Raw genomic sequence first — 60,948 nt, forward strand, 5'->3', positions numbered from 1 at the left:
TCCGATGTACACGACCACGGAGGTCATTTCCGAGTCTCCTCCCATGCCCACGACCACAGAGGTCATTCCCAAGTCTCATCTCATGCCCACGACCACAGAGGTCATTCCCAAGTCTCCTCCCATGCCCATGACACAGAGGTCATTCCCGAGTTTCCTCCCATGTTCACGACCACGGAGGTCGTTCCCGAGTCTCTGCCCATGCCCACGACCACAGAGGTCATTCCCGAGTCTCTTCCCATGTTCACGACCATGGAGGTCATTTCCGAGTCTCTGCCCATGTTCACGACAACAGAGGTCGTTCCCGAGTCTCTGCCCATGCCCATGACTACAGAGGTCGTTCCCGAGTCTCATACCATGTTTACGACCATGGAGGTCGTTTCTGAGTCTCTGCCCATGCCCACGACCATGGAGGTCGTTTCCGAGTCTCCTCCCATGCCCACGACCACAGAGGTCATTCCCAAGTCTCATCTCATGCCCACGACCACAGAGGTCATTCCCAAGTCTCCTCCCATGCCCATGACACAGAGGTCATTCCCGAGTTTCCTCCCATGTTCATGACCACGGAGGTCGTTCCCGAGTCTCTGCCCATGCCCACGACCACAGAGGTCATTCCCGAGTCACTTCCCATGTTCACGACCATGGAGGTCATTTCCGAGTCTCTGCCCATGCCCACGACCACGGAGGTCGTTCCTGAGTCTCTGCCCATATTCACGACCACAGAGGTCGTTCCTGAGTCTCTGCCCATATTCACGACCACAGAGGTCATTCCTGAGTCTCTGCCCATATTCACGACCACAGAGGTCGTTCCTGAGTCTCTGCCCATATTCACGACCACAGAGGTCATTCCTGAGTCTCTGCCCATATTCACGACCACAGAGGTCGTTCCTGAGTCTCTGCCCATGCCCTCGACTACAGAGGTTGTTCCCGAATCTCTGCCCATGCCCACGATTACAGAGGTCGTTCCAGAGTCTCTTCCCATGTACATGACCATGGAGGTTGTTTTCAAGTCTCTGTCCATGTCCACGACTACGGAGGTCGTTCCCGAGTCTCTGCCCATGCCCACAACCACAGAGGTCATTCCCGAGTCTCTGCCCATGCCCACGATTACAGAGGTCGTTCCAGAGTCTCTTCCCATGTACATGACCATGGAGGTTGTTTTCAAGTCTCTGTCCATGTCCACGACTACGGAGGTCGTTCCCGAGTCTCTGCCCATGCCCACAACCACAGAGGTCATTCCCGAGTCTCTGCCCATGCCCACGATTACAGAGGTCGTTCCAGAGTCTCTTCCCATGTACATGACCACGGAGGTTGTTTTCAAGTCTCTGTCCATGTTCACGACCATGGAGGTCGTTTCCAAGTCTCTGCCCATGCCCACGACCATAGAGGTCGTTCCCGAGTCTTTTCCCATGTTCGTGACCATGGAGATCATTTCCCATTCATCCAGGACTCTTTGTCTCGAGCCTCCCACGGCTCCGCCTTCCATGGCTTGGCCCCTCGAGTCTCCCATGGCTCTGTCTTCCACGGCTCCACCCCCAGAGACTTTTCCCCAGCGGCTCCGCCCGCTCCTCCGGAGACTATTCCTCCTGCAGCTCCTCCCGCTCCCCCAGAGACTATTCCTCCTGTGGCTCCTCCCGCTCTCCCAGAGACTATTCCTCCTGTGGCTCCGCCTGCTCCCCCAGAGACTCCTCCTACTGACCCAGTCCTGTGGCCACCTCCCAGGCCTCCTGACCCTGTCTCGGCCCTGCGGCCGCCTCCCAGGGCTCCTGACCCAGTCCCCACCTTGAGGTCTTCTCCTTGGTCTCCTGGCTGTCCGCCTGATCTGCTCTGGTCTCCCTGGTTGCCTGGCCATCCGCCTGATCTGCTCTGGTCTCCCTGGTTGCCTGGCCGTCCCCCTGATCTGCTCTGGTCTCCCTGGTCTCCTGGCCATCCGCCTGATCTACTCTGGTCTCCTTGGTCTCCTGGCCGTCCGCCTGATCTCCTCTGGTCTCCTTGGTCTCCTGGTCGTCCGCCTGATCTGCTCTGGTCTCCCTGGTCTCCTGGCCATCTGCCTGATCTGCTCTGGTCTCCCTGGTCTCCTGGCCACCCGCCTGATCTGCTCTGGTCTACTTGGTCCTCCGAGCCTGCAGCATCGCCCTGGCTCTCCATCCCTCTGGCTCCGCCTTGGTTTCAAGCCTCCCTGACTTTGCCTTGTTCCTCTACTCCCCTTGCCCCTTGTGCCCCCCCAGAACTACCTGTTTTTTCCCCACACCCCATGGACAATTTGTTTTTGTTTAGTTTTTTGGAGCGTCTGGAATCCGCTCCTTAAAAGGGGGGCTCTGTCACATATTCCCTGTTGTTTGTTTTGACTTTTATGTTGAAATTCTGGTTTTGTTCCCTGTTCCTGTTTCGTGTTAATTTTGTAGTCCTTTGTAGTTTCTTTTCATGATGGTTTTCCCCTGATTGTTTCCCCAGGTGTTCCTCGTTCCCTTGTTTTCCCTTGTGTATTTAAGCCCTTGTTTTCCCCTGGTTTTTTGTCAGTCTTCATCTGAATTAGGAGTGGTGATGGTGAAGTGGGCTAAAGCACATAACTGGTTCGATCCCTGTCTCGTCACACTTTCACATTCAACCACTAATGTTGGTTGGGGCTGGTCAAAATATTGATCTGTTTCTCACCCACACCTATCATATCACTTCTGAAGATTTAAACACTGGAGTCTTATGGACAGGGTTGGGGAGTAACGGAATACATGTAACGAGATTACGTATTTAAAATACTAAATATAAGTAACTGTATTCCACTACAGTTACAATTTAAATCATTGGTAATTAGAATACAGTTACATTCAAAAAGTATTTTGATTACTGAAGAGATTACTTTGCATTTTATTGTCATTTGTTTCATTTACTATTTAGTGTTTTCAGATGGAAAACATTTATACATATAAATGATGCAATCCAAAGTGCATTTGAACAGCGGTGAAACATTTTCTTATGATGTGTTACATTCATACGAGCAGACAGAGAAGTAAGTTTGAAGTAAGTTTGGAGCAGAAGAAATAGAAATAAACCTTGTGTAAATTGTCAGCTTTACGCGAAGCTAAAATGCTATTTTTAGTCATTTTACTTGCACGTTACCAGGCACGATCATATTTTTTATCAAGAAAATTCACATTGGATCATAATTTCTTTTTTCTAGTAAGACCTTTGATATTAGGGCAAAAATCTTATTCTTGATAATAATTTTTGTGGTGTTTTCCTTTAAAAATATCTAAAAATCCTTAAAACAAGATCAGTTTGATTTATCTTGTTTTAGAAACAACACTGCATAAGATATTTAGGTTTTTCAGAGAATGTATTTTTAACATGTGTATTTTGTCTTTATAGTCAAAACAAGTGAAAACATCTACCAGTGCTGAAGAAGTAATCCAAAGTATTAAGAATACGTTACTGACCTTGAGTAATCTAACGAAATACTTTACAAATGACATTTTACAGCATGTATTCTGTAATCTGTAGTGGAACACATTTCAAAAGTAACCCTCCCATCCATGGTTATGGATTGCTTTCATGCTGCCTTTTATGTGCTTTTTTGAACTTTCTGTGTTCTTGCATTGTGAGGACCTACAGAGCTGAAATATTCTTCTAAAAATCTTCATTTGTGTTCTACAGAAGAAAGTCATACACATCTGGGATGGCGTGAGTGTGAGTAAATGATGAGAGAATTTTCATTTTTGGTGAACTGTCCCTTTAAGTCTTGTTTTCAGATAAATCTGACCAATTTAGTCAATTTTATGCTTAAAACAAGAAATAAAAATCATTTTGAAATAAGTTTATTTTTGTTACCCCATTGGCAAATAGTTTTTTTCTTGTTTTAATTATAAACCTCACAAAAAATGTAAATTTAGACCAAATATATTGCCGTTATCTTGTTTTAAGTATGTTTAGATATTTTTACTGGAAAACAAGACAAAAATACTAATTAAGGATCTGTGTTTTTTTTTTTTTTTACAGTGAAAGTAGCTGGACATGCTAACATCATTTAATAGATTCATTTTGACCTTTTTTGTCTCATTACACACCCTGTAATTTCTTACCCTCACTTTGCTGAACCTTGATCAGGTTTAATGTGTTCGTGTTCTCTGGAGAGGTGAGGATGTGGAAGACAGTACTGGTTCAGTCCAGTGATGAGCTGTGTAAGGATGCAGTGCAGTGGTTGAATTAGCTCAGCACACACGGAGGTTCATCTGCTCTACAAGCACTGCAGGTACTCACACCAGCTCTGCCTAATATCAAAGAATGAGTCACTGCTTTAAAAAGAAAAAACATTTGATCCATGCTTGCAACTTCAAAGCTGCTGATTGGTTCTTAGGGAGATTCAGGATTTGCCTGAGGTCAGTCAGTGAAACACTACCTGTAATGCCAAATAAAAATGATTATTGCCAGAACACTCATTTGCTGTATTATTTAATGTTCCATGATAACCGGTAAAGTAATGCTTAACATTGAAATTTGCATTTAAAAAAAAACCTTGTCTCAACAAATCAATCTTATACATACATTTTGGCTAAATAATTTTTATGTGGCTGGTTGTATGTATCTCAGCAGTTTCCTGATGAAATGAACAACAGAGGCGCCATAACAACAATGACTTTTACTCACTTTCACACAAATCACCAGTAAAACTTCAGATTATCAGTTCATAAACCCTGTTCTTCACACAATGCTATAATATGACATCGAAACACTTTTACTGTAGCACATGACTTGCAAGATAACACATTTTAACGTTTGCATTTCATAACCAACTACATTTCCAAGCTTGTTCGAGTGTGATCTAATTGCGCGGTAGCTCAACTGATAAAATGTTGCACTTGTGATGTAAAAATGAGTCTGAATAGCACGAGTGGACTCATGAGCCGAAAGTGTCATAGTAGCACCACAAAATGATGTGGTTGCTTCAGCATTGTGTTTTTTTTTTTCATGTCACATTTGCTTTTTATGACAATATCGGTTAGGTTTAGGCTTAAGGTTTAGGGTAGGGAGGTCGATATTGTTGATTTAAAACACCATAGAGCATTGACCTTAAAAATGTAATCTTAAAAAGTATAACATTTTAATCAAATTAATTACATGACCTGACGAATAATTAATCAAAATAATTGCATTTATTTGCATATATAAATATTTGCTGAGAAGCCTAACAAATTACAATAATTCAATATATAATGATTAACTAATTATGTTTGAATATATGATATATATTCTAAAACTAATTCAGATAATTAAAATTCATTACTGTGGCAGATGAGTAAAGCACTGATGGCTTTAGAAGGCAATATATTACTTATTTCCATATTATTGAACATAAGCCGATCATTGGCCTGTAGTCCACAGCAATCCATTTTGCAACTGAATTCATCAATCTGTCTGTGATAGGTTTATTATGAGGGATTTTCTAAGAAAGCATCAATGTTCACATGCATCAGATGGAGGCTTTTGGAGCATCTTACTTTAGTTAAACACACCGTTTTTAGATTTCTGTGTCAATTAACACGTATTTTGAAACTTAGAAAACACGTGTCTAGACCCCTGCATTCAGAGTTGCGCTTCGTCCAGCTGTGATTAAACGCAAGAATGCATCCTCATCTTGTGCTGTCTGCAAGTTTGGTTTATTATTTGGTATATATATATTGTCAGGTGTATTTTGTTGGTTCATGTTTTTCATGTCTTTTATTTTGAAATTCTATTTCCTGTTTCATGTCATGTGATTTAATGTTTCCCTCCATGTTCATATGTCTTGTTTTCATTGGTTGATTGTCTTGTTATCTTGTGTTCTTTGTGTGTATTGGTTATATTTGTCATGTGTTCTCCCATGTCATGTATTTAACCCTCATGTTTTCCATGGTCTAGTGTCAGGTATTGATGTTTGTTGTTGTAACTTGGTGGTTAGTTCAAGTTTATGTCAAGTTTATGTCAAGTTTATGTCAAGCCAAATTATTGTCAAGTCAAGGTCATGTTCATGTTTTATTTATGATTGTAGTCAGGGTTTATGGATTTACACATTGAATTAAATTTGCACTTGGGTTCTTTACACTTTCGTCATCGTCTTTGTCATTGTCAGCGCCAGCCCAACATTAAGAAGTGGAAAATTCGGGGATCTTTTGATACCAAGCCAAGGTCAGGTAGACCAAGAAAGATTTCAGCCACAACTGCCAGAAGAATTGTTCGGGATACAAAAGAAAACCCACAGGTAACCTCAGGAGAAATACAGGCTGCTCTGGAAAAAGACGGTGTGGTTGTTTCAAGGAGCACAATACGACGATACTTGAACAAAAATGAGCTGCATGGTCGAGTTGCCAGAAAGAAGCCTTTACTGTGCCAATGCCACAAATGACAAAACCTTGACATGCCTCACAGCTTCTTGAACACTGTAATTTGGAGTGACGAGACCAAAATAGAGCTTTATGGTCACAACCGTAAGCGCTATGTTTGGAGAGGGGTCAACAAGTATCGTGCTCCTTGAAACAACCACACCGTCTTTTTCCAGAGCAGCCTGTATTTCTCCTGAGGTTACCTGTGGGTTTTTCTTTGTATCCCGAACAATTCTTCTGGCAGTTGTAGCTGAAATCTTTCTTGGTCTACCTGACCTTGGCTTGGTATCAAGAGATCCCTGAATTTTCCATGTCTTAATAAGTGATTGAACAGTACTGACTGGCATTTTCAAGGCTTTAGATATCTTTTTATATCCTTTTCCATCTTTATAAAGTTCCACTACCTTGTTACGCAGGTCTTTTGACAGTTCTTTTCTGCTCCCCATGGCTCAGTATCTAGCCTGCTCAGTGCATCCACGTGAGAGCTAACAAACTACTTGACTATTTATACACAGACACTAATTGCAATTTAAAAAGCCACAGGTGTGGGAAATTAACCTTTAATTGCCATTTAAACCTGTGTGTGTCACCTTGTGTGTCTGTAACAAGGCCAAACATTCAAGGGTATGTAAACTTTTGATCAGGGCCATTTGGGTGATTTCTGTTACCATTATGATTTCACAATTTCTCCCAGGGTATGCAAACTTTTGAGCACAACTGTATATATATATATATATATATATATATATATATATATTCAGACAGTGTAGTCAATATCCAGTATATTCATATAGATATTTATACTAAGAATGTTCTTATCTTTAGTTGTAAAATCTCTCTGGGTTATTCACCCAAAAATGAAAATTTATAATGCGGAGCAGTGCATTCAGTGTATATTTTATGTGCAAAAGGATGTTTTAAAATCTATCTATCTCCTTTTTTTCTCGAACAGAACAGGTATTGAGTTTCTGAAGTGTCTGGCTCATAAATTGGGCGGTCGATTTCATCAGGCTCCTGACAGCACTGATACAGCTCTAGTCAGAAAACTGCTGTCAGATCCCTTCAGTGCAGTATGTACATGCTGACTTTTGCTGACTTTAACCCTTGTTATTTAAAGCTCAACTACCTTCTAAAAAACTGCACCTGAAAGAGAAAGATGCAACATTTCTTTAAAACAATTGCATTGCTGGAAGTTTCCTTTGAGCTTATAGTTTTCAAAATGTTTTTGTGAGCTCAATTTCTGCATGGGCATTGCTATGGGATGCATTGATGTTTGTGTGTCCATAATAAAAGGATCCAGGGCTTTCCAAATTTGAGGGGCATGATCTGAGGAGACTAGTAGAAGAGACTGAGAAGCTGAGATTCTTCCAGAAACAAGCCAAAGCATTGAGGTTTGTTGGTATGAAATGCTTGATACTATTGTGGGCTCTTTTCTTATTCTGATGACTTGTGTTTTGTTTCCATAGGGAAACAATTTTAATGTGGAAGAATCCAGAGGAAACATAGACACTGATCTCCAATGCTGTTCACATAATTACACCCTTAACAGTCAAATCAAGACCTTTTTTCAACCAAACAAAAATGAAGTGTTATCTTTTATTAATAGCCTTTGTTTTGTAGAAATGTAAAACATCATATCTGGATAGGGTTACACTTTATTTTAACTTTCATTGTCATTAACAAGTGTTATAGATCAGGTTTTTTTATGTTGATTTCAAACATGTCCAAAACTGTCCTAAATTAAAATGTTTTTGTGAAATCTGTCATCTACCTAAAATAACTAAATCATCATATTTTTGTAATAGCTGTTGGGTAAACAAGCGAACACAATAAAAGCACACTGGCATACATTCAAGGGTCAAATATGTGATCAAGGTAGATTTTAACAAAAAGGTTGAACTGTGTTCAGGGGATATTTCATAAAAGTCAGGTTGGTGCAAGTTGTTGCATGTTTTATGTTTTGTTTTCGTATAATTGATTAATAGCAATTTCATTTGGCCAAAACAATGGTTTGATGTTTTTTTGTTATGTTACCTTTTATTTTTTATTTTTTATTTTTTTTTGGGGGGGGGGGGGGGGGGGGCGGATGATTTGTGAAATGTATAAATGTTTATTAATTGTTTTACTACATTTTGCTGAAAAGCCTTTGAGCATCCTATAGATTAAAAAATAGTTGTTTTTCCCAGCTGTTTTAATGGAATATTGTCACCACATTTACACATTGAATTACTATATAAGATTACCATATTACATTTTAATTTTGTTCATCTTAAAAAATATGAAATATCCCCTTGTTCTGAGATCAGTTATAAAATAATAAGTTATTATTCTCAAATCAGTGTTAAATAAACAGCAGGTTCCCACTGTGACAATTATAATTGTGACAACATGCCTCGCTTATGTTCAGTGAACTGTTTTCTTCTTTTTTTTCTTTTTTTCTTTTTTTTCACAAAACGGTGGATGTTTTTTTTTTTTTCTTTTCAGACTTTAAGATATATGTGTATACACAAATTGATCAAGAATAACCTTGCAGACTAAAAAAATTCACTGTAGCAAGAGTGACAGCTATAGTAGCCGGGTCTCCCCCAAATACGTTTTCATTCAACTAACCATCTGTACGTTTTTACACTATCGTTACTAATGCAAGATGCTGCTGTCTCATAGACTACACAGCATACATTATGCTTCTCTGTGGGAGGCTTCTGTATGTCTTGTAGTAGATGATTAAATGTGTGTTTGTAAGGAAAAGTTACTGCATTTACTAAAATGTTTTAAGTTAAATGTACCCACTCCATTTATTCAATATTATGCCATGAAGTTAAGTAAATTTTATACCTTTAAGATTTTTTTAAAAAAATTTTCAATGTAGGTGAGCCTAATGTAAAAAAAAACCCATATGGCAAAAAGGCGGGCTAAATTATATTTGAAAGATATTTTAAATATATGTTTTAAAAACAATACAGTTTAATATATATATATATATATATATATATATATATTAGTAAAACGAACCTAATGTGGCAAGAAAATTAGCAACACCAAGGTCATGGGTTCAATTCTCATGTTACACTTATACTTAGTATAGCCTGAAGAGTCATTTCAGTATTTGCCAAATGAATAATTCAATGTGTAAATGTAGTGACAATATTCTATCCAAAACAGCTATTTGTTTTTATTTAATCTAACTGAAGTATATTTTTGAATGATATTTAATTATTTAAAAGAGGAAAAATTAATCATATCAAAATAATTAAACTGAAATATATACATTTCTATAAATACTACATTATTATTATGTATGTATGGAAAGATTGATAGATTAAAGATGAATTTAAAGTACAGCTCAACCAAACGGCATGAAACGCGAGCGCTCATTGGCTGCAGTGATGTGCTTCGCGTCTACTCGGTGTTTTACGGCAGAGCGCTTAGGTGAAGCGCAGGTGATTGACAGGTGCAGATATCAGACACGCGAGCGGGATGACGCGCTGTAAACACAACTGATGGAAAGGACTCACAATTGACTAGCAGGTAAAAATCCTTTTGATCTCTGTATTTAAAGTTTATCGATTAACTTGTAGGCAACATGAAGATGCATCGAAAGAACAGGGAATTCAATTGTAATGGTATATTTTGTGTCACATTCTGACTAAGTGCATGCAAAATCTATGTAGCCTATTTGCTGTTTATATATATATATATATATATATATATATATATATATATATATATATATATATATATTCAGTTGAAGTCATTAAAACTAATTTTTTAACCACTCAAGTTGGTTGAGTTTTACAAGTCATTTAGGACATCTACTTTGTGCATGACACAAGTAATTTTTACAGCAATTGTTTACAGACAGATTGTTTCACTTTTAATTGACTATCACAATTCCAGTGGGTGAGATGTTTACATACTCTAAGTTAACTGTGCCTTTAAGCAGCTTGAAAATTCCAGAAAATTATGTCAAGCCTTTAGACAATTAGCCAATTAGCTTCTGATAGGAGGTGTACTGAGTTGGAGGTGTACCTGTGGATGTATTTTAAGACCTAAATTCAAACTCAGTGCCTATTTGCTTGACATCATGGGAAAATCAAAAGAAATCAGCCAAGACCTCAGATAAAAATTTCGACCTCCACAAGTCTGGTTCATCCTTGGGAGCAATTTCCAAATACCTGAAGGTGCCACGTTCATCAGTAAAAACAATAGTACACAAGTATAAACACCATGGGTCAACGCAGCCATCATACCACTCAGGAAGGAGACGCATTCTGTCTCCTAGAGATGAACGTAGTTTGGTGCGAAAAATGCAAATTAATCCCAGAACAACAGCAAAGGACCTTGTGAAGATGCTGGAGGAAACAGGTAGACAAGTATCTATATCCACAGTAAAACGAGTCCTATATCGACATAACCTGAAAGGCTGCTCAGCAAGGAAGAAGCCACTGCTCCAAAACCACCATAAAAAAGCCAGACTACAGTTTGCAAGTGCACATGGTGACAAAGATCTTATTTTCTGGAGAAATTTCCTCTGGTCTGATGAAACAAAAATTGAACTGTTTGGCCATAATGACCATCGTTATGTTTGGAGGAAAAAGGGAGAGGCTTGCACAATCCCAACCGTGAAGCATAGGACTGGCAGTATCATGTTGTGGGGGTGCTTTGCTGCAGGGGGGACTGGTGCACTTCACAAAACAGATGGCATCATGAGGAAGGAAAATTATGTGGATTTATTGAAGACATCAGCCAGGAAGTTAAAGCTTGGTCACAAATGGGTTGTGGCAAAATGGCTTAAGGACAACAAAGTCAAGGTATTGGAGTGGCCATCACAAAGCCCTGACCACAATCCGATAGAAAATTTGTGGGCAGAACTGAAAAAGTGTGTGCAAGCAAGGAGGCCTACAAACCTGACTCAGTTACACCAGTTCTGTCTGGAGGATTGGGCCAAAATTCCAGCAACTTATTGTGAGAAGCTTGTGGAAGGCTACCCAAAACATTTGACCCAAGTTAAACAATTTAAAAGCAATCATACCAAATACTAACAAAGTGTATGTAAACTTCTGACCCACTGGGAATGTGATGAAAGAAATAAAAGCTGAAATAAATCATTCTCTCTACTATTATTTCACATTCTTAAAATAAAGTAGTGATCCCAACTGACCTAAGACAGGGAATGTGAAAAAAATTGTGAGTTTAAATGTATTTGGCTAAGGTGTATGTAAACTTCTGACTTCAACTGTATGTACTATATATATATATATATATATATATACATACATACATACTGGTTCGAACTGACAAAGTCTACGGTAACTCAGATAACTGATCTGTACAATTGTTAGAATTCAATGAATTCATAGAATTCATTTTGTAATATTTTCTTTGACAGTTTGAAGTTTGAGCAAAATATCTTATGTTTTTCAGTTTGGAAAATATATTTATTATTTCTTAGATATATTGTGCTACATATTTCTGCCATTAGGGTAGTGCATCCTGTTGTGTGCAGAGCACTTAGATGTATAATTTGATTATTAATAGTAATGTTTGAGAAATTTGTGGCAGGAAAGTTGAGAAATACATTTTACAGATACATTTCTGCATCCACATAAGAACATAGCATCCTTATAGACGGATTACCAGATATTCAAATAATAGAGAGAGAGAGAGAGAGAGAGAGAGAGAGAGAGACTAAAATGGAATACAGTGATCATGAAACTGAAAAGTTACAATCTCAAATATTTTTGCTTCATAAGGTTAGAGATGTAAAACTCTCAATAAACTCTAGGTTATTTAGAGAACGAAAGTGAGGAATTATGCCCGCTCAGTGGACAGGACTTCCAGTATGAACAGTAGACCAGATAAACCATCTTGAGCCCAACATGATATACAGAAAATAATGCATAACTCTAATCAGATGTTTCATGCTGATGCTTCCCTAGCCAAAACAATATCTATTGAACATGTACAAGATTCCTGTTGGTATTATAATTTGGAATACAATCTTAAAGGATCCAAACATGATCAAAGAAGATCTGATCAAATAAGATCCCACAGGATAAACTGAAATTCCAATAGGATTCATTGATTCTTATCTGATTCGTCGAGTCCTAATAGATATTGTGTTTCTATCAATGTCTTGCTTGCTACTGGAGAGATTATGGACGTCACACTCCATGAAGGAGTTTTAAAATCGCAATAGTCCTTTTGGGAATTATATGAGCATATTTCTGTTCTTACTCTTATGAATGCCATGGCCAAAACACAACACTGATTCTTGAGTACTTGGACAAAACAGGCATGATTTTATGTATGAAGGAATTATTTTGGATTAATCTGCTAAAGATGTTCAGTTTAGTTGTGCTACAGTACAGTTTTGTCATAAGTGTTGTCATGTAAAATATTTATTACAAATATTGACAAATTTTGCATTTAACTTATTTAAAAATGAATATAGGGATGCAGGATGGTTCAGACTGTGAGCTCCAGTTTTCATTGTATTTTCCAAATCACACAGTAGCAATTTTTGTTTGCTGATGCTGCTTCAGTAGCAATGGGACCACCTTAATACGAGGGACATTATCTAAAAATCCCAAAACAAATTCCTTACAATTTGGGTGAGTTGATAGGCTACATCATGCTTGTAACAAAAAATACAAGCACAATTACTTAAATTTATAAAAACTGGAGCCTGGGTGACCTTATTGAAGTCAGAGCAAGTGAAGTATAGCAAGAGGACCTTTATATTACCTGATTTTATACAAGTTTTCATAAATATCTGATGGTGTTGACAGAGGAGAGACTGTAGAGCTGTGAAAACTTACAAAAGAGGTGAATTAAAAAAAATCATTTTTTTTCAGGACATAGTACTAAAGTTTCTTTAAAAGATACATTTGGACATATCTGATTATCTTAAGGTTAATATATATTTAATCTATTAAATCTATTGAAGTATTAAATTTATGGTTTAAAATGGTAAATTTGTGTTTAGAACATAATACTAATCATCTCTGATTGATTCACTTTAATTGTTTAATTTATTGGTAACACTTTAAATGTAATATTCCCTTTGTTAAAGGTTTACAAAGGGGTTCATGAATGACTTACAAGTCATTAACAAATGCATTATAAATCATTAATATGCAGTTTTAACAACATACACAAAAGGGGGGACTTTCATGCAATACCTGGCGATTTCTTTACCTCACATGTTATAAATGCTTAATAACACTTAATTAACATTAGTAACATATTAATCTTTATACCTTAAAGTGGACACATGTGAAGCATTTATTAAGGATTTCTCAACATTAGAAACCTGTACAGTACATACAGTTTATGTGGTTTGATGGCCATCAGGCTTTACTATATGATAAATGCTGTGAATGAAGACATGAGAAGTGTTTTTGCAGAGGACTTACTTAACTAATAACTAATTAATACAGTAACTTATATAAACACAAAATGACAGAAGCAAAATGACATAATCCCTCTTTTTAATCTCACTATAATAGTCTACTTTTGCTACATTGTAACAAAAGTAATGAATTAGGGCATTTAATGTTTTGATTAAAATAAGTATGAATAAGTGTATTTATGAAGCATTTATAACATGCAAGTTAAAATGCTCACTTTTTGTCAAGAATTGGATGAAAGTTGCACTTTTATACATGTTTCTATGCCTGCTTATGAATGATTTATAATGCAATTGTAAATGACTTATTAGTCATTAACAAATCCCTTTATTAACCCTTAACAAAGAGAACATTAATGTAAAGTGTTACCGAAAATGATGATATTGTAAAAATCCCATGTCTCAAGAATCAGTGAGCAGTTTTCGGTGCCGGTTTCGCAGCGCCTGACCAGTGTGTAAGGAAAAGTTTGGCATCAGCCTCTTTACATGGAGAGGTGAATTATGCATTCATTCACTCACTCATAGACAGATCTGTTTCACAGCGGCCACTCATTCATTAGACTCTCACTGTCTCTGATCTTCCTCAGACTGTATGCAGTGGACGCATCTGAACCCAGTGTGCATTATGAAGGAGAACAGGTCCATGTGTCAGGTGGAGCAGTTGCCCTGTGCGTGCTTGCTGGACTCGGCCACTGGCTGCCACCGGCAAACCCACACCACGGTTGCCCCGATGAGATACAGAGCCAACGGTGCGGTCGGCGCCTTGTGCAACAGTCTCAACTGCACTGTTGCAGCCAGACTGGAGGGCTCTGAGCAGGCTCGGAGTGGGTCGGGGAGGGTACTGGTCACTGGAGGGGCTGGATACTTCGGATTCAGGCTGGGTCAAGCTCTGGCCAGGCAAGGCGTCTTGGTTATACTGCTGGATCTCCACAAGCCACCTTGGGATATCCCAGATGGAGCGGTCTTCCATCAGGTAAAGTGAAATTGGAGAGTGCAGAGGCTGAAGTGGGTTGAGGGGCGTCGGGTTGTTGAGGGGCTGCTGGGCAGTCGGGTGTAACAAAAGCTGGTGGAAGGCAGGTGCAGAGTACACAAGGTGAAGCAGGACAACAGCCTCAAGTTTCAGGGCAAGTTTTTATGACTCAGTGCTGACGTGCTTGGATGTCACTGAGAAACTTTTAGGTCACAGGAAGAGCTGTGAAAGTTTGCATCTGAAACTGCCATGTGAAACTGAACTTGAGAAAGCATTGTTTTGGTGATCTGTTGATTTTATGTAAAGCCATTTTTATTCCATATGGGTGCATAGACACCAGATAGTTATGAACAAATCATTAGGATTAGCTACACTTTTTTTATCTTTTGAGGCTATGGCTGCATGAAAGTTATCACTGATTCTTGCACACTGGGAGAAAACCAAACTCATGGAAAATTGGCGACCGGAGGTCGAATGTTTTGTCTGCTAAAACTGGTGTATGCTTTCCAAATTTCCAGACTGCCCCTCGCAGTGGCTGAAGCTGGAACTACAGTTGCGATGTACTGCACAAGTGAAAAAATACTGCACTCCTTTGAATGGGTGTAATGTGAAAGGCAAAGCACGTCCAATTTTTGGAAGCATTTGAGTAGTAATTACATTCATTTACTTCTAACCCAAACCCTAAACCTTACCCTACTGAGACCAAAACAGAATAGAATTTGGCACATTAGGTTTGAAAATGGGTGACAAACATTTAGAACAAACACACTGGACAATATGGGCTACAGAAGAGCAAAAATGTTCTAAAGGCCTTACTAAGGTACTTACCAAGGAATTATTTGGGAAAATATGTTATAAATGTTCAGAGGTATTTCAATTGTTTTGGTGAAACTACTGCTTCTTTCATTTTCTCACAATGTGTGTTTTCCCTTGACTTTCACTTAATTTTTGTCAACACCATCAGCTACCAAAAACATGCATACTGTCTTGACGAATATTTATTATACCCTAAATATGAACAAATCAAATGTTACTGTTTGATTAAAAATGAATGGAAAATACAAGATGGTTTCAGAGTGACTTTTAGCTTCAATCTGACAGGGTTGACAGCTTACAGTGTTAACCAAAAAAAAACATTCTTTCCATATGGACATTAAATGCATAAGTCGTATCGCTAGCTACTAATGGTGCATACTGGAACAAAAGTTCTTTACAGTGGGTGTGATGGAGTTGACATACTATGATTGTTCCAAAGAAGAAAAAAAAAAAGAAAGAAAGAAAGTGGAAATCTTGCTATTTTCAAAATAAATAGCAAGTTAAATTATGGGAAATGTTTTGTCCCATATGTCAAAAATCTGTGATATACAGCTGGAGGATGGAAAACAGAATACAATCATGAATAGAAAGCTGAAGTGAAGAAAGTTGCAGTAGCTGGACCGATTATCAAATATCAGGAACACCAGTCCGGAATAATGTGAAGATTCATTCCAAGTTTGGTCATTCTAGACCAAAAAAACAAAAACTAAATTATTTGTATGGATTTTAATAATGTTGATTAAGAAGAAACATATATATATATATATATAACATTTGCATGGATTTTGTTCTTTAATATTAATTTTATTATATTTATATTTTATACACATCAATGTGATTGAACAGACATTGTTATGATTCCGTATACGTGTGTGTATTTCAGAGTGACATCCGGGATTATGATGCCTTGTATAAGATCTGTACAGGTGTGGACGTCATATTTCACACTGCTTCATATGGGATGTCCGGTCCTGAACAGGTAACAGAGATAGTTATGCTTCCTTGCAGCCTCATAAAATGCATAATATGAGAACTCTAGAATCTTTTAAAACATGTCATGAAAATGATAAATGAACATATTTAAATAAACATGTATAGCATATTGGCTTATAGCATAAAATTAATGAAATTCTACTGAACATAGTACTATTTACTTATTTCAGTAATATTATTATAATATCATTGCCATATAATTCACTAATTCTGTTGAATTCTATTTAAATTGTCTTAAGTGTTTATAAAACAGGCCATATCACTCAGTTAATATTTACTTGGTATAGTATGCATGTCCAGATCTCATTTTGTCTTGTGGGTGATTATTCAATAAGGGGAACATCAAAAAATCAGTATAGCTTTAAAGGATATACTGTATTATAGCTTTAAAGGGCTTTTTCTTATCATTTTTCATAACAATTGAAAGGTTTCATTTGTCAGAATTTCTCAATTTTAGGCTTGTTGCGAATTCCATGCTATAATAAATTAATAAATAAATAAATGTAAATGTCATACAATAATGTACTGTACTGTATGTACTGTATTAGGGCAGGCCAGTCATTACTAGTGTCTTTACTGCCGTATCATTACTAAACCGATTAGTATTTGAGAATTTTAACTTGTTTTAATTTAGAAACAATACATTTCTTGTTATTTTTAGACATTTTAAGTTAAGAAAGTGATAAATGTCATTACCACACAACATCAAAAATCCACAACACATTTTACCAAATTACACAATCCACCATGATCAAATCTTTCTTCGAAGACATGTGATAAATGTTCCAATTTTTATTTTTTATTTTATTGTATTTATTTTTTTAAGATTCAGTAGTTAAAAGTGCTCCTAACTGATGTATCATCCATATTTACAACACATTCTGCGTGTATAGATTATAGTGTGTATAGAAACAAACTCACTAACAGACATTTTGAGGGGCCGGGGATCTAAACCTTTTTGAGGGGTAGTCGCTTCAAATTTATCAGTCGATTTGGAGGTGAAGGTTTGTGGGGTGTTGGGGTGGATTGCTTGAGGGGGTGTACAATCTCCGTCAGACTGGGTGGGTACGCATGCGCAACATCAAATTTTTTTCTGCTAGAATTATTTTTTTAGCCCTTTGTTGCATTTTAACGCTTAACTAAACATGTTAATTACGCTTTTATCAATGGAGTAGGTAGGCCTGTTAATGTATCAAAATATTTTGCTGAATAATTTGTCATAAAATTCTATTAAATTATTTTGTACTCCAAAATATGCTAAAGATGAAAATATTATTGGTGGGATCCTTTGCACTATACAGGAAAATTATGTGTTGAGCAGATGAATGCACAACGAAGATTCAAATATTTTTATATCAATTTTTATATCTTTTTATCAATTTATGGAGTACAGGGTGGTCTGGTTCATAATAAAAAAGAAAAAAGAATACTAAATACTAAAAAATAATACTGATGTTTCATTAATTATTGAGCCAATATGAATAAAGGATATTATCATGTCTGACTTTATGCAAACTAACACAAACAGATGGTAAGTAGACTGCTGATTATGCTTAATAGATTTGCATATCATCACAGGAACATGTACTGAACCATTAATCAAAATATAAATAAAATACAGTTGTGCTCAAAAGTTTGCATACCCTGGCAGAAATTGTGAAATTTTGGCATTGATTTTGAAAATATGACTGATCATGCAAAAAAACTGTCTTTTATTTAAGGATAGTGATCATATGAAGCCATTTATTTTCACATAGTTGTTTGGCTCCTTTTTAAATCATAATGATAACATAAATCACCCAAATGGCCCTGATCAAAAGTTTACATATCCTTGAATGTTTGGCCTTGTTACAGACACACAAGGTGACACACACAGGTTTAAATGGCAATTAAAGTTTAATTTCCCACACCTGTGGCTTTTTAAATTGCAATTAGTGTCTGTGTATAAATAGTCAATGAGTTTGTTAGCTCTCACGTGGATGCACTGAGCAGGCTAGATACTGAGCCATGGGGAGCAGAAAAGAACTGTCAAAAGACCTGCGTAACAAGGTAATGGAACTTTATAAAGATGGAAAAGGATATAAAAAGATACTTATTTTAATGAATAGAACCGTATTATACAGTGATAACTAATTGAAATATAACAAAATTTATATTCAAATGAAGTGAAATGACCTACAGATGTGTTAATATTGAAAGTTATTCAAAATAACTTTTGAGGGAATAATGTCCGAATTTCCACACATGTGGACATCATGTTTATGAGCGTGCTGATGCACGAAAAATGAATAAATTATTTAAATGGCATATCAATCAAAACTAGAGACGCAGGAGAGTCACGTGACGCCATGCAAGGAGCGGACGTGTAAACGGCGAGCTCTGCACACTTTGCTATTTTTTAAATTATTTTTATGTCATAAAACGGTGAGATTCAATACAAACGGTGAGATTCAATACACCCTGCTACATATCTGTTCTTTGAAGTCAACATGGCAAAGAATTCAAAATCCTTGGGCTCTGGAGATATTAAAAGACACTTACGTGCTCAAGCTGATACCTTGCAAAGGCCCGCAGACCAGGGACTCAGTTTGGATGGTGCGGCGGGAGAAATACAACATCAACTGTCCAACATGTCTGTGATGTTGACGAAAGTTGTTGCTGACTTAGAGGATTTTGCTGTAATATGTCGATCGATTACTGCGATGGAAACGAAATTCTCTGAGTTGGTTACAAGAATCGGGGACATTGAGAGACGGATCGATTATCTGGAGTCATCAGAGAGGGAATTAGCTGCTAATCCGCTAGTGACCAAGATAGACTTGGAACGCCTTTGGGAAAAACTGGAGGATTTGGAGAATCAATAATCGGCGAAACAACGTCTGAATTGTTGGAATTCCTGAGCATGAAGAAGGCAGAGGTAGGTGAAATTCCAAGACAAGCTCTTCCTGAGTCTGCTCAACATAACAGGCCATAAGCTGGAAATTGAGCGAGCTCACAGAGTCCCGGCTCACAGATCTGCTGAGGGAGACTGGCCCCGATCAATTCTGGCCTAATTTCTGAGATCATCTGATAAAGATCTTGTCTTGCGCGAGACGAGGAGCAAAGGGAAGCTTTCTTGGAAGATTCACAGCATTTTCTTGTTCCCAGACTTTGCGAATTTGACAAGAGAGAAACGTGATCGATTCAAGGAATGCAAGAAACTCTTACATCAACGGAAGATCGCTTTTGCACTGATGTTTCCGGCCAAACTGAGAATATATACTAAGGATGGCCACAAAATATTTACATGCCCACAGCAAGCATTGTCTTTCATAGAGACAATGGGGTGAATAAACCATTTGGTGATTTTCAAATGGCCCCCAAATGAGCTTGACTCGCTGAACATACTCTTGACCGTCCGAGGAAGGTTGGCATCTTTTTTGTTTCTTTTTGTGTTGGTTCTGCCTAGCGGCTGGAGTTTGTTTTGTGGAATAACATTCCTTTGGGACAGTTGTGGATGAATCTGCTCGTTCTTTGTGCTTATGCCTCCTATTGGATGGAGTTTGTTTCTTGGAGTATTTTTTGCAGGACATTGGAAGGATTGGGACATCTGCTGCACTTATGAAACAACTGAACATTCGTTTGACTGTCCAAGGAAACTGAACGGCTTTATTATTTTTTTATTTTTTTATTTATTTTATTTATTTTTTGGTGTGCTGGTTCCGCTAGCAGCTGGAATTTGTTTTGTGGAGGAACACACCTTCGAGACAGTTTTGTGAATGAATCTGCACGTTCTTTGTGTTTATTCTGCCTATTGGCTGGAGTTTGTTTTATAGATTATTTTCTGTTATGTAATTCTGTCTCACAAAATTTGTACAGAAGCACCGGACTTGAGCAGTCCGACGGCAAAGTTGTTGTGGGGGCTCTCGTAGGCGCACATGGTCTGTATGAGTTTAGAGGGATGGATGCCGGTGGGCGCTGTCATGCACGGGGAATTAATGCGCGCTTTTTTCTTTTTTCTGTTTGTTTGGTTCTGGGGGAAGTTCGGGGTCTGACTGTGGCACTAATGTTGGAATGTGGTCTTTATAATTTTATTTATAAATTAATATATTACATATAATTAAAATGTCAAATGTTAATATGAGTGTATTGTCTCTCTCTCCACGTGCAATGTGAAAGGGCTGGGACACCCCATAAAAAGAAGGAATGTTATCTTTTCTTAAATGTAAGAAATATGATATAGTGTTTCTTCAACAAACACATCTTTACCCGCAGGAAGCTGAAAAATTTGGGAAGATATGGGGTGGATATGTTTTCTTTAGTGCGGGCTTAAGTAAGAGCAGGGGAGTCATTACATTGATAAGTAAGCATCTACAATTCAAATGTCTCAAACAGAGTAAAGATAAATTAGGAAGAGTCATTATTGTTTTAGCAGAAATTCAGGGGCAAAGGTTGATTTTGGCTAATATTTACGCACCTAACACTGATGATCAGGGCTTTTTTATAGATCTTGAAGGGATGTTGCAAGCCGCTGGCACCCCTCATGATATAATATTGGGAGGAGACTTTAATCTATTGATGGACTCAGTCCTTGATCATAGTGAAGCAAAAGTGTGTAAGCCCCCTAGAGCATCATTGTCACTTCATACTAGGATGTGTAAAAATCTTGGTTTTACAGATATTTGGAGACTTTTGAACCCATCTGGTAGGGACTATAAATTTTTTTCATCAGATTTATTCTAGAATAGATTTATATATATATATATATATATATATATATCTAAGTCCCTCATTTCTTCTGTCGTTGATTACTCAATTGGAAACATCTTAGTTTCAGATTATGCCCTGGTGAGTTTAGAGGTATTGCCACATATGGAGAAAAATAAATCATATAGTTGGTGCTTTAATGTATCCCTTTTGCAAAATCCTGATTTCCAACAAATGTTAAAGGCTGAAATCAATGTTTATATGGAGACCAACTGGTCCTCAGTATCCTCTGTGGGCGTGGCTTGGGAGGCACTTAAGGCGGTTCTTAGGGGTCGGATCATACAGTATGCCTCATTCATCAAAAAATCCAAAGCACGAGAACTCGTGGAGTTGGAAGAGAATATTAAAAGTACCGAGACAGAACGGAAGCGCCGAATGTTGTCTGATGGCCTCAGAGAATTGACCCGATTGAAATACAGATATAATACTATTTTGTCACGGAAGGTGGAGTTTTGGTTATTTAGTGCAAGACAGTCATGTTTTCAGTCGGGGGACAACGCAGGGAAGCTTTTGGCTAGATATATAAAGCAGAGAGAGTCTTTTTCTACCATTCCCTCAGTGAAATCTGCTGGTGGTGAAATTCTTACCTCGGCCATTGATATTAATAATGCTTTTAAAGAATTCTATCTTGATCTTTATAGTTCCACGTCTTCGTCTACTGATGAAGATATTAGAAACTTTGTGGAACCATTAGATCTCCCTAAACCTAAATTCTCTTGATTCTGAGATAACCTTGGAGGAGCTTGATGAGGTAATTTAGGCCCTGCCTACAGGCAAGGCTCCGGTGCAGACGGCTTTGCCGCAGAATTTTTTATATCTTATGCTACAGAACTGGCTCCACTTTTGTTAGAAGTTTATACGGAATCATTAAAAAATGGAAAGCTTCCGCCAACCATGACACAAGCCTGGATCAGTCTAATTCTTAAAAAGGACAAAAATCCAAGCGAGAATAAGAGGCACCGTCCAATTTCCCTGATCCAGCTAGATGTTAAAATTTTGCCAAAAATTCTGGCTAACCGATTAAGTAAGATTATGACATCTCTTATACATATAGATCAGGTGGGGTTTATTCGGGGCCGCAACTCTTCTGATAACATTAGGCGTTTCATCAATATCATGTGGTCAGTAGCGAATGATCAGACTCTGGTCGCTGCCATCTCACTTGATGCTGAAAAGGCATTTGATATGGTAGAATGGGATTATCTTTTTAAGATTTTGGAAATGTATGGGTTCGGGAATGCTTTTATTGAATGGATTAAGTTACTTTATAGACAGTAGTTGTAGCGGCGGTACAAACAAATGGATTAATTTCAGATTATTTTACTCTGGATAGGGCACCTGGCAGGGTTGCCCTTTTCCCCATTATTGTTCTGCCTTGCCCTGGAACCATTAGCAGCCATGATAAGAAAGGAGGATGATTTTCCAGGGGTGATAGCAGGAGGTGTGGCACATAAGCTTTTGCTTTACGCTGATGATATTTTATTATTCGTCTCTGACCCTATTAGATCTATGCCTTGTCTCCACAGGATTATTAGTTCCTTCTCTAAGTTCTCAGGTTACAGAGTCAATTGGTCTAAATCCGAAGCTTTGGCTCTGACAGCGTACTGCCCAGTAACAGATTTTCAGCTGGGCACCTTCCAGTGGCCCAAACAGGGCATTAAGTATTTGGGCATTTTATTTCCAGTTAATTTGTGTGATTTAGTTAGAGTTAATTTCTATCCTTTAATAAAAAGGTTTTCAAGTGATGTGAGTAGGTGGGCTTCATTACATTTATGTATGATTGGGAAGGTTAATGTTATTAAAATGAATTGTATTCCAAAATTCAGCTATCTGCTACAATCTCTCCCTATAGATGTCCCCCTCTCTTATTTCAAGCAATTTGATAGCATAGCGAAGTCCTTCATTTGGAATGGTAAACGTCCCAGATTACATTTCAACAAGTTACATAGGCCGATTGACAAAGGTGGGCTAGGCCTACCCAAGATTTTGTTCTATTATTATGCATTCGATCTCAGACATTTGGCTCATTGGTCACTTCCACCTGAGAGAGCCCCTCCCTGGTTTTATATTGAACAGGAATCCTTGCCCCTATTTCACCATTGCAAAGCCTTTCTATCAAACTAACTGGAGAAGTTAAGTTACACCCCGTTATCTCGCATTTGCATGTGGTTTGGACAAAAGTGTCCAGAGAGTTTAATTCAGACATTTATTTAAATGTTGCCTCAAGCATATGGCTGAACCCAAAATTATGTATTAATAAGTCCCCTTTCTGTTGGTCAGAGTGGATTGTGAGGGGGGATACTACACTCGGTGACCTGTATGAGAGTGTTGAGATCTTTTGAGAATTTGGTTCATCATTTTGGGATTCCCAGATCTCAGTTTTATAGGTATTTACAGCTGCGTCACCTGCTCTGTATTGTTTTTGGGAGTAGCACACACCCCTCTAAAGCGGCAGATACTATTACTGCATTTGGAAAAGGTCATGAGGCATCAGTGTATTATTCCCTGCTAATTCAGAGTTTGGGGGACGGAGCTTTAACTTCTATAAAGAGATTATGGGAGAAAGATTTGAACTTGGTATTGGAGGAAGAAGTGTGGGATAGGATTCTAAAAAGTCTGCATCTAAAGATGCAAGGGTTTGCCTTATGCAATTTAAGATTTTACATAGATGTTATTGGACCCCGTCTATATTATATAGGCTTGGTCTTAAAGACACACCTACCTGCTGGCGATGCCAATCAGAAGTTGGAGACACAACCTATGTCTTTTGGCGGGGTGTTAAGATCCAAGATTTTTGGTTGAAGGTTCAGAGTTTTTTGTGTGATGTTTTGGGCATGAAAATTTGACTTTGCCCCAGACTTTGTATTTTGGGCGTTATGGCGGTCATACATTTGGGGGACAAATACATAAAAAATTGGGTTCTGACTAGTATTATGATTGGCAGACAAATTATTTTAAGGGGTTGGAAGTCAGACGGATCGCCATCATTTCCGGAGTGGTGTGCGGAGATGGGGAGGGTGGCAGCTTTTGAGGAGGTGGCAGGTAGAAGGCTGGGGTTTGGGGACTTGTTTATTAGAAAATGGGGTAGGTAATTGGCGGTTTTGGGGGACTATCGGGGAAAGCATGGGGAGAGAGAAGTTTAGTTTAATTATGTATATTTATTATATATTGAATGATTTATTTACTGATATTATTATTATTTATTTTTTATTTTTTTGGTTTGTTTGTTTGTGTGTGTATTATTTTATGTGACCATGGGGGTGTTCGTTGGGGGTTAGGTTGGGGTTGGTGTTTGGGGAGGGTTATTAGTGGGGGTTAAAAGTTAAGTGTTGATTCGGTGTGTATGTGCTGTTTTTCTCTGTTATGTTTTTTCTTTGAATCAATAAAAAAAAAAAAATGTACTTACAAAACTAGAGATGCTACTCTTTACAACCAAACACGTTTCAATCAAAAAACTTAGAGGTTTCTTCTCAGAGACACTTTTGTTGGCTCTGCACCCGTAGAAGGGCTTCACGGAAATCGATGCCATGCTGTTGTGGCACGTGATTCAGAGCGCCAGAAGTTTAACCCTTAAATGACAGTTTAGAGTCTTGTGAACAGTATTCAGTCAGTTTAATTTAACTTAAATTATGCGTTGCATATAGCAAAGCCAAAATACAATGTCCATGCATGTGGACACTGGGTCCCACAAGGTTAAACCAAGCAGGATCACAGAATTAAAAACGTAATGACGTGTAACACGTTAAGGACAAATAATGATTGCGAGTAAAGCTGCAGTATAGTGTCTTTCAAAGTGTATTCTCCAAATATTCCACAATATGCATAATATATCGTAATTGGGGAAGGAAAGAACAACAAATAACTTATTTTGCTTATATAGACACATGCAATTACGAATAACGAGGCAGAAATCCGAACGAAACTTTCTTAATTGAAAGTGTGCATTTGTTTCCTCAGTCATGCGCCCTGTGTCTGTTGCAAGAGTATAGTCATTATAATTGATTATTAAATTCTGTAATCTATGCATCGAAGTTTCAACATAATATTGATGCATTTTACACCCCTACATACTATTATTAAGTGTAAAATAAAAAAAAATTAAAATTAATCTCATTTGGATGCCATTCAAGGGGCAGCTCAGCAAAAGGATAGGGGCTCGAGACCTTAAAACCCTTCTGCACGTGCCTGATTGCTGTCATAACCTATTGAAGTGAAAACAATGTAATGCTGATCATGTATTTTGTTTTTCTACAGCTAAGGAGAAGGCAGATTGAATCAGTCAATGTTGGTGGCACAAACAATGTCATAAACGGTGAGCTGTTACCATTTGTATTTTAAGGCAAAGTATTCTTACTTATCTAATAATAATATAATAATAATAATCTACTAACTTATTGTTATTATCAGGCTGGTTATTCAAGAGTAGTGTGTGAAGTATCTCCTGCTAGCAGTTGCGGTCCATGAGAGAAATTTCTGGGGATGCAAATATGTAAATCAGTATTGAAAAATCAAAACAATTTAAGATTGCAGTGGGTTGGTGATCTCCTCTCCCTGATACATTAAAATAAGTCTTTGTGACTACCGATGTGTTACAATCTTTTTGATCACCAACCCAACACTTCTCAATTCAGTAAATGAACGGAAAAAATCACGCATTGCCATCTACAGTCTATGATCAAATATTTATAAATGAATGGAGGGCCCCATTCCATGTACAGTAACATCTACTCACCTAATACAGTATGTGTAGAGGAACTCCATCCACCACTTCTTCATTTAATTGAATTTATATATAATATTGTTGTTCAGTCTTTCACTTGTTAGATCATCCAATAAGATTTATTTCACAGATATTCGATTGATTGGTTTGAGTGGTTACTTCTAAAATAGATTGGTTATACATGCGGAAGGAGGCAAATGTAATTTTTGCTTCCATCTTTCATTTTTCGCCTCAATTTGGACAGAAGCAGATGATGTTGCATCATTTAAATATCAATTTTGGTTGGTCAGTTTACTAATGAGAGGAGGCTTCATGCCGTCAGCATTCTCTGGCATTCACATAGATTCATACACTTCCCTGGAATACTGCACATGAAATTATAGCATGTCATTAGCTTAGCAACATGTTAATGGCAAACTCTATTGGAATCAATTGAAAGGGAGTCGAATCTCCCGTGCGCTTCATATGAGGAGTGCTATTTGAATGATTGAGTTGCGGTAGAGTGTTCCAAATTAGTCATTTATGAGGTTCCATTTCAGTAATGATGCTGTCTTAAGCCCACAACATACTTTGGTTTTGACGCAAACGCTTAGCGTATGCGTACAGTGGAATGCTCTAGCCTTTCAAAGTATACTTCATTTGACTGTGCGCACATACACAGGCATTTTATGCATACACACTATGAGATTCTTTACTATTTCTCTACAGGAGTTTAGACCCATAAAGATGCCTTTATAGTCTTTAAGACTTGAGTTATACAAATGCAGGTATCTCCTGATCTCCACACACAAGTGTTCTTGATGTGCACATCAATTGTTGTTGTTTCCACCTTTATCTCACTTTGTCCCACCTTTGTCACACTGTTGTTCGCTTGCATATACATTGTCTTCTTGCACTTCTTTGTGAAAGCAATGGCCCAACTGTGATTGTTCACCTTGTGGACCCACTAGCTAGTGCAAATTATTCCAGGCACATGAGCTGACAATGCGTACTGAGTATGCACGGTTAAAAAAATTGGACTGCATGCATTTAGTGCTCGAGCACTCTGCTGATGATTACATTTTTGTCACTCGCCCTGTACGCATATGCCTAGCATCCATGCAAAACTAAAATATACTTTGGGCTTAAAAGGGTAGCTGTCCATGTAAGCAATATGCAGAAAGGCAGCTCGGTAGGTTTTGGATCAGAGTCCATGTGTCTGAGTTTAGATCAGTAAGCTTTTGTTTTGTGTGTTGTAGTCTGTACAGAGCGAGGTATCTCCAGACTGATCTATACCAGCACAGTGAATGTGGCATTTGCAGGCTGGCCCATTGAGGACGGAGATGAAGATTCAGTTCCCTGTGTGCCACTGGACATGGTGAGATGCACACTGAGTATGTTGTTGATTTTGCATTCAGCCTATCTCTGAAGTATTGTACATTCAGATTTTGGTACATCAAGAGATTTGTATTAAGATGCATTCACATAGGACACATTCTGCATTAAGCCTATTTATTCCTGCCCACTTTTTCATCTGCTGTTACGTGTTGAGCACGGTTAAAGGTGCTGTTAACAATTTTAGCCATTCTGGAACTTCCACGAGACTGAGCCATTGAATTAGACATGCCCCCTCTTTCCAAAACGAGCCCTCCAAAGATAGCGTTGAGACTGTCACATAACAGTAGAACAGCAGTGTGTCTTCTTATGGTTGTCAAACACACCAGTAGCAAAATAGTACCCTATTTTCCCAGTTGCCTTGCCTTTGGCCATAGAGGCCCCTCTGCTATCTGCCACAGAGGCCCCTCAGTTCCTCACTCTGGTAGTCCTGGAGGTAGCTGCGACAGAGGTCCCTCCGATCCCTGCTCCGTTGAACACCTGAGTCCCCAGTTGCCTTATCCCCGCCAGAGTCCCCAGTTGCCTTATCCTCGCCTGAGTCCCTAGTTGCCTTATCCTCGCCAGATTCCCCAGTTGCCTTATCCTCGCCAGACTCCCCAGTTGTCTTGCCCTCCCCGGAGTCCCCAGTTGTCTTGCCCTAACCAGACTCCCTAGTTGTTTTGCCCTCATCAGAGTCCCCAGTTGCTTCATCCTCGCCTGAGTCCCTAGTTGCCTTATCCTCGCTAGAGTCTCCAGTTGTCTTACCTTCCTTAGAATACCCAGTTGCCTTGCCCTCACCAGAGTTCCCAGTTATCTTGCCCTCGCCAGAGTCCCCTGGCCGTCCGCTGCCTCCAGGTCCCCCCATGGTCTCCCGCCTTGCCCTCACCAGAGTCCCAAGTTATCTTGCTCTTGCCGGAGTCCCCTGGCCGTCCGCCACCTCCAGATCCCCCGTGGACTCCCACTACTGGCCATAGAGCCTGCACCTTGCCTGCCCTCCCCCTCTTTAAATTTCTTTCCATGTTTAGGTGTTAGGAACCATTGTGGGGGGGCAAGTAAGGGGCACTGGGTTATGTTAGACTTTTATTCAAAATATAGTTTTGGGGTTACTTGTGTCGTCTCTGTTCCTGGTTCCCTCCCTGATTGTTTTCTAGCTGTTTTGTGAACCTTGAGCATATAATGCCCTCATATTCTCTGTGTCTTTGTTGGTTCTTTTCCTTATGGCTGTTGTGTTGGAGTGTTCTCATTTCTTGTCATTTAGCTTTTTCATTTCTTGTGTTTTGTTTATATTTCAAATAAAGCTGTTGATCTTAAAATCTTCATGTCTTACGACTCCATCTTTACATGCACACATCAGCTTTAATCATCAAAAATCTGATCTCTGTTACAATACTGAGTGTTTGTGATCATAGGCATCAGATGTGAATGACTTTCACTAAGGATTAGTGTGTCTTGTTGGAGAAAACTAAAGCTTTTCTCCTTTGTGCTCTGGTTCACTGTCCTGCAGAATCGCAGATTGCAGTTAAGGAAGGTTAATGGATTCAAGTTAGTTCACCCGACACCTCGCTCGCGTGAGGGCTACACAAGTCACCAGCTTTTGTCAGACTTCATACATGAATACATAGCATTTGATGAATCATACAACGGTACAGATTACACACTCTGATTTAACTGGCGCTAATATCCAACCGAGGTTGATTGATGTGCAATGACTTCCACCAGCGGCCAAATGTCTGAAAACTCTGTACAATTGTGTGTACATAGCAAATTTTACTTTTAAATGCAGTTGTCTTAGTAATAATATGGTTTTTATTTGGGCTGTCAATCATTACAAAAAATAAATCACAATTAATTGCATATTTTAATATTTGCTTTAAAAAAAAAATTAAGATTGAAAGACATGACATTAGTTTTGCAGGAAAGTAAAGCATTGATTAGGCAATACAAAAAGCAAAAAGAGGCTTTAGAAGTCAATATTGTTTGTTGTATTTCCATTGGCATAGAGTTCACAGCTATCCATTGTACAATCCACTTAGTCAATCTATCAGAGGTAGACTAAAGGGCCATTCACCCAAAATGTGCTCTTGTATTCCATCTGTGCTTTTTTTAACTGTTGGTGTATGTAAAACATGCTCTAGACTGTTGCATCAGTCGTATTTAGGATGACGTCAAGTTAAAAACAGTTTAAAAATGCATCTTGAGATCCAGTTCTTTGTTCCATTCTATTGCATTCTTTCTCACTGTTTTTAACACAAAAACATTAAAACTTGCTTTGCATTTAGGTGGTACTTCAACACTGAATTGCTCCGATAGTAGGACAATTCCTTATTTACAAACAAGGCATGATTAAAAGCGTCAATGCGTTTTTGAATGTGTTATTTTTTGGATTTTTTGGACATACTATATTGTCTGAGCACAAATTTTAAGAATTGATTTCTGATAACTGAATCTAACTTAGCAATTCCTAAAGTTTTCAAATGATTGTCAGGTCTTTTTGTTTATTGAAAGACAAAATTAAATATTTTGTTTCGTCCCAGCACATAGACCATTACTCCAGGACTAAAGCTATTGCCGACCGCATGGTGCTCGCTGCCAACGGAAGATCAGTGAAAGGTAAGGAAATGGAAACTTGCTGGTCACTGAAGTCGATCCTGTTATTGCGTACAAGCGTACAATTGCGTACAAGCGCAAATAGTATCATATAACCTGCATATATCATGTGTGATTAAATGCATGAATGTGTGTCCAGTGTTGATGCAGTACTTAGGTAATGGCTGCTATGGTAATATCCACAGCCTGCAACTCAACCTAAGCAGACCTGCTGACACCATTTTAAATTTAGACCCAGCCTTAACAATAAAGCCAAGCACTGTGTGTGTGTGTGTGTGTGTGTGTGTGTGTGTGTGTGTGTGTGTGTGAGTGTGTGTGTGAGTGTGTGTGTGAGTGTGTGTGTGAGAGAGAGAGAGTGGGTGTGCTCTGTGCTAATAATTGTTCACCTCCATGCAGAACACAGAGTGACAAACATGTGTCTGTGTTCTTCTGTCAGCGAATAATACTATTTCATGTAGTCTGAAAGCATTTCAAATTACATAATATAATTTTTTTTTATTTTCCTTGTTTGTTTAGTGAACAATTCCACATAATATTTTATTTCTTAAATGACTGATTTCTTAAATAGGCAGATATAAGAGCCAGGCCAATTTATCTGCCAATATTTGACGATTATAAGTTAGTTATACGATAGCTCTATGTGAGGAACAGAGCGAAACTGAAGGTTTGAATTGCTCAAAATCTTCCTCTCTGTAAAGGCAGTCACATCTCATTCAAAAATATACATCCAAACATCTGCATGTCACAATCAGTCACAAGGCACGCCAGATCCAATGATATTTGTCATCACTGATGTCAAAGCTGACGTAACGCTGCTTGAGTTGCTGCCTAACATTTAGCCTTAATAAAAGTTGAATACGAAATCAAAGTGACATTTGAAATATGGACAAAAGGTGAGATTTTAGGGGTGCAGACATAAAAATCGCCCAAGAGAATCTTTGTCATGAGAGTGTGTTCGGCATACAGTAAGAGTATAGAGCAATGAGAATAATATGGATAGCTCCATATTCATTCATTTTAAAAATCTTTGACTTGATTGCAGACTTTGGGATCTTGGCAAATCTGATCACAGTTTGAAACGTTGATATCTCTTAAGAAACTCTAGAGGAGACACATGTGAGACTAAACAGGATGTTCTCAGGAGAAAACTTTGAGAAACAGTAGACTCCACTTCTCCATTTTAACTCATTTTCTAGGAGAAACAGCTGAGATATTAAAGCGATCTCTTGTTTGATTTATTTTATGCAGTGGAATGGTACATGAAAAAGTAATGTAGTACCATGGTATTACTATATAACACCAACACTACACCATGGTGCCATCACAAAACTATTCTGTCTGCATGGAAAAGTGTTGATTATTGAAAAGCCCATATTGATTTCCACTAGGCAAGGGTCAAACTTTGGCCAAAGGTATTCCCTTGTTTAGACACTATTTGGACGTTCATGTTTTAGTTTTTTTAAATATGGAGTAAGAAATAAATGGAGACCACTGATAGTTCGCTTGTGTAATCTGGTTGAATATTGTATTGTTGCTATAGGGGGTGGTATTCTCCGCACATGTGTGCTGCGTCCGTCTGGGATCTACGGTCCTGAAGAGAGGAGGCATTTACACAGAGTGATGGTAAGTTTTTCTCTCACTCTATTTCACCTTGTGCTCTTTCACACACTCACACACACTGATCTCAGACAGTTGTACTCTTCAGCTACAGCTGTGCCAGTGTGTCCAGAGCTGTGCAATATGAGCTGTGCAATATATTAATGGAGTCTGTGAGAAGCTCCCGTTTCAGCCTGTGCTGCTGCTGTGGCTGCCTGTGCTTCCTAATGTACGTGTTGTGAAGAAACTCCACAAGAAAACTTGCCATCTCATTCCGTCTACTCTTGTCTGGTTCTTGTCATCTCATCTCATCTCATCTCATCTCATCTTGTTTTGTCTCATCTCATGTCTCATCTTGTCTTGTCTTGTTTATTCTTATCTCTTCTCACCATATCTCATCTCATCTTGACTCATCATTTCTTGTGTTGTCTCTTCTTATATCTTTTTGTCTCATCTTTTGTCTCTTGTCTCTTTTTTTCTTCTTGTCTCATCTCTTCTCATCTCGTCTTGTCACTCATCTCTTGTCTCATCTTATCTCACTGTATCTTGTCTCATCTTGTCTCTTGTCTCATCTCATCTTGTCATCTTGTATATTGTCTTCTGGTTTCTTCTCATTTCTGGACTCATCCCATCTTGTCTCTTGTCTTGTTTCTTATCATCTCATCTTACTTTATTTTCTCAGCTCATCTTGTCTCTTGTCTCATCTCATCTTGTCTCTTGTCTTGTTTCTTCTCATCTCAACTCATCTTATCTCATCTCATCTCGTCTTGTCTTACCTTGTCTTGTTTCATGTTGTCTCTTCTCATCTCATCTTGTCTCATGTTCTTATTTTTTCTCGTCTCTTGTCTTGTTTATTCGCTTCTCATCTCATCTCATCTCACCTCATCTTGTGTCATTTCTTCTCACCTCACCTTATTTAATCTAATCTCGTCTTTTCTCATTTTTTCTTGTCTTATCTCATGTCATCTCCTCATCTCATCTTGTCCCATCTCTTGTCTTGTCTCTCGTCTTCTTGTTTCTTCTAATATCTTTTTTCTTTTTAACTTGTCTTGTCTTGTTTCTCATCTCATCTCACCTTATCCCATCTTGTCTTGTCTCATATTTTCTTGTATTGTCTCATGTAGTCTCTTCTTATCTTCTCATCTCTTTTCTCATCTCATCTTGTCTCATGTCTTGTTTATTCTCATCTCACCTAATCTTATATCATCTCATCTTTTCTTGTTTCTTCTCATCTCATCTCTTGCCTCCTGTTTATTTGGCTTGTTTCTTTTCTTTTCTTTTCTTTTCTTCTCATCTCAACTCACCTTATCTCGTCTCATCTCGTCATGTCTAATCTTTTCTCATCTCATCTCTTCTTATCTCATCTCTTGTCTCTCATATTCTTGTTTCTTTCATCTCTTTACTCATCTCAATTTGTCTCTTGTCTTGTTTCTCATCATCTCACCTTGTCTTTCTGAACTTGTCTTGTTTCATTATGTGTTGTCATATTGTCTAATTTCTTCTCTTCTCTCATCACATCACGTCTCTTCTCTTTCCTTTTCTTTCTTGTCTCATGTCTCCTCTCGTCTCCTCTCCTCACAGGTGAATGTGGAGAGGAGGTTGTTCAGCTTTTGTTTTGGGGATCCTAATGCGAAGATGAATTGGGTGCATGTGGATAATCTGGTGATGGCTCATGTTTTAGCAGCTAAAGGACTGACTGCAGAGAGAAGCTTTGTGGCGGTATTTGTAAAACAACACAGTTACAAATTTTCATTTCATTGCAATCAGCAGCTTTAAACGCACATTATTTGTGATGTATTAACAAGTTATTTGTGGTTTTCAGAGTGGACAGGCCTACTTTATCAATGATGGGGAGTCTGTCAATGTTTTTGAGTGGTTGACACCTCTGGTGAGTAGCAAATTTCTTCAGTTTACCAGCTGTATACATTTGAAAGGTTCCTCCTTGTATTGCTATTATATTTGCTCTGTTACTGTACTATACATCTGTCTCTCTTCAGTTTGAAAGATTGGGCTACAATCGACCATTGATCCACCTTCCTGTATCTCTGGTGTACTCAGCAGGTGGGACCCTCAAATTAAGTTTTAATTAATAATTTAAAGCAGAAGTGTGGAATTTCTGCAGCACTAGGCACCAAAAAAATGACAAAAAACAATGAATTTTCAAAATGGTTTCCTGTACACTTCCCCTGTCTTTAAACAGACAGTACCATCCCCAACTCACACAATTGCTTAGAGTAATGTTGCTGTGTTGGGCTTGTCGTGATGCTTTTAGAAACAGAGCATTACTTTGAAAGTGTAACAGTGTTTACACGTTTTGGGGAAATCAGCCTATGAAAGACTTGTAATTGTTACTATATATTAAGTAAGGATAGGAGAAAGTATTTTAATATGTAAAAATCTTACATAAAATAAAATGACCCAAAACTAAAAATGTTTTTTTTTTTACTTTAAGTTTAAAAGATAAAAACCCTTCTATGGTGTAATTACAATGTTAGGAAGAAAGTTACCAAAAACAGCAGTTTCAAACTTATTACTCAGTTGTTTTTTTTTATATTCCTGTACCTGGAGACATTTAATTTCATGAAATATCTTTTTTAATTGTGAAATTAATGTACTAAATTTAATTTCACATCTTCCCCAGCAATTCTCATGGAGCGATTGCATGTGGCTCTGAGTCCTATAGTGGAAATTCCATTGCTTCTGACAAGAAATGAGGTACACTTTTTCCCTCCATCCTTCATTTGTGGTGTTTGCTAGGCAAGCATCACTACTACTATTATTTACACTCAGAGTTGGTGATTTGATCACCCAACAGATAACCCCAAGAATCAAACTTCAGTGCATAATTTATTTCCACAGCTGCTGTTTGCTCTAATTGCCTTTTCCTAATAAAGTTGTTTTAATGATATTTCTGTATCCCTCCACAATAACAGGTCATTAAATAGCTTTAACAAATTTAGAAAAATATGGGACATCCCGGCTAATACAGGAAAGTTAGCAAACCTAGTTCCCAATGACTAAAATGCAATCACTGGTGTCATAAAGAATTTAGTCCCCCCCCCCATGCGGCGGACCAACAGAATACCACAGGCAGCTGATCATAATATTTTGGCTCATCAGTATGCGTGTGTGTGTGTGTGTGTGTGTGTGTGTGTGTGTGTGTGTGTGTGTGTGTGTATATATATATATATATATCAACTCAGCAAAAAAAGAAACATCCCTTTTTCAGGACACTGTATTTTAAAGATAATTTTGTAAAAAAACACAAATAACTGTACAGATCTTTATTTTAAATGGTTTACACAATGTTTTCCATGCTTGTTCAATGAACCATAAACAATTAATGAACATGCACCTGTGGAACGGTCGTTAAGACACTAATAGCTTACAGACGGTAGGCAATTAAGGTCACAGTTATAAAAACTTAGGACACTAAAGAGACCTTTCTACTGACTCTGAAAAACACCAAAAGAAAGATGCCCAGGGTCTCTGCTCATCTGCGTGAACGTGCCTTAGGCATGCTGCGTGCAGGCATGAGGACTGCAGATGTGGCCAGGGCAATAAATTGCAATGTTTGTACTGTGAGACACCTAAGACAGCGCTACAGGGAGACAGGAAGGACAGCTGATCGTCCTCGCAGTGACAGACCACGTGTAACAACACCTGCACAGGATCGGTACATCCGAATATCACACCTGCGGGACAGGTACAGGATGGCAACAACAACTGCCCGAGTTACACCAAGAATGCACAATCCCTCCATCAGTGCTCAGACTGTCCGCAATAGGCTGAGAGAGGCTGGACTGAGGGCTTGTAGGCCTGTTGTAAGGCAGGTCCTTACCAGACATCACCGGCAACAACGTCGCCTATGGGTACAAACCCACCTTCGCTGGACCAGACAGGACTGGCAATGAGGAGGAGATGCACTGCAGTACTTAATGCAGCTGGTGGCCACACCAGATACTGACTGTTACTTTTGATTTTGACCCCACCCCTTTGTTCAGGGACACATTATTCCATTTCTGTTAGTCACATGTCTGTGAAACTTGTTCAGTTTATGTCTTAGTTGTTGAATCTTTTTATGTCCATACAAATATTTACATATGTTAGGTTTGCTGAAAATAAAAGCAGTTGAAAGTGAGAGGACGTTTCTTTTTTTTGCTGAGTTTATATATATATATATATATATATATATATATATATATATACAAGGACGGATTAAGAACTGAGATGGGCCGGTACACCATGCAGGACCCCATGATGTTATGTTCACCTTTATGCACTATAGGACGCTTGGCAAATTTGGTTGGATTTTTCAAATTGACAGAAGAAAAGTTTGGAGCAATGATTACACAGCCAATTATAAGTACTTTTAAATGATGAACCAATCCAAAATCATGCGTTATTAATAGGGATGTGCATGGTATTCAGATACCAAAATCAATATTCGGTTTAGAGGTCTTCAACCCGATCTGAGTCTGACGGTACCCGACAAACCTACAGGTTTTGGGCCAGGTTCGGGCCAGTTTTTCAAGTAGGCTATAGGGTGAGTTAAGGGCTGTTCACAAGTGTGTCGAGGCCATGTAATCATGCACTGGACGGAAGTCTTTGCTCACTTTTTTCAGTGTACTGCGCAGGACCGTCACATTTTGTTTTAGACACAGTGTTAATTTTAAAAGAACTTTAATATTTATAAATGCATCTCAAGACACCTGTGTTCTGTGTCACCATTTGTTGCGCTGCATCAAGCTTTTTCAGCGCTGCTGTCACAAACCGACATTCTGATGAAGTTCAGGTTGCAAAGAGGACTTAATGTGACTGTTACACATTTTTCCAGATTGTTTTTAATCTGGCAAAGTTTCAGCACTGGATAAACGGTGAGCCAATGTTTTTTCCCCCTTTTGCTCTGGTGTGCAGACAATACTTACACAAGTTAAATGCTGAATTATTTAAAAATGAAAGCATCTTGAAGTCCCGTAAACCTGTATATACAGTATATATATATATATATATATATATATATATATATATATATATATATATATTCTCGCTATATTGTCCAGCCCTACTGGTAGATATGTGTGTGCTGCACTGGTGCTATGGCAACTGTTATAGTGTGGCAGCTTAGATTACCATCACTACCTAGTTACTAACTCTCCTTAACATAGACAGCAGCTCTACAACTCTTGCACTTGAATTAATGAAAGAGGTACAGTTGAGAGTTAGCAAACGTCATAACTTGTCGTATTTAATATAGAATTTAACTGATGTGCGTCACAGGTGTGTGTGTATAGTTATGTATTTTACTATTGCTTCAAGTGGCTCATCCAATCAGAATTCAGTGTTTGAACTATCCATTTTATAATATTAGTATGTTTTTAGCTCATGTGTTACATAATGCAAATATATATACAGTATATATGGTTTTTAGTCATACCGTCCACCTCTATGAAAGGGCAACAATCAAATTAGTGTAAAATCAGAAAGAGAGAGTTTAGTTAGTAGAGCTGGGTGTGGACTGCCGCTGTGTCATAAATTATTCATGAGAAACACAAGCCACGGACTGAAGGGGGTGATTCTGGTCAGATGGCAGCAGGTTTGATGATTGCTTTCTGAATAAAACATGAGCGCCAGCTCCTTGCTGCAACTTTAGGTTGAGACGGACAGGTGAAGTGGCACTGAGGAAAGACACACACAAAATCAGGAAATGAGCCTGTCAATCACACAGGCTCCATTTCACTCTCAAAATCGTACACTTTTATATCCAATATCCGATACATTTTCAAAGTGTGATACATTAAACTGTATGTTGTTTGCATTAGGCTATACATTATGTGTGTGTTGTAGTTTTCTGTCCACTAGATGGCACAGTCTGTTTTATAAAGTGGCAGCTATGATCATTACTTTCCAAAACACGTTCCACCTCAAAATATTCCAAACATCGAATTTTTCATTCTTCGAAGAAAGCTTAAACTATAAATATAGTTCAACCAAAATAAACTTTCTGTCATTATGCATTATGCAGTTGTGGTCCTGCAATGTACCTTCTTGTTTTTTTGGACAGTACTTCTTACAAAGATGCCCCCCTCTTGTCACAGTTGCAAGATGTACAATAACATCCACATCAGGGGTTTTCAACATTTTTGATGCAAAGACCCCCAGATATCTTGATGCCTTTGCGAGGGATCCCTCTTTCACTGCTGTTTATATTTGTATGTGTAAAGATACATTTATACTGTGTGATAAGCTATTAGGCAATATGTTGCTTGCCAAATTAAATAATTGGCTTTTATATTGTCATTGTACTAAAGTCTACAAAAATAAAGGATTGAAATATTAATCTAGAAAATTATTAAAGGAGTTATTATATTAAAGGAGGGATAAACTCTAATAAATAAATAAAATCACAAAATTATATGCAGATTAGGTTTTATTTCTTAATGTTAAAAACTTGGGATTGAATAATATAACCATGTTTAATCTTCTAATCAGTCAGAAAGTACAGGTACACACTGATGTCAAATTTGTTAACTTTTAAGTAACTTTTTATTAACCTTTGTGCTTTTTAATCATTTATAAATTACTATTTTATTATCATTTATTTTCTCTGAAATTTTCAACAGACCACCTTGCACCCTCCTGCAGATAATAAGAAGTGTCATTGTAAATATGGGAAACGTAGTAATAATGCTGCAAAAGTGATCAGATCGCTCAAACCACATTTAAAGGTTGTTAGAAATGCATGAAAACACATTTGTAAACACTACAACATCCGTCATAATGCATCCCAAACAGCAGCGAAGCACCACCCCTCACCAGTCAATCAAACACTGTCGGTTTTGAGTGGCTTTAAACGGAAAGAACCGCCGGATCTCAAAATGTAAAAAAGCGCATTTATGTTCATGCACAAAAATTTCACTAAACATCTTAAGTGTGTATGATATCATCATGCAGTGACATTGATGAGAAGCACGCACACCTTAAGCGCAGTTCATACAGGTACACCCCTACACTGTAAAAAAAAATCCTGTTAAATTTACGGTAAAAAACTGGCAGCTGTGGTTGCTAGAAATTCACTGTAAAAAACACGGTAACCGCGTTTCAGGCTTTACGGGATGTAATTTTGATGCCTGTATATTTTATGGTGCATTACCGTTGTTTATATTATTAAATGATAAACTTAATATATTAACCTTCTGAAACTGTAAAAATCTGCTTTTCACTTTATGAGGTATTGTTAATCACCGAAGTAATTACAGAAGGGCACATGATGACATGAAGTTCCTCAATAAAGGCTCTTCCAGGAGCAATGACCAATAAACATGTAGAGACACTCACACAAACACTAAACACCATCAGAGTAACACGTGACATTTAAATAATGCAATAAACATTAATTAAACTTCATCAAATATAACACAGAACATTCCAGTGTACATCACTGATATTAAAAATAAGAAGAAACAGAACTATTCCCATAAAATATAATGAAATATGATGGGTCACGCAGGGAAATGTTTTAAGATAATTCCTGTGGCCCCGGTGTATTGGTTTAGATAGCAGTGTGTTGGGTCGGTGGGTAAGACAAGACCTGCCCTGGCTTTTGGCTCAGTGGAGATTTTCCATGTAGTTACCCAATCTGTAGGCTGGTAAGGGGAGAGAGACTATGGCGGCATTGCATCATGCCAGGAGAGCACAAGGATGCAGAGCAGCTTTATGTAAAAGTAATGCCAGGTAAAAGGAGGTCATTAAAGGCATTAGTAGATAAAAAGCCCTCAGAATATAATCTGGTGAAGCCAAAACCTGAAGCCATATCTCTCAGTTGAGTTCACCAAAAAAATAATAATTTACTCACAGGACTCTATTAAGTGAAGTGCAACGCACAATGAATGTGTGCTACAAACTTATCTAATTTTCGTGAGAGCACTAATTCTAAGCTCAATTTTCGTGCCAGCGCACAACACAAATGGGCATGGGTGTGCTATCTGAGGGTGTATGCGCGCAAACTGCGGGTGTATTGTATGTTAATGAAGCCTTCATTATTTTTATGTTTATATTTACAATTATATTTTTCCAACAGTTGATGTAAAGTGATTTTTAAAGCAAAAAATTGATTTGGGGAGGTAACTGTTTGATTTTTTTGACCACTTCATTATTTTGATTATATTTTCATTTCATTTGAAGTGTAATTTGGATTTAGAAATATTTTTGGTTTAAGTCTCATAACTCAACTGGTAGAAGTGAAGTGCTAGCAAGAATCACATTTTCCATGCGTTTAAAAGAAGCTTGTCACTGGCATAAAAATATGCCTGACATTCAACAAGGATGCAGTTAATGCACAAAAGAACCCAGAAGTCCATATTTCTATTCTTCTAATTAATGGCATAGAGTCCATTTATACTACAAACTTCTCATGAATGTGCTGTCTTTGTTTATATCGCTGGTGCTTGACAGGGAATGGACTGAATGGAACCTCAGAATTAAATTGCACTTGACCCTACCCATTAGCAATTTCACCAAACCCACTTGTGCCTAGACTTAGCACTTACTTGCAAGAAAATACCAAAACGTCATGGCCATAAGCGCTCTTAAAACAGGGGCGCCATGTCTCCAAGCCTGTGTAACTTCCTAGTAAATAACAGAAAAATAGACATAAAAAGCACCATAAAAGTAGGACATGCAACTCTATACGGTATATTCTGAAGGCATAAAATAACTCTGTGTGAGGAACAAACTTAATTTAATTCATTACCTTACAATCATCCTCCTAACGAAATTGTTGTCCCCCTTGAATAGCATGATTTAAACAGTTTTACAGCTCAAATGACACATTTAAAATGAATGATTTATGTCAGTGCCTTAACAAAACATGAGCTGCACAGTTCTCCTTTTAAATCCTCTAGCTAGCCCCTTAGATTTCCATTGTTAGTGCATTACTGTCAGCATGTATAATTTTATTTGTTGAAACTTAAGCAAGACGGCATAATTAAGTTTAATGTTAAATGCTAATTGAGATTCATTTATTGGTTTTGAGCCAGAGAAATACTGCTCTCATTAAATTATAAATGATATGATCTAATAGTTATACATTTCTTAATGGAATTTTCCAGGTTCAATACAAGAGTGTTTGTGGCTTAATGTGGATTACCACAGAAAATAATTTTGACTCCCTCGTTTATTTAAAAATAAGCACAAATAGCAGTTATATTAAGGCACTTACAGTGGAAGTGAATGGAGCCAGTCCATAAACATTCAAATAACATCAAGAGCATAGCCACAAGATGTAAACATTATAAATGTTATCATGACTATAGTGTGATAACATTTGTACTATATGATTTAAGTGTGATAAAATTGCTAAAGGTTTACAGTGTTGCGTGGCCATGGCAACAAAGTTGTAATATTGGATATAACTTTACACTAAGTTTAGGGAGTGATTTTATCACTAAAATCATGTTCACATGTGTCATATATGGGACGTTCCCTAGTGTCTAGTAGAGGGTGCTAGGTTTATTGTGTGCCATATATTTTAAAGTTCTGCCTTGTTTCATGTTTTTGTATGGCTGTTTTGTTGGAGTGTTCTGTTTTTGTATTTTATTTTGCCTTTTATTAAAGCTGCACTTAGAGCCGCACCTTGCTTCTCCAGACTCCTTATGTAACCCCTGGTCTCCAAGCTATTGCAGGGCTATATGATCTAACTCCAAGTATCAAGAGACTAGGTTCGTTCATTCAAGGAGATGGGGATTTTTTCCCCTCTTTTTTTATAGGCCAGGTACTTCTATTATACATATATCACACTCACCCCAGGTGAGTAAAAATATATATATAAAAAAATAACACCCCACACAATAACTTTTGCACACTGAAGAGTAATATATTGTGCTGTGAATTATTTTGTATGTTTTCTTTTTTTCCTGTAGTGTTTAAACCATAACACAATTTGAGCTATTAAGTTTCACAGTAAATTTGAATGATTTCCAAATAGAGAGTTAGGATCTCAGTGACAGATAACAAATTACAACAAGTCTTACAAAGAAAATGAAACCAAATAAAATTGAAATAAAATTTAAGGTATTCAATTCTGTATAGTGTGTGAGTTTATAAAATGTCCCAGTCCTACCACTCCCTTAGGAATGGTGATACGCAGTCCAGTAGTGAAGATGAGATGATGAAAAGATGATAGATGATGAAGAGTTGATACCAACTGGAGGAATGTCCACCCGGAGAAGTGCAAATTAGTTCATAGATGATTCACCCAAAGAACAGGGTGTCAGAAAAACTGCATAAATGCAAATTTTCATAAAATTACAAGAACAAGAAATTGCTATCTCATTACAAGAAAATTGACGTTGTTCACAATAAATGTAAAGCTACAGGTATTTTCAACATTACAGCATTTCTTTTTATATGACATAATCCAAAATTCAGTTTAAACCTTCTCTGTCAATTTTGTTTTACATATTCACTCACATAATATACAAAACTGACTGTGTTTATTTTACGTTGAACATTCCCACTCCAGGGTCGGATTATGACTAGCAAGAGCCCCGGGGCCAATTTTCTTTTAGGGCCCTCTCGGTCCAATTATCTTTCAAAGTTGAGATCCACGCAGTCAATTTTCATTGATTTAAGCTGATTACGAGACTCGGCCCTCCTCCTCGTCACAGTCCTCCCCTGCCAGATTCAGGCCGGGGCGCCATCCGGACTGACTTACTCCCCCCTCATCTCTGGAAGGGAGACACTGCCCTTCCGACCATTCTGCCAGCCGATGGTCCACTCTGCCTCCTGGGAACCTGGGGAGACATTAGGAGAGTGAGAGGGGAGAGGGAAAGGGCGAGCGTGAGGGACACAGAGAGAGAGAGAAAAACTTGCTCGCTGGTCCCCAGACACACTGTCGCCTGGTCCTCAGCCACTCCTCCGTCCTCTGGTGGACAACAGCCGCTCCTCGCCGGGCGGACGGCAGGGAGTCCTCCGACCCCAGAATGGCTCCTCCCTTCCTGGTGGATGACAGCAGCTCCTCCTCTGGCAGAAGTCTCTCCAGTGATATTTGTCTTTCTCCTCTAGGGTTCAGAGCATACTCAGCAGAGTTCTGCTAAACCTCTCAACTGGGTTTCCACGAGGATGATAAGGTGTTCTCACCTTCTCACCTGCTCTTGTGAGGGTACACAGTTCACTGATGGTGTGAGATTCAAAGTCTCTTCCTGGGTTGCTAAGGAGATGACTTGGGAACCCATAGTGGACAAAGAAGTTCTCCCAGAGTGCTTTTGTTTTCTGGTCTTTTCTTGGTATTGCCACAGCAAATTTGGTAAAATTATAAGTGATGACCAATATATTTCTGGTGTTGTGACCGTCTGGCTCAAGAGACAGATAATCCATACACACTAATTAAAGTGGGAAAGTTGTCTGTATGGTTTCCATAGGAGCTGCTTTTTGGGGATTTTCTTTCCTCCTAATGCATCTCTCACACATGCGTCATTTTTCTCAATATCTTTAGCCATCTCAGGCCAATAAGATATGGCACGAGCTAAGTTGAGGGCATGTTCATAACCAAGATGGCCTGCATCATCATTAACATCTTTTAAGGCTCTTTCTCTGTATTGTTGATGCAGAACCAGTTGTTTAAGCATGGAACCATGGTCTGTACACTACCTGTACAAAACTCCATCTTGTAGTTCAAGCCTGTTCCATTCCCTTAGGAGCAACTTGACTTCTGGGGTTCAAGGCTGGTTTTTCATTTTGTTCCACAAAAGAGATGATCCTTCTCAGAGATGAATCCTCTCTCTGTGCTTGATACTATTAATCATAGGTCATTCCATGTATGGTCTCATAACCTGAGCAGGCAAAGCTTTTTGGGACTGAAGAAGCATCTATAGCTAAGGACTCGGCCAGAACGACGAATTCTGGCACTTCGGAAACATTAGTCGACAAGGCAGCTGAGAGATGCTGACATAAAGCAGAGACCACCTCATTGGAAACCACCTCATTCTTTTCAAGCAACCGCTGTTTTAGATCTTCAATAGACCTTTACCCTCTAAGGAAAGCATCATCTTCCTCAAGTGGATCCTGGGGTCTCCTGGACAATCCATCAGCATCTTTATTATCAGATCCAGCTCTGTACTTTATATTGAATCTGTATGTTGATAGTGTCACAAGGCAGCGTCAAGTTTTGCTGTGGTCAGCACATATGTCAACGGGTTATTGTCTGTAAGAACGGTAAATTCGGTGCCATAAAGGTAGTCATTGAACTTTTCATAGACAGCCCATTTCTAGGCTACTTATGTGTGGGTTAGTTTCTCTCACTTTTAGACAGCCCTCTGCTGGCATAGTCTGTCACCCAAAGCTTACCCTTTTGTTCTTGAGCAGCACCTAGCCCTTCTCTACAGGCATCTGTGTGTAAAACATAAGGAAGTTTGGGATTTGCAAAGGCAAAAATTGGTGTGGATGTCAGTTTCTTAATCAGAGTCCTGAATACTTCATTACACTCAACTGTCCACTCTTCACCAAAAGGTACATTGGGTTTCACAAGAGTGTTTTTCTCTCTTTTGTAAGCCTTTCCCCTTTTTCTTGGAGGACTATATCCAGCGGTTAGAAAATTTAGCGGCTTGGCTATTTTAGGTTAACCCTCGACAAAACACTGATAATACCCAGCAAAGCCTAAAAAACGTTTTAAATATCACCTGTTTGAGGTCGTCCAAGAACACGAGTACTTCACTCAAATGTAGGTCTCCAGTACACTTTTCCATAAGCCGTTGGAAGGTACAAGGTGCATTTGTCACGCCTTGGGGCATACGGTTGAACTCCCAGAAGCCAAGAGGGCACACAAAATCAGTTTTATGCTTGTCTTCCTCGGCAACTTCTGTTTGATAGTATCCAGATTTAAGATCCATGACAGAGAACCATTTAGCCCCACTGAGTGCCGAAACGTCTGTCACAATTACACTGTTACTCACCGATAGTTAATGGAGATCGCCGACAAAAGTGCGAAATCAGAGGCAAATTGGTGCTTGCTCCCATGAGCGATGATTGCTATGTGTTTCAAAGACATGATCTGAGAGATGCGCCGATGTGTCGCAGATGCCTAAGAGATATTTAGCAGGTTAAATATCTAGACCTGTCCGTGACTCCAAGTCCTGCAGAGTGAAATGTGTTTTGATGTGTCATCTGCAGCAGCTCCCTGAACCCAGTCTTATCATGCATCTATTTGTATGGTGAGCACAATAATAAATTGGCTTAAAAAGAGTTTCTCTCAGAATAAATTCACATACACATAAGCTTTTCAATTATTTGAAACAAAAACAAAGTACAAACATGTCTGCAGAAACAGACAATCCTTGCTGCCCGCTTCTCCCTAACCTTTCTCTCCTCCATATTATTATTGTTTTGTGTGTTTTTTCACTGCAGATCAGTGCACAAACAACTTGGATCGCAAGCTTCTTGCTGACCACCATTTTTAGAGAGAAGAACTCCAGTCTCGCGTGTGATCATACGTCATTTCCTGTATCATTTATCGCGTTGTGAAACATAGTTTGGAGACCAGACAAGAGTTGTCGGGGATTCTTTCTAGTGAAATGTTTTGTAATGTGTGACCCCCTGTCACCGATCCCTCATGTAATGTGCAAACCACAGCAACTTCAAAATACGGCATTATAGACAGACAGTTGTGTAGTGTGAAAAGAACAGCAATCCGACGACTTTGAAAGCCGTATAGTGTGTGGGTGGCATTCGTTGCTGCTGTTCATCAAAATCACAAGATAAAAGGTATACTATCTACAAATTCAGAACACAAAATTAATGTACGCAGATGATGTCTTACTCTACCTCGAAGACCCGTTAAAATCTTTGACAGAAGCATTTAATCACATTAGAGTTTTTTCTCCGCTCTCCGATTACACTATAAACTGGACAAAATCAACAATACTTCCTATTACAAGCAGCTCATGGAATCCTTCACCCAACACTCACATTTCTCACTCCCGAATGGCAATATCAAATATTTGGGTATTCACGTTTCCCCCAGGATGTCAGATCACTGTATTTTCAATTTTACTCTGTTATTAACTAAAATAAACAATGAACTAAAACGCTGGAATAGTTTACCACTCTCTCTAATGGGACGGACTGCAACTGTCAAAATGAAAATCCTTCCTCAAATTAACTACTTATTCTCAATGATTCCTGTAAAACTCACAAATAAATGGTTCCAATCACTAAACTCAGCTATATCCCACTTTTATTGGAAAAATAAGAAGGCAAGAATCAGCCTATCCACTCTTCAGAAAAATAAACTGCAGGGAGGACTGGACGCACCTGATTTTATTTGAAATACTATTTGGCAAAACAGTTACAATATCTTATTAAATGGATACATCCAAACTCTTCTCAGAATTCATGGCTTGAACTGGAACAAGGTGAATGCAATAATACCAAACTAGGTGATTTACCCTTCATTGGCACAAATATCAAACATCACAAGTGTTTTAAAAACATATTAATCTCCTCAACTCTGACAGCCTGGTGGAAAATTCTAGAAATCACACACTCAAAGATGCAACCTTGCATGTACACCACCCTGGCATAATCCTGAGTGAGAACAAATTAACACTTTATTTTAGCAAGTGGGAACAAAGTGGAATAACACACCCCCTCCATCTTTTCCATGATAACAAATTTCTTTCTTTCGAAGATTTATCATCCAAATTTGGAATCCCAAATAGACATTTTATTCAATATTTACAAATAAAAAACACCATCAAAAACAAAATAAATATTACCCTCAATACACTTCAACCATCTACAGTATATTCTTGTCATACAAATTATGACTTTTTCATCCTCCAAACAAATATTATCCAAATTATATAGACTGATTCTCAGTACAGATTATCCAATCTCTTTACCTATTCGTAAATGGGAATCAGATTTGACTTTTTCTCCTGACCCAAACTTCTGGAGTCTGATTTGTAAAAATTTGTTTTATGGGGCCTCATTAGCTCAGCGAGTAAAGACACTGACCACCACCCCTGGAGTCACGAATTCAAATCCAGGGCATGCTGAGTGACTCCAGCCAGGTCTCCTAAGCAACCAAATTGGCCTGGTTGCTTGGGAGGGTAGAGTCACATGGGGTAACCTCCTCGTGGTCGCTATAATGTGGTTCGTTCTCGGTGGGGTGTGTGGTAAGTTGTGCATGGATGCCGCGGAGAATAGCGTGAAGCCTCCACACATGCTATGTGGAGAAAAAGGGGAGAAAAACAAAAAACATTTTCAATTATTAAAAATACAAATTTACAACTTATTTAATATAAAACCAGTAATAGAACACGTATTACACAATACAAGAAACACAAAATGGGTTTATCTAATTCAGAAACTTGAACTCAATGTAATCTTAACATCCCTGATACATATTCACGCTCCTTATGGTATTGCACACCATTACAGAATTTTTGGGCAGAGGTAACCAATAAACTCTCTTATATCATAAAATCCAAGATTCCCCTCTCCCACTTCTTCTGTGTCCTTGGAGATTTATCAGAGCTTGATCCCACATCGCTTTATACTAAACTATATATACAGCTCTGACAGTTGCAAAGAAAGCTATTTTACAAAACTGGAAAAATAAACAATCATTAAGCATCAATTATTGGTCAGATTTATTATTGGAACACATATCGATGGAAAAGAAATTGTTGCTACATTAAAACAGGACATAGATAAAATCTGGTCACCTTTTATCCTCTTTTTCCAAGTAGACGAAAATCTACCTTCCTAATATGGAATGCTACGAACGCCTCATACAAAATCACTAGGAAAACAGTTATGATTATATAGGGTTATACTTTTGATTTGACATATTGCGTGTGTGTCTTTCTAAGATATGTTTATCTAATTATTTTATAAAATGCAAAAATTGTTGTTTCTCCCCCATGCTTACTGTGGTGCGCTTGGGGACATTGATCTGAAAACCCTCTATATCAGATGAGATTGAATGCCACATATACTATTATTCAATATATATTAGTAATATGTTCAACTTGCATATGATGACAGATGTTTGTATGTAGATATACATACATTTCCTTCTTTGTCGCAGATGAATCTCGACATCATAACAGTTAATTCTGAGAAGCAACTTAACTGTCCCTCAGCTTTTCCTGGTTGTCAAAGCAAGATCTCAACATCATGAAGCCACTGGTGGAAGGCACTCAGATGTTTAGTGATGGCAGTTAAAATTAGGAAAACATTAGTCTCCTATGAGCAGAGGGCAGGGCTTCACTGACCGGACAGATCAGGGTTTTGGGCACTCCTACTAGGGAAGGTACAGATGCTCATCGATCTTTGGTGGGGTGCCACGCCATGCTGGGAGACAGGGTTTTGCGGGCTTTTGGGCGGGATGTGTCAGAGGGGCTCAGTCACTGTATGCTTCTAGGTGTGTTTGCAGTTGAGTATGTAGGGGTATGTACGCATGTATGAATGTTTGTGTGCATATATATGTACAGTTGTGCTCAAAAGTTTGCATACCCTGGCAGAAATTGTGAAATTTTGGCATTGATTGGCAGGGAGCACAATACGACGATACTTGAACAAAAATGAGCTGCATAGTCCAGTTGCCAGAAAGAAGCCAATGCCACAAAAAAGCCTGGTTACAATATGCCTGACAACACCTTGACAACCCTCACAGCTTCTGGCACACTGTAATTTGGAGTGACGAGACCAAAATAAAGCTTTATGGTCACAACCATAAGTGCTATGTTTGGAGAGAGAACCATGTGAGAGCTAACAAACTCATTGACTATTTATACACAGACAATAATTGCAATTTAAAAAGCCACAGGTGTGGGAAATTAACCTTTAATTGCCATTTAAACCTATGTGTGTCACCTTGTGTGTCTGTAACAAGGCCAAACATTCAAGGGTATGTAAACTTTTGATCAGGGCCATTTGGGTGATTTCTGTTTCCATTATGATTTAAAAAGGAGCCAAACAACTATGTGATAATAAATGGCTTCATATGATCACTATCCTTAAATAAAAGACAGTTTTTTTGCATGATCAGTCATATTTTCAAAATCAGTGCCAAAATTTCACAATTTCTGCCAGGGTATGCAAACTTTTGAGCACAACTTATATATATATATATATATAACACGAAAAGTGGCCTGCTGGTTTGATGGGGGGGTTTGTAGCAAGGCCGTGGGAAGTAGGTGTCTAGATAATGGTTGTTCTTTTATTTCTGTCTTTTTTTGGATATGTTTTCCTAAAAACTGCATACTGTAATAATTATTTATAAATATTTCTCAACGCCAAGCATCATGGTCAATGGTATTGGAAACTATTGGAGCATCTAGCTGCGCATCTTGTGGTAATGTGTTTGGTTTATTATAAGCTGCCACCAAGCAGTTTAATATTAACAGTTGTCAGTACCATTTAACATTATACTGATGTGTTATACTCTTGTTGCTAATACGTATTCAGCTATGTTCTTGTGTGCCGTGTAGTTTGGACTTTTGAACTTAAAATTTGAAAATGTTCTTGTCTGCTGTGCACAACGGGACCTAGTAGTTACAAAACTGGCATACATTTGATTGATATTGTAGCGTGTTTTAAGATTATGCACGAGTATTCTAATGTTTTGAATGCACTGATGTTATAAATGCACTAAGTTTGATTGTGCCTTCATGTTGGAATCAGTATGGGAAAGCCGCCCTTCTGGGGGATTCGGTGTGTGTGCACGAGCATGGCGCGGGGTGTGTGTTAGAGAGAAATGAGTGAAAGATTTTGAGAGAGAATTGTTCTTTAGCCTGTTACCTGTTGTACAGTCAAGAATAAATCTCACTACTGCTCACATTCATAAACAGTGAGTATTATAGTAGCATATGTTATATTACAAGGTGACGTTATGCATGGAATTAAAAAAATATATTTGCAGAAACCTGCTCAAACTAGTTAAAAATCAGTTTTGAGGACACCCAATACAGAGTGTATTAAAGTATTCCACCCCAGATGTGTGACTATTTCTTCTGCAGAACACAAACAAATATGTTTAGAAGAATATTTCAGCTCTGTAGGTCCATACAAAGCAAGTGAATGGTGGCCAAAATTTTGAAGCTCTAAAAAACACATTAAGGCAGCATAAAAGTAATCCATAAGACTCCAGTGGTTTAATCCATGTCTTCAGAAGTGATATGATAGGTGTGGTAAGAAACAAATCAACATCTAAGTCATTTTTAACCATAAATCTCCACTTTCACTTCCACATTCTTCTTTTGTTTTGTTTTGTTTTTTTGTTTTTTTGTTTTGTTTTTTTGCCAATTCACATTCTTTGTGCATATCGCCATCTACTGGTCGGGCTGGTCAAAGGTGGAGATTTATAGTAAAAAAAGGACTAAAATGTTGATCTGTTTCTCACCCAGACTTATCATATAATATTTAACCATTGGAGTCTTATGGATTACTTTTATGCTGCCTTTATGTCATTTTTGGACCTTCTCAGTTCTGGTCACCATTCACTTTCATTGTATGGACCTACAGAGCATTGTATGGACCTACAGAGCTGAAAATATTCTTCTAAAAATCTTTGTTTGTGTTCTGCAGAAGAAAGAAAGTCATACACATCTGGGATGGCATGAGGGTGAGTAAATGATAAGAGAATTCTAATTTTTGGGTGAAATATCTCTTTAAGTAAAGTCTATTTGTCTGTGCCAGTGCTATGTGCGGCCCTTAAAAACCCATGCACACACAAAAATGCACTCCCACTACAGCCTTAGACATTCTACACACAGGCAACTTAGACATTTTTCTTCAAATAAAGTCATATCCTGACTGGTTTTGACTGGATTGGCTGAAAGATTGATCAACAGTTTAAACTAAATTTGTTGAAAACATTTAAGCATAAAAATATGATAATACAAGTCGGATGGAAGTGAAAAACACTCACTAGGATATCTTGAAAGGGAAAAACCAACAAAACAATCAAAAATATCCTCCAAAGCTCAATAGTCGTGAACAGAAAGACTGATTAACTTTTTTAAACTCAATATAATAAAATAATCAAGATCTACACTAAGTAAATTTCTCAAAATGCACTTTAACATACGTTTGGTTCAGGACAATGTTAGCCTCCCGCAGCTCTCTATATGCGCATGAGCTGCTCAGTTCCTTAAAAGGGCATTGCTTAATTAAAGGAGCAGCACTTATCTAAAGAATAAAGGCTAAAATAACAAGGGTTACACATACATTACAGAATAACTGTGGATCTAGCAACTGAATTTGGGGAACTATGCTGGGCAGGACTTCCTTTATTGGATTACTTGGCTCGTTTGTGTACAATAGCAAGCCGGTCAAACTGGGATGACTCCCATCTGAAATCCATTTATTGGATTGGCCTTAATTTTTATAACAATGTGTATTTTCCAGAGATGGGAGGTCTCACATGCAGGGACTGTTAACATCATTCTGGAGTGTTTTCCTTTCATGTATTCCTGAGTCTCCTAGTGCCTTGAATTTTCCTGATTCCCCTAGTACCTTAAATCTTCCTGAGTCCCCTAGTGCCTTGAATCTTCCTGAGTCCCCTTGTGCCTTGAATCTTTCTGAGTTCCCCAGTGCAGTGTTTACATATACAGGTGCATCTCAATAAATTAGAATGTCGTGGAAAAGTTCATTTATTTCAGTAATTCAACTCAAATTGTGAAACTCGTGTATTAAATAAATTCAATGCACACAGACTGAAGTAGTTTAAGTCTTTGGTTCTTTTAATTGTGATGATTTTGGCTCACATTTAACAAAAACCCACCAATTTACTATCTCAACAAATTAGAATACATCATAAGACCAATAAAAAAAACATTTTTAGTGAATTGTTGGCCTTCTGGAAAGTATGTTCATTTAATGTATATGTACTCAATACTTGGTAGGGGCTCCTTTTGCTTTAATTACTGCCTCAATTCGGCGTGGCATGGAGGTGATCAGTTTGTGGCACTGCTGAGGTGGTATGGAAGCCCAGGTTTCTTTGACAGTGGCCTTCAGCTCATCTGTATTTTTTGGTCTCTTGTTTCTCATTTTCCTCTTGACAATACCCCATAGATTCTCTATGGGGTTCAGGTCTGGCGAGTTTGCTGGCCAGTCAAGCACACCAACACCATGGTCATTTAACCAACTTTTGGTGCTTTTGGCAGTGTGGGCAGGTGCCAAATCCTGCTGGAAAATGAAATCAGCATCTTTAAAAAGCTGGTCAGCAGAAGGAAGCATGAATTGCTCCAGAATTTCTTGGTAAACGGGTGCAGTGACTTTGGTTTTCAAAAAACACAATGGACCAACACCAGCAGATGACATTGCACCCCAATTCATCACAGACTGTGGAAACTTAACACTGGACTTCAAGCAACTTGGGCTATGAGCTTCTCCACCCTTCCTCCAGACTCTAGGACCTTGGTTTCCAAATGAAATACAAAACTTGCTTTCATCTGAAAAGAGGACTTAGGACCACTGGGCAACAGTCCAGTTCTTCTTCTCCTTAGCCCAGGTAAGACGCCTCTGACGTTGTCTGTGGTTCAGGAGTGGTTTAACAAGAGGAATACGACAACTGTAGCCAAATTCCTTGACATGTCTGTGTGTGGTGGCTCTTGATGCCTTGACCCCAGCCTCAGTCCATTCCTTGTGAAATTCACCCAAATTCTTGAATTGATTTTGCTGACAATCATAAGGCTGTGGTTCTCTTGGTTGGTTGTGCATCTTTTTCTTCCACACTTTTTCCTTCCACTCAACTTTCTGTTAACATGCTTGGATACAGCACTCTGTGAACAGCCAGCTTCTTTGGCAATGAATGTTTGTGGCTTACCCTCCTTGTGAAGGGTGTCAATGATTGTCTTCTGGACAACTGTCAGATCAGCAGTCTTCCCCATGATTGTGTAGCCTAGTGAACCAAACTGAGAGACCATTTTGAAGGCTCAGGAAACCTTTGCAGGTGTTTTGAGTTGATTAGCTGATTGGCATGTCACCATATTCTAATTATTTGAGATAGTGAATTGGTGGGTTTTTGTTAAATGTGAGCCAAAATCATCACAATTAAAAGAACCAAAGACTTAAACTACTTCAGTCTGTGTGCATTGAATTTATTTAATACACGAGTTTCACAATTTGAGTTGAATTACTGAAATAAATGAACTTTTCCATGACATTCTAATTTATTGAGATGCACCTGTATACACATATATACATATATACATACATATACATACACATACATACACATACATTATGTACATACTAATACACATACACACATATAAGCGTGTACATACTCATACATGCACACCCACACACCCACCCCCACACATAGACAAACCTGCATTTACTGTATATAAACTTATAGTATATATATATTGTATATACACATACATACATCCCAGACCACCTTGACCCTGCCCGAGCCCCAGCAGCCTTGACTCTTCTCCAGTCCCCATCAGCCTTGACCCTGCCAAAGTCCCCAGTTGCCTTGACCCTGCCTGAGTCCCTAGCTGCCTCGACTTTGACTTTTGCCTGGTCTCCTGGTCGGCTGCCAGCTACTCTGTGGTCTCCAGCACCCCATGCTCCACCCTGGTCTCCTGATCATCCGCCAGCTCCCCTGTGTTCTCCTGGCTGTCCACCTGATATCCTGTGGTCTCCTAGCCTTCTGCCAACTCCCCCCGGTCTCCAGGCAGTCTGTCAGCTCCCCCCTGTTCTCCTGTCTTTCTGCCGGCATCCCCCTGGTCTCCTGCCCATCCGCTGGCTCCACCTTGGTCTCCTGGTCATCCATCAGATCCGCCCTGGTCGCCTGGTCATCCACCATCTCCGCCCAGGTCTCCTGGTCATCCGCTGACCCCACTTTGGTCTCTACCCTCTCTTGATCCTTCATGGTTTCCTGCTCCACCGTCGGCTCCCACGTGGTGAGATTACCACAGAAAATAATTTCCTTGCCAAAATCTCCGGTCACTTTGACCATGCCCCAGCCCCCAGCCACCTCTACTTTGCCCTCACCCCCTTTTGCCTTGTCCTTACCCTCAAGTCCCCTGTTGCCCTGACCTCAATCTCGCCAACTTGGTCACCATCACACCTCCCGGTTCCACCCTGTTCTACTAATTGTCTGCCAGCTCTACCATGATTTCCTGGTTGGCTTCTGGCTCCCCCATCATCTCCAACGTCGCCTGATACACCGTAGTCTCCTGATCGTCCATCGGATCCCCTGTGTTCTCGTGGCCATCAGGCAGATCCCCTGTGATCTCCTGGCTGTCCACCTGATCTCCCGTGGTCTCCTGGCCATCTGCCGGCTCCCCCCATGTCTCCTGGCCTTCTGTTGGCTCTCCCTGGTCTCCTGGCCGTCCGCCTTTATCTCCTGGCCATCTGCTGGCTCCATCCTGGTCTCCTGGTTGTCCGCCGACTCCACCCTGGTCTTCTGGACATCCACCGGCTCCACCGTGGTCTCTGCCCTCTCTTGATCCCCTGTGGTCTCTGCCATTTTCTGATCCTCCGTGGTTTCTGCCCTCTCTTGATCCTCTTATCTTTGTCATGGCTGTTTTGTTGGAATATTCTTCCCTCGAAATTGTGGTGCATAACACAATACTTATGCAATCCATCTGAATTCTACTGAGAATTTTATACTGAGAGTTTAAAGCAGAAGTCAAACCTTTCCAACAGCTATTAGCCCAATAAATTATTAACAGCACTGATTAGGAGAAGCGACAACACAGTTCCATTACATATACTATAATTTATTTTTTAGAAAGACTACCTCCAATACTCAGACAAATTATGGACAAATCTTTCTTCCTATATAATATACCATATGTTCTGTTCTAATGTTTGTTTGCCTTAAGATATTCCTAAAGATTACTTAAATCATTAAGACCTTGATGAATTGATAATAATATCTGTATGGACTAGGAAACAAACTTTTATTACTTGCACATTCCAAACTCAGTAAAGTGGTCTACAGTCAGAATATTTTTACTAGTAATCTGGAAATAGGTGTTTATTACTGTAAATCAAAATTAGTTTGATTTCACATGGCACGTAGTTAAATGTAAAAGTTTGGTGTGGTGCACATCCTCCACAATCAATCGCATTCCGTATTGATTCGATAGGGGATGCATAATTTCATCTTTAAATAAGGGACACTCCCGTATGTAATGGGATGGGTGGCAATCCTAGGTGAAAGAGACATTGAACTATCATTAGGGGGCCCTATTTTAAGAGTGCTGTGTCTTAAGCGCAGTGCTACTGTATGTGATACATCATACATGGAGTCATTGGGCAATGAATGGCGATGAAGTTTTGGTACTTTTGTTCAAGCATGCGCTAAGTCTAGGCTAATCTTGTGCGCAAAGCACTAATGGGTTGGATGAAGTGCAATGTAATTCAGAGGTTCTTCTCTGGTTATTGCACTGTCTGCATCCTGTTATATAGTTCATTCAACTTGCACAACTTGCATCTCATTCGTTTGCCTTGACTCGTCAAAAAACATATACATTTTAATCAAAGCCTCGATCTCTGCAGATGGAAACCTGTTTGTCTGTGAAAATTCTGTGCATGCATGATCAAGAATATGAAATAAACTTTCTTCATGTCACTGAACCTCTCTTCCAGTTGACACAATATTGCAACCAGAATTTCACAGTACATTCACCTATATGAACCACGAATGTCAATGTCTTTGTTCCTGTTAAATTCTTTCTCAAAATAATCCCTACTGCGTCGGAATCTCATGTGTTTGTTGTCTTCATGTCCTAAAGAGTCCACATTACTTTCCTAGAAGCCCTGAAATTTTGTCTCAGTTCTTAAGTCTCTCAGAAAATTAAGGGTGGCATCAATTCGGTCAAACGGCTGTCTCAGGTCTTGGGCTTTTGACTGAAGGACGTGAAGCAGTGTCTCAGCATGGCCAAAAATAACAAAAAGCACATTAAATAAAAACATAAAATTGTGCAGGCTGTGTTTTAGACAACTGCTCTGCGTAACACAGTCATAGTCCCAGCCAGGTTCATAGCTGAGTGTCCAGGCACACAAACAGATTCATCAACCTTTCTAAATTTTAAATTCGCACAAAAATAGTTTTGCATCCTGGATACCCCTAGTTCCTTGTGATAAAACCAGATTTAATTTGTGGGCATGACAGTGTGTGGGGGCACTGGGACTTCATGTGAGTACAAACACCATTGTGCTGTCCACTCAAACAACTCGCCCCATCGTAAATCTGGCATGTTAATTTGATATTTGAACTGCACTGTTGTATGGCCTGCATTACTACGGCAGTAATGGATTCTGCAGTCCTATCCAAACTCATGTAAGAAAATCCAATAAATCGCTCCCATATTACTCCCTGTTCATTAACATCTCATTATGATGGTTTACTGACACTTACAAGAAATGTCAGGGTGTCATTAACCTGGACAGCGAGGAAAGGAGCAGCATTTGACTCCGTGTGTACTTAGTCCTGTATGACACAAGCAATGCTGTCAATTATGTCATTTTGGATTGACTTAGACATACCTCGGAACACTGTTGCACTGCCCAAATTTTCTGCTAGAGCGTTGTCAAATTCTGCCAACAAATGAACAAGTTCTACAAAATTTCCCTTCTTTGAGCTGGAGGCATACTCATCATGTCCATGAAAAGAGAGCTCCTGCATTCCAAGAGAGATAACAGCATCCAACAGCTTGACTGAGGGCCTTGTCAGTTCTGACTTTACCAAAGAGATTCAGCTTTATAGTAGATGATATATGACCTTTTTATATGACATATCTATCTATCCCTCTTGATAGGTTTTTGAGATCGTTGAATCCATCTTTCGCCCATGGAATTCCTGAGTCCCGTTCAAACAGTAGACAAGGCCAACAAAAAATCATCCAACACAGAAGATCCTGTAATCCAGTCTTTTTTGTGGCATATGTCATGACAGAAAGACCTGTGGAAACTGGTCCGTCCTCCCTGTTGTGTAATATTGAGCTCTGGAGTTGGTTGAATTGTTTATCAAATGGTAGCTTCCCAAAATAGTTTTGTAATAATCTCAGCCATGTTGGCTTCAGTGAGGCTTAGCTGCTCTTATCATTAGTAACCAATAGCAGGCTTGCTTGAATGTAATTATGAAAGCTAACTGGTTTAAGGGATGGCTGGTAAAAATTTTGATTATGATTGGTTATTAATGTGGAAAGAAGGCAAATTTCATTTTGCTTCCCTTCTGCCTTTTTTGGACGCATTTTTAACAGAAGCAAATGACGTTGCATTATTTGAATATCCATTCTGATTGGTCAATTTACTAATGAGAGGAGCCTCATCCTCTGGCATTCCATGCAATGCAATCAATGTTTTATCGCCTTGGTTAACCTACATAAAAGAATAATGAAAATAACATACATCTCTATATATTACAGTTATCAAAGGTATGCACAATTGTTAGAAACTACGTAATTACAACTCCAATTCTGAAAAAGTTGGGACAGTATGAAAAATGCTTATAAAAACAAAAAGGAGTGATTTGTAAATTATATTCACCCTTTGTTATATTAAAAGCACTACAACTACACATTATATGATGTTTTGCTCGTTAATTTCATTGTTTTATTTTATTTAGAGTAATTTCATATCAGATGATTGCAGTGCTCCAAAACAGTTGAGACAGGGGCAATTTAAGACTAAATAACAATTTGATGAGTTAAAATAACAAGGCAACAGGAGATGTTAAACAGGTGAGGCAATTGTGCCATAGTATATAAGGAGCCTCCAAAAACTGCCTAGTCCTTCAAGAGCAAGGATCATTCGAGACTTGTAAATTTGCCAACAGATGCTTCAGCAAATAATCCAGCACTTTGAGAACAATGGACAAATTGGAAGGATTTTGGGCATTTCACCCTCTACAGTGCACAATATAGTTAAAAGATTCAAGGAATCTGGTCAAATCTCAGTGCATAAAGGGCAAGACGAAAATCACTTCTGAATGCATGTGATCTCTGATCCCTCAGACGTCACTGTCTTAAAAAACATCATTCATCTGTAATGGATATCATGAACGTGGGCCTGGGATTACTTTAGTAAACCTTTGATGGTCAAAACCATTCGCCGCTGCATCCACAGATGCAAGTTAAGACTTTACTATGCAAAGCAGAAGCCATACTTCAACACTGTCTTGAAGCGCTGCCGACATTTCTGGTCTCGGTCTCATCTTAGATGGAAAGTAGAACAGTGGAACCGTGTTTTTTGGTCAGAAGAGTCCACATTTCAAATAGTTTTTGAAAAACACAGCCGTCATGTTCTCCGGGCCAAAGAGGAAAAGGACCATCCAAGCTGTTATCAGTGTCAGGTCCAAAAGCCAGTGTCCGTATGGGCCAGGGGTGTGTCAGTGCCCATGGCATGGGTAACTCGCACATCTGTGTGGGCACCACTAATGCAGACAGATATGTACAAATTTTGGAGCAGCATATACTGCCATCCAGCACCATCTTTTCCAGGGACGTCCCGGCATTTTCAGCAGGACAACTTCAAACCACATACTGGCAGAATAAGCAGAGAGTGCGGGTGCTAGATTGGCCTGCCTGCAGTCCTGACCATCTCCAATTGAGAATATGTTGTGCATTATTAAGCGCATTAGATGGCAACGAAGACCCCGTACAATTGTGCAGCTAAAGACCTACATAATGGATGAAGGGGGGAAAATTCCACTTTCTAAACTTAACAAACTTGTGTCTTCAGTGCCCAAATGCTTAATAAGTGTTATTAGAAGAAATGGTGATGTTTCACAGTGGTAAACACTTGACTGTCCCAACTTTTTTGGAGTGTGTTGCAATCATCTGATTTGAAAGTACTGTAAAAAAAAAATGTTTGGGGGGGGGGGGATTTTTTCCCCTTTTTCTCCCAATTTGGATTGCCCAATTCCCAATGCGCTCTAAGTCCTCGTGGTCGCGTAGTGATTCGCCTCAGTCCGGGTGGCGGAGGATGAATCCCAGTTGCCTCCGCGTCTGAGACCGTCAATCCGCGCATCTTATCACGTGGCTTGTTGAGCGCGTTGCCACGGAGACCTAGCGCGTGTGGAGGCTTCACGCCATCCACCGCGGCAACCACGCTCAATTCACCACGCGCCCCACCGAGATCGAACCACATTATAGCAACCACGAGGAGTTTACCCCATGTGACTCTACCCTCCCTAGTAACCGGGCCAATTGGGTTGCTTAGGAGACCTGGCTGGAGTCACTCAGCACGGAAATTACTGTACATTCAAAAAATAAATAAATGAAATTCACAAGGTAAAACATCATATAATGTGTAGTTGTGGTGCTTTCAATATAGCAAAGGGTGAACATAATTTACAAATCACTCCTTTTTGTTTTTATTAGCATTTTTCATACTGTCCCAACTTTTTCGGCATTGGGGTTGTAAAATAAAAGTTACTTTTGTTGATTTAGTTCATTTTTTTAATACATTTTTGAGGAGGTTCACCCTCCCTTTCCTCCTCTGACAAGCCGCCACTGGCGCAATGACCTATTTCTCAGGAAAATAACAAATTGCACTTTGTGATACTTCATTAGCATACAATACACCCTCAGTTTGCATGCATACACCCACAGTTAGCACAAACACTCCCACCAATGCCCACTTGCGCTTGCATGGACATTGCGCTTAGAATTAGCAGTCTTATGAAAATTAAATAAGATACAGCGCACGGTCAGCCCTTGATGGGTTCGACTTCATGCAGCACTGTGCAAAACGATCGTTTCCTTCCTTGAAGCAATGCATGCCAGCAGGGGTGTAAAAAGTACTCAGAAATTATAGTTAAGTGAAAGTATGGATTCTGAGTGAAACTTGTACTCAATTAAAAGTCCAAGTATCTAGCCACAAACATACCTGAGTGAAAGTAAAAAAGTATTCACATTAAATTGTACTTGAGTATTAATAAAGTAAAAAGTAACTTTTTTTTTTTCTAGAATGAAATCAAGAGAGGAGATTATGTGAGAGAGGATGTTGTTAAATTTCTCCACCAGTGGCATTCACAACCTGGTTGTACGTAAAAGTAATTTCCTGGTTAAATGAACACTGGAGGCGCTAAAACAACAATGATCTCTATCCCCTTTCACTCAAATCATGAGTAAAACTGCAGATTATCAATTCATAAACACTTTCGCCCTATTTCTCACACAATGCTATCTTATGACATCTAAACCATTTTACTATAGCGCATGACTCATTTTAATGTTTGCATTACATAACCAACTACATTTACAAGCTTGTCCGAGTGTGATCAAATTGCATCGTAGCTCAACTGATAGAGCGTTGCACTTGTGATGTAAAGGACTGGTTACGTGTCCTGAAGAGCATGGGATTCACGTGAGTCGAAAGTGTCATAGAAGCACCACAAAATGACGTGGTTGTGTTTTTCATCTCACGTTTGCTTATTCTAACACTAACTGTTAGGTTTAGATGTAAGGTAGGGAGGTCGGTTTTGTTGATTTAAAACTCAATCGAGCATTAGTAGAATAAACACCAGATTGTAATGTTAATTAAATGCCATTAATGTTCACACATCAACATTGACTTAACATTGTTTCAATGCTTGTTTGCTGTCCGGGTGATCAGTGTTCTCCACTCCTGACACAGCTTGTGACCTCTGCATCTCTCTCAGGTGAGAAACATCGCTGTCAGTCACACCTTTAAGATCGAGAAGGCAAGACGAGACCTTGGCTTCTGCCCTCTGAAGTACAGCCTGACCGACTCAGTGGATCACTACCTTTGGAACCGCCCGCCACGCTCCGCTGCATCTCTTCCGAACACACAATACCTCTTCCTGCTGCTCCTGCTGCTTCTGATCGGATTCATCACGCTCATGATCTGCTCTGCCAGGTGGGAGTACTAAACCTCTTCAGGCTGGATGTTCAGTCATAAATCAGTCATAAAGTCAATGTGAAATGGCATTCAAAACCTATTTTACTTCCTTAATATGACGCGTTTCTGACTGAAAGTGGGAATTCAACCAGAAAAAGCAGAACTGATATGAATGGACAGGTGTGAGCAATGCAGTGAACTCTCATCTAGCCAACTGAGGGAATTTAGCAGATACTTTTATTCAAAGTGACTCACAGTTCACTTATTAGATTGAGATTAAGTGTCTTGATTAAGGACACTGTCAAAACGTTCAATCTGTCCATTTTAATGAATCGATTCAAAATTCAAAAAATGTCTCTGCATGGTATTTTTTATCTATTAAAATGTTTTAGCAAAAACAGTATGTAGGTAAACAGTTTATTTAGACATCATTTATTGGTGCATATTGCTATGTGTGATACTAGTGCATAAATCTTTCATAAATGTTTCAAATATGTTCATTTAGTGAAAAACAGTGTGGAAAACATCCATCCTTCCATTTTCTATACGT

At 38.8% G+C, this 60,948-nt stretch overlaps 2 protein-coding genes across 2 annotated transcripts in view; both read left to right on the forward strand.

The window, feature by feature from the left end:
* The window catches only part of vwa3a (von Willebrand factor A domain containing 3A), a 45,748-nt gene extending 37,468 nt beyond the window's left edge, over positions 1–8,280 (forward strand). The window contains 5 exon segments of the mRNA XM_051714815.1: positions 3,649–3,681; positions 4,099–4,243; positions 7,303–7,420; positions 7,644–7,741; positions 7,817–8,280. Coding sequence (XP_051570775.1) covers positions 3,649–3,681; positions 4,099–4,104 — 39 coding nt within the window. The 3' untranslated portion in view covers positions 4,105–4,243; positions 7,303–7,420; positions 7,644–7,741; positions 7,817–8,280.
* Positions 8,281–14,386: 6,106 nt separating this feature from the next.
* Positions 14,387–60,429, forward strand: sdr42e2 (short chain dehydrogenase/reductase family 42E, member 2). The gene is made up of 11 exons (XM_051714816.1): positions 14,387–14,734; positions 16,431–16,526; positions 25,541–25,598; positions 27,245–27,363; positions 29,894–29,969; positions 31,507–31,589; positions 33,144–33,281; positions 33,385–33,450; positions 33,560–33,623; positions 34,204–34,277; positions 60,199–60,429. The coding sequence occupies exons 1-11, from the start codon at positions 14,387–14,389 to the stop codon at positions 60,427–60,429; spliced, it is 1,353 nt and encodes a 450-aa protein (XP_051570776.1).
* The last annotated feature ends 519 nt before the right edge of the window (positions 60,430–60,948 follow it).

Source organism: Myxocyprinus asiaticus, chromosome 13 (assembly GCF_019703515.2).
Source record: "Myxocyprinus asiaticus isolate MX2 ecotype Aquarium Trade chromosome 13, UBuf_Myxa_2, whole genome shotgun sequence".
NCBI lineage: Eukaryota > Metazoa > Chordata > Actinopteri > Cypriniformes > Catostomidae > Myxocyprinus > Myxocyprinus asiaticus.

Bases quoted from the DNA above. Each gene is read 5' to 3' on its own strand.
- sdr42e2 (XM_051714816.1), top strand. From the start codon at position 14,387: ATGAAGGAGAACAGGTCCATGTGTCAGGTGGAGCAGTTGCCCTGTGCG. The intron at 29,970-31,506 runs GTAAGGAAATGG...TTGTTGCTATAG, and splicing joins CAACGGAAGATCAGTGAAAG to GGGGTGGTATTCTCCGCACA. The intron at 33,624-34,203 runs GTGGGACCCTCA...CATCTTCCCCAG, and splicing joins ATCTCTGGTGTACTCAGCAG to CAATTCTCATGGAGCGATTG.